This window comes from Lampetra fluviatilis, chromosome 4, assembly GCF_964198595.1.
Source record: "Lampetra fluviatilis chromosome 4, kcLamFluv1.1, whole genome shotgun sequence".
Lineage (NCBI taxonomy): Eukaryota > Metazoa > Chordata > Hyperoartia > Petromyzontiformes > Petromyzontidae > Lampetra > Lampetra fluviatilis.
Window position 1 is genome coordinate 5,617,296 of NC_136278.1, and position 72,089 is coordinate 5,689,384.

The following is a 72,089-nucleotide window of genomic DNA, read 5'->3' on the forward strand; positions in this document are numbered from 1 at the left end:
AAGTCACTGTGTTCAGAATGCATTGTACTTCCCGATGCACCACTGTTCAAATAATTATTTTTTAAATATATATTTACTTCAACAAATGGAATACAGGCCATGATAACATATATTGAACCTTTTTTTAGCACTTTACGTCACTAACCGTGCTAATTGTAGGTCCGGAAATGACACGTGACTTGCTCCAGGAAATATCAATGGCCACTTTACACAAGATTAACTTCGATTGTGACGTGAAACATCAATTTGCTATTAAAAAATAGTAATTATACATTGTTGTGGAGAATAATAGACATGGGTATGAATAAATAGACCCTCCTCCATCTCTCACTGTGGATCAGGTTTGACTTTGAGGATCTCAAATCAGCAGAAACACGATTGTGCAAAAATTAATGAGTACTCCGTCTCCAAGATGGAATTGATATTCAACACAATAAGCAATTAAATATAAAAACACTCAGACTCGGACAAAACAACTAGAAACATATTGTCTGTTAATGCCCCAAACACCTGGAAATCCATGGCTTCAAAATCGTCCTTGATTTCTCTCACATATAAATCACAGTTGTTGCTAAGCTGTCAATAGTTTATAATAACTTCACTTACAATTGCATTTGACATACATCCTTGTCTGTTTACGTAGTCGTACAATGTTCAGTCTATATCTGTTGATGTGTTTATAATGCAATTGTAGTGTGATCAGTCTTAAAATAACCTGTCTGAGCACACTTACATTACAGGAAATATAATAATAAAATATAATAGTTAGCATTGATTTATGTTCGCGCACTAGTTAGATTTGTTATATAACACGGGTGTTTTGATGATTTTTTTTCTTTGCTTCACTGTACTTTATTTCATTTTATAAATTTTTATTTAATCGTTTTAGCGACCCAGATAACTTTTTCAAATGGCACTGAGTTCTAACCTGGTGAAACAAATGAACTTGTCATTGTGGAGACTCGTGGGTAATGACATTCAATAAATTTCGATTTAAAGCTTTCGTGACTGCAGGGATTCATATTCTTGGTTCTTCTGGTAAAGTCACGTGACTTTACCGAAAGAATATGACATTCAATAAATCTCTACATGTCTGCTCATGAGACCCATAAAGTTGAAACTGGATGAGCAGTGGCCCAGTGGTGTATGAACTGTGTGAATTGGACCTGGTGACCATTCTCAACCACAGCGAACACCAGAGGGCAAGTGCTTGTCTGAATTGGACCGACCTGCACCCACCAGTACAATGTAGCATGGCCCGACGCAGGCTCTGTTGAGCCTTCATCCATTCGTGAACTGAACAATCGCTTTAACTTATTATGATTGTAAACTACAGTTACCCTGTTCTGCGTCTCATTCTCTACACATTTCAAGAACCTAACATACTTAACTCGAATTTGCACGTGTGACAGAACTGTGTCAGATGTGATCATTTCCATGTGTTTTCTTTTTCCCAGTTTTTATTTGCTTGTGACCCAAAAACAGAGTCATTGGCATTCACAATTAGATCGACTGCAAAAGATTGTTGCGAGCTGCAAAGCAGCTGCCCTCTTTCAGCCTGATGGCATGGCAGCTGTCATGGCTCGTGGCTTTTCACAATATTTGCAATCATTATGTTTTCTTCCCAGAGCCTTTTGACAGTATATGTTGATGGCAGTATATATATTCAAGTATTTGGCTGCTTAAAATTTCCACATGTAAGCCACGTCGTTGAGCTATCATTTGCAGCCAGGCCACTTTTGAAAGAGACATATAAAAGTCAGTGGGCCTTACCTGGTCAAAAATAATAATAATAGTTTTAGTTTGATAGAAAAACAATATATTGTAAGGATCATCTAAAATAATGCAATATATATGGACAATTCCTGTTCTATACTTCAACGTACAATTACAGAATGTTGCATTTTGTTGAGAGGGTTGTGGTTCGTAATATAGTTTTTTTGGCTTAGAGTGCGTAAATATAAATGTGTCGTTAAACCCGCCACCACCAGACACAGCCAATTAGTAAGGGTTGTCACGTAAACAGAAAATGCCAATTAGTTACTAGTACAGCACACCAGTGTGTGTTGGAGAGTAAATCCACAACATTTACGATCTGAGTACAAAGTTTCACCAGTAATTACAACTAGCTTCATCAGACGACAGCCATATTTGTGGAGAGATCTTTCTGTTTAGTTCCTTAAATAGAAGAGGGGTAGATGTGAGAATTGTGGTGTATTCTGGACAAAGGTAAATCCACATTTATATCAGTTAAATTATACATTCGTACTGTGCGGGTTTATACATATTCCGCTTTAGAAAATAAATAAATAAATGGTCACAAACATTTATAGATAACACTTTGAATGCACTTGAAATAACTGAGCATTTAATAGTATTATAAATGATGTGGCAAAAAAAGTCTTCCTGACTTTTGACTTCAATCTGCACAACAATGATAAACAAAAGATGTATATGTAAATATGTTATGCTTTCAGAAACAGTGTCAATAATTTAACACGTAGGCTTTCGCGACCAATATTATTCATAATTAACGTTTTTGGGTTTACTGATTGGCCGTGTCGGGTGGTGGAGGGTTACGACACATTTATAAATAACGTGATCTAAACCCAAAAACGTTGATTATGAGTGTGAATAATGTACACTCTGCATTATATACATTATCTACATATGTATCTAGATCTTATCTCCAAAGTATCATTCATCATTCTTCACAATTGTTCACATTATGCTAGATATTGGGCTTGAATTATCTGACCACAAACCCTTATTTTTAATGTGAGTGGAAAGCTCTTCATCCAGATGTCCCAATGACGCATTAGAGTGGGCTGCACAGTTGTGAAGCATTTCCTCCCTGTGTGCCTCTAAATTATTTTACAGATGAATAATAACAGATTGAATATACCCTGGCCCCTTTAATCCTGGACACACTAAATAACACGCTAAAACACAACAATAAAATCTGCCATGAACATCCCAATGTGGTCCATAAAAGAGGTTACACGATCTAACCAAAAAAACCTCTTATGCATGATATTGGTCGCGAAAGCCTACGTGTTAATCTCAATGTGAAAATAAATAAATGCTATCATTACATTTTGAAGCCACTTACAGCCGCTCTGTAGATCAAAAGCATGAATATCGTGTCCCTACAATCCTGTGGCTGCAGGAATAATTATCTCAGCAGGTACAGGACAAAAACCACCGTGACATCTGCTAGCAACATGTCACTGTAGGCTGTTTTCTCACCAAGAGAGCGTGTGGCTACGCAGACCAAAACATCTTTGCATGATCTCTCCTTTTTCTTTCAGCCACCTTATTCTTCCTTCCAGATGGACAAAAGAAAGTGATAGATATTTCAGCAAGATGTGACTTGTCAAGAGCCAGTCGTGTGAAGTGAGTTGGTTGGCTGGGTGAAGAATGGGTGGGATGATTTTTGTTCAGAAAGCAGTTTCCTGCCATGCCATATTATACAAACATTAGTCCACCAAACGATATGCTGCTTATTGTATTATATATATAAAACGTGCTTCGTTTTGCTATATTTTACAGCCCTGTGTCACTCTGCTTGCTGGGTGAAGGCTTTCCCTTGCACTTTCAGTTCTGGAGGTTTGTGTGACCATACTTCAGTACGCTGGCCAGTGTGGGTTGGTTAAGAAGGAGCCAAAGACCAGGTCAGACATTGCTAGCTGTGGTTGTGACATGAACTCAGGTCACTATGTTCATATCACTGTGCATTAACCACTGCGCCAGCACTACTTGTTTTTAGTTTTTTTTTTATTTTGCGATAAAATATGGGAAACTTGAGCAATAAAGTACAGCATATTTGTGTGTACTTTAATAATGAGAATCTGTATTTAGACTAGAGAAATCTGATGATTTCCAGTCGGGGTGGGGTAGCAAGTTATAACAAACAATACAAAAACAAAACGAGTGCAAAATTTAAAAAAAGAGGTAAGCAAGTGACTAAATATAAAGGAATAATAAATTAATTATAGAAGTCCGATTTTTTATAAACTAAATGCAAGCTTGGGAAAAGCAACAAAAACAACAATAATATTATCATCATCCATTGCCTCTCCACTGCTGCATGAAGACTTTCGCGATTCCTCGCGGTCCTGCTATGCCACAAATCCATCTTACTTCTGGATATGAACATATCTCATCGGTCCATCTCCATGGTGGTGAACCCCTCTCAGGCACTTTCTGTTCTTTCCTTTGGCTACCATACCATTACCAATCTCGTGCATTGGCCATCATTCCTTCTGGCAAAGTGTCCTGTCGAAGGCACTTAGTTTTGAACAGACAATTTGACATCTCTGATTTATGTTTGTTCCCGGATCCATGTGTTCTGCTTTCTCTCTCAGTGTAATTCCAAGCATGCGACCCACCATGCTTCTCTGCACACTTCTCAGCTTTTGTTCCATTTTTTTGTCAGTGTCCATGTTTTACTCACCATGTCACCGTCACCCTTGCCAGTTCCATAATAGAACTCCCTCTCAAAGACACTACCAGCTAAGCCGCGTAGAACATAGAAATAAAGAGGTGGATGGGTGGCTGAGAGGTCAGAGATGCTGACCTGGCACCGCTGAGGTCCTGGCTTCAAATCCAGGCATCTGCTTTGCAATTAAACCGCGTTCTCAACTGTATTGCGTTGATGGTCTCTGCTAAGTAACCAACGACTGCACCCCCCCCCCCACCTCCCCATCACGTTAAATTTGGTTCCGCGCTTACTTTGGCTCAATTCTAGCACTGAGAATTAAAATATTAGTTTGACTTGTAATGACACTTTTTTGCTGATTGGCCATATCGGGTGGTGGAGGGTTACGACACATTTATAAATAACGCGATCTAACCCAAAAACGTTTATTATGAATAATATTGGTCGCGAAAGCCTACGTGTTAAACAAACGTATTATTCACACATATGTAGTGACGTAAATGGAGTCACTATGGCGTTTAGCACCAGTTACTGTCACAAGAGTGGAACTGTGCGTCTTTAGCCTCTCTCTGGCACCGGAGTTGGTATGCCATGGAAGCGGGCCCTAGGGGGCATGGTTCTGGCGACGGTCAGAGGGAGTGCAAGTGAGGACGTGACAGTCTGGGTGAACCCGAGAGGGCATGTGACCGGGATAGGGTAGCGAGCAGAGGTCGCAAACGAGTTTTGATTCCTTACCCGTACCCGGCCGCACCAGGGTCGCAAACGGGTACCCGTACCCGTACCCGGCCGGGTACGGGTAGCCGGGTATCGGGTAGGGTATGGGTATCGGGTACCCGATTGCGACCTCTGGGATGAAGCCATGTTGCAGGCGCCGGTGGTTTGATTCTAGGAACTTGAATTGTGAGAAGAGACAAGACGTTGGGAAATGAGTGACAAACGGTTACTCACCAGTGACTCACGGCCTACCCGTACCCGTACCCGGCCGCACCAGGGTCGCAAACGGGTACCCGTACCCATACCTGGCCGGGTACGGGTAGCCGGGTAATGGGTAGGGTATGGGTATCGGGTACCCGATTGCGACCTCTGGTAGCGAGGGGGCCCAAAGGGAGGCTTGAGGGACACGTGATGTTCAGTCGAGAACCTTCTGGTGAGATCCACAAGGGGGCGTGGCCGAAGGCGGAGCGAGGCCACGCTCGGGAGCATAAAAGGGAAGTCCCGAGGGCACTCACGGTGTCTTCTGGAATCAACCCGCCGTGCTACGCCTCCTCGATCTTCGGTCTTCGCTCGGTTATGTAGTTACCCCGTTGGCGTCTAGTTAACTTGTGTACGTTTATGTAGTAGGCCTGTTGGGGCCGTGCAATAAACGTGTTTCCTCCAAGTTCAAGTGTGTGCCTCCGTGAAGTACACTACACATACACACATAGAATGCTCATATGCTGCATATGCTATAGAGCTTACCAAGACACGTGACACATCATTGGAACCTCATTTGCCTGTAAAAACATGATAATTGGTTATTTACCCTTCTATCTGGCAACAAAACTGACACCTTTTTTTACAAGGAGTCATGTTTACATAGACCACAATACCTGCAGTCATAATGCAAACAAAAAACATAACTCTGATAATGTGCACTGTCCTTGAAGTTGATTGGTCCACACCCGAGACAGCTTTCCCTAGAGCCTAGTCTCACATGGGTTGGACCAGATGAGGGTAAGCTGTCTCGGGTGTGGACCAATCAACTTCAAGGACTATGCACATTATCAAAGTTATGTTTTTTGTTTGCATTATGACTGCAGGTATTGTGGGCTATGTAAACATGACTCCTTGTAAAAAAAGGTGTCAGTTTTGTTGCCAGATAGAAGGGTAAAAAACCAATTATCACACGTGACACATGTTCACAAAACTGTTTTTATAACACAAATGTTGGTGTGCTGCCAGAGGTCGGAGATTAGGACGAATAATAATTTTCAGTTAAATGTGCATATCTGTGACGCGTATTTCTGCAAAGCAAGCTCAACGTTAATTTACATGCAAGATTAATGTCACGAACCAAAAATAATCGTACAAACTCTTGACCAATTGCAAAGTAATGAATGCTAGGGGGACGTAAGCACAGATCGTGCAATAAATTGAAGTTGAAGCAAAGCTGTAATAGTCTGTAAACTAGCCAGTCAATGAGACACAACAAATAATCCTGAATATGTATACACACAGAGATGAGGTATCATAAAAACATTTCTCCCCTTGCATATATAAGTGTCTGCTAATTCAAACATGGTTTTTTTTGTTTTCACACAACCGTCATGGCGTCGTTTAGCAAGTAATATTTGGCACGTAACTTTTGGCACGCATGCATCAGCCTTGCTCATCACTGTGTACACCATTAGCAAACAGACATATACATATGCAAACAGACGTACCACTGGGATGGCTGTGCGTAACACCCCCATTAACTAGACCCAGTAGTGGTTGTGCTTATGATAGGATCTGCTCATAGAGTCGTGACTTATTTTCGCCATCGTAAGAAACAGAGTTGATCTTTTCGATGAGCATCAACGTATGGGCACGGTAAACCCAGCGGTGGCAATGCGACCCGAATGAGGCAATAGGTTACATTAACACAGGTCAAAGGTGGCAAGGAGAGCCCCATGACTCGATCTCACTGGGGACCCAAACAATCCTCAGATCTCTCTTATCCATGCTTTGACACGTGGTTCACGAATATCATCATGAACAGCAAAAAAAAAACTTGACAGTGCACAGTCATGGAGAGATGTATGCTTGGAATTCAATAGGGAGACAGAAAGATGGACACATGCATCGGAGAACACAAGCAGGTCAATGGCATCATTTCAATGGTTAAGAGAAGTAACTGGGCTTGGGCAGGATACATTGCCAGACGGGATGATGGCAGATGGTCAAGAATAATGATCGTGTGGCAGCCAAATAACGGAGGACATCTGAGAGGGTGATCGTCGAGGAGATGGAGCAGCTTGTGTGCAGTTGAGAGATTGATTGTTACATTGCAGGATTGCAAGAGATGGCAGCGACTTTGGGAGGCTTTCATCCAGCAGTGGACGGAATATGGTTGATGATGATTATGATGATTATGGATAGAAGGGTCATGCCCCATTCACTCTGGAGTTTATACCAACATTTTACCAATACAGAGTGAAGAATTAGAAAGTATGTATGTACTCATTGAAATAGTCCTAAGCATTACAGGAAGATTATAATATGTTATTTTAAATTGTGCATATTGTGAGGGCAAGTGCATGGCAATGCCTTTCATCTTTTGAATACAATGTATTTTTCTGGGGCGTTAAGCACATTTTACAAAATGAAAATTTCTGGCTCATATTATAGCCTAGAAAATGATTTGTCGTAAGATGTGTATGTGTCTCTGTAGAGCATGCTACACAATGTAAATTACAATAATGATTTTGCTGTAATGGCCAGCAATGCCCTGCATCTGTCATAAACCATTTTTGTTAAAGTATTAAGTGGTATTTTTGTCATTTTAATGCAACCATTGTAATGTGTCTTTAATATACAGCTATCTGTTAAGACATGTCAAGTGCAATATTACTGCTTAATATTCCCGGAGCATAGTGAGCAATAATAATTTAATAAAATGGAAAATATTGCAGGAGACAAGGGAAATCTCCTAACAGCTGTACTCTGGCGTTATAAGCAAAGGATTGTATACGCTTCATATGAAATGCAAGAGAATGCAAGTTATACAAAGAGAAGAGATGTGTTGTTGACTCCGTATAGGATTCATTTGATTTTAGTAATGGTCTGTGCACAATGGAGTTTGCGCATACACGGTTTATGTTAGTGTTATGGGAAATGTCGTGAAATCCTTTCTTCATTACATTCTGTGATAGTTCAATTCATGAGTGTGCCAAATTGTTAATAATTTTTAGGTGCCTTTTTTGGAAGAGTAAAACATACAAAAGGGTTGTCTCTTATTGAGCTGAAGAAACGTCATAAATTAACAAAATAAATGTAATTATATTTTTGACAACTTTATGAATCTTGATTTGAAGCTATCGTGACTGCAGGAATTCACGCTCTTTGGTTCTTTCGGTAAAGTCACGTAGGTAGAAAATAAAAATAAAATAAAAAAAATCACGGCGTTTCGATCGCAACACAAGCGGTCGTCCTCAGGCGGAAATAATAATCCAGCAGTGGAACTGCTGAACCAGGAAGAACACAGCGAGAGAGCTGTTACAACAAGAGGCGGGGTCTGAGTGAAGCTGACGTGCTTGCGTGCGGAGATGGAATTCCTTTCCAGCTCAGACCCCGCCTGCTTGCCCTTCGCCAACATATATAACGTCTTGTTGTAACAGCTCTCTTGCTGTGTTCTTCCTGGTTTAGCAGTTCCACTGTTGGATTATTTTTTTCCCGCCTGAGGACGACCGCTTGTGTTGCGATCGAAACGTCGTGAAATATTATTTTTACTTAATTTTTCAACCCACGTGACTTTACCGAAATAACTTCATGAATGTTTATTTTATGCATAGTGATTAGAACAAATATTATTAGCTGGATTATTTTTCATACCATAAAATAATGTTCCCGTATTCTAGTCAAGCCTTCGTGTTAACAATATTTATTTTAATTGTAGTGTTTTGCTTGACTTAAAAATTTGTCTGGAATCTTCCAAGCATTTTTAGAAAATTGGTATAAAATTGATATGTTTTTGCTCAATACATTTTGTATCGCTTTTTTGTTGCTTATGTGCTCTTTAGGTCTTCTTTGTGCAATAAATATTTATTTTCAATAATGGATGTTCATTCGATTAAATAGGGTTCACCATGTGTTCCTTTCAGTTCTTGCAGGGGTGGAAGGGTGACAGATTGGGTTACCACGCTGCATTCATGAATTTTGTGACCTGAGTTCAATTCATGGCGGCGGATGACACCAGCAGCAAATGACATCTGAACCAGTCCTGGACCCCCTCTTCACCAACCTACACGAACAAGCTTGGTGAAGTATGTCAAGCAACCCCCCCCCCACCCACAGGATGTCAGGAGAATTAGGGTTATAAAATATTAATGACAATTACTAACTACAGCAGTGTTTTTTCATCAATTGCCTTCTGATAATTACAAATAGAATAAATGCATGCGTAAAATAAATTATGCCGTTTAATATATTCTGGAATATATATTTTCATAGGTAACTGAATTGAATGGTTTTGCATTTACTTCTAAGTGGAAAATATTAATAATTATTAAATAAATATATTCAAATCAATTTACACCCTCTTGTGACTGATTGATGGAAGCTTCGTGATGCCATGTCTAGATTGTTTGACCATACTTCACCACACTGGTCTGAGTGATTTGGTGAAGGTGAGGTGGTGGGGTTCGGAGGGTGGGGGACATTTGTGCTGTGGTGACAAACGTCTGGTTTGAATGATTGAGCTGCGGCACTGGACCTAGGCATGTGGCTTGTGTTTCACTACAATTTACACAAAAGGTCAGGTGAGAGGTGAGGGCCATGGCTTGCAAGTAATGTTGGAGGCCAACTCACGTTGAAAGGAACTTGATCATGGTTAAAGGAAACAGTGTTTGTGGTTTGCACGATATTGCATATTGGATACACATGTTTTGTATTGTTATGGCTAATCATTATTAGCACGCAGAAATTCCAGGGGTTGCCAGTTTGATATTCTAGTGCGGCAGTTGCCACAATTATTCCATCTTGATTTGAAGCTTTCGTGACTGTAGGAATCAATACTCTTCGGTTCTTTCGGTAAAGTCACGTAGGTAGAAATAAATTACTTCAGTTTCTTAAATCCTCCCACCTCTGTCCAGCCAGCAGTGTAAATGTAATAGCTAGGCAGGCTAAAGCACATACATGATAACAATATATGAGACTGTGCATTCCAAAGAGCTGTTACCTGATTACATTCATTCAGCTCCACATCACTTCCGATTGGCTATGGAGCCATTATATATTTTTTTCATTTTCCTGCACAGTCCTTTCATAGAGGCCGCTGGGTCCGTAAACATCTGACGAGAAGCAGCAGTCCTCTGCTGTTGGCGATCATCATTGCAACTCGTCTGTTGCTGATGTTTCCCTGTCATCCTCCTCTGTTGGGAGTGCTCTCTCGTCTGCTCCATCAGCCCGACTTTTTCCTAGTCGTCCTCTACCTCTGTTTCCTTCCACGAGCATTGCCATTGCTTTTCCCTGGATTCCTGTTTTGGTACTGTTCTTCTGACATGACCACACCATAGCAATCTGCATTTCTCAATTCTGTATTATTGGGTATTTTTCCCCACAGCCAATATGGACAATACATATTATCTGAGATACAAATAAACTGTTATGGTTGAATGAAATATATGCGTGCATCCAATATGATTTACATCACAGAACAGGAAACCAGCATTTTGTGTCAGTAATGCCTTTGTAAAACCATTATACTTATTCTCATAGCCGCATTTTAAAACACCTACAGAAGGATTTCCGAATCTTTATTTTCCAGACACTAGTGGTGGCCACAAGGCTGTGGGAAGCGGGCCAAGGAACTGTTGCAGGATATGATATTTAAAAAATATATTTTTAGTGGTTGACATTGGCCAACTTCCAGCTCTGTTTTATATGTTTTAAGTCTAACATATTTAACTTTGAAAATAAGACCCTTTAATACATTAGTGTGATTCTTTTTGAAAAACTTCCAATATATTGTTTGCAAAAAAGTTTATATTCCCATCTGCCTCTGTGAATAAACAGTCCCTAGCTGAGGGCATGTCAAAACCATTTGGCAGCAAACAGTGGCTTGAATATTCGGCCGTGATTTTAATTACTTACATTTAAAAATGCAATACATTGTATAATGAATTGTCCTTAAAGAGTCATTTCATATTTGTTATATAAGCATATTCACTGCTTTACAATTAGCCAACTGAACCCATGCAGTAATGGGGCTTTTGGCTTAGAATAAATTAACCCGTAAAAACAAAGTTTTTCACTATAAATCCTTTATATGCGTGGCGACTAGAGTCCTCTCGTCCTCTGGCTTGAGATTGCTGCCACCTATGGGTCAGATGATTGCCTGCCACCATTAAGCAATTGGTAATTAAATATAATTATTTTTTTCCTAAAAAGTGTAAAGTTACGGAAGAAAATGTCACGAAAATAAATTGTCACGCACAACGAGTCTGTGTGCAAAATGTCAGCTCGATTGGATCACGGGAAATGGGTTAAAAAACGACCAAAATATTTGCACGGTCGTAAGCGCGCAAGCAAGCAAGTGAACTTAATATAAAGGATTTAAAAAGAAGAAGACAGTGAGCCACATTGGAAACTCAATATAGACTCGTGCTGCATATAGTTTGTAGTATAGCACTCTGTCCGAAAGACTATGACTTTCTGGCACACACAAACCGATAATGCCATGTACTTTTGTGAAAACTGAAGAGAATGGCAGTTGTGTGAAAGAAAGAACAGCACATGCATGCCGAAAGACTTTTGTTGGCTATTTTTCCTCATGTTTTAGTCCTGCAATTGTCTATTTATTCTGATTTGAGCCATTTTGTACCCGTCGCTGCACTAGCAAGTCACTGGACGTTCCTTTGTCTATCACACTATTTTTAAACATTGCGGATTCTACTATAGCCATAAATAAGAATGTTTTTGAACATCTCACTACAAATCACGATTTTTTTTGGCCCTTTTTATGTTGAGTTATGTATAGATTTACACAATTTTATTCATTCATACATAGATAGATAGAAGTTGATGAAGCTTTACCATACAGATAATGTGCTGTTTAAAAAAGTAACACATTTAAGTATACGCATGCAGTGGATGCAGATGGTGGCATAGTGGTTGGCATCATGAACCTGGTTTTCTGGGTCCGATTCTTGGCCATGGATAACATCGGTGATGTAAGGCATTTGTGCTGGGTTCCCATTAGGTCAACAGCCTCAACAACTTTCTGATGCAGGGTGCTACTATCATCACTGAGGAGAGAAGGGTAGATGGATGTGGTCAGACCACACCACCCAATCGTGTGCTATGCCGGCCTTCATAGCTAATCGCTAACAGCACTTGCCCGAGTAGTCTGTATGCCTATATCGGGAATATAGGGAAAAAGATGATCTGATATAGGCATATGAATATCCGAACTGGTCCTTGATCTCCTCAAAGGTCAACTCAGCCTTAAACGAGTACCTGGTAGGATGTGTTAACAAACAGCCCACGGGACACAAGGTGGCCGAGCAGAGAACATGCCAGACCGCCCCTCTGCGCGCCGTACCAGCGTTAATAGCTGGTGCCCGCTTACAGCACTTTCCTCAACATGCTTTGTAGGCTACACAGGAGGCCTTTGTCTTTGCATGTATATTAAAACAATGCTGCACGTTGGGTGCATGCATTTGTCTGCACTGCTCCTAAACTCCCTCCCTTGGCGACACACACACACAAAAACCTCCCATTGTGCATGCGGTGAAAAGATTATTGGGGTAGTGAGAACATCGTGTGGGAACGCGGTCACTTCAAAACGTTCTCAACAGAGGACACAGCTCGTTGGAGAAATTGCTGTGGCCATTCTTGCCCACGTGGTAACAAAATGTAAAGGTGTCACGCTGCCATGATATACTGGTTGACCGTGTGACTCTAATCATCTTACATTTCAAGCGCCGCATGCACCACAATAATTTTACTCACGAATAAGCACAGCGGATTATTACATCGCGGAAACACGAGAGGTGGCCGGAGGATTTTGGAGGCCTTCATCCGGCAGTAGGATTGACCACGGTTGACGAAAGCGATGATGGATAGACGTGGAGCTGCTTGTATGACACAGAAGGTTATTCGCACATTTCCCGAACATACCATCCACGTGTGCAAAGTTCGAGCAGTACCTTACTCATTACGTGGGTATGTGGCTATAGGAACAGACTGACCTGATTGTTTATGCATTTGCTCTTTAAAATTGATGGAATTATTGCGAGGAGTAAATCAGTCGGCTGCTCTCAGTTTGCTAGGTGAGAACTCATTGTTTAACTGAATCACTTTATAAAGGTAGACCATGTAGAAATGTAAGGATAAATCAGTTGTATATTACATGCAACATTTCTATTGTGATCGTAACTAGCCGTGCCTCAAACAATGCTAGCATTGGCATCAAACAAGCAACGGCTTTTAAACATGCGTGTTTTAGATGATACTGTATGTGTAAATGAGAAAACATAATGCCGTTTCACCGGTAATTACCAGCGAAACGTTGTGCTCGAGTTGTAAATGTTGTGTGTTTACTCTCCAACACACAGGTGTGCTGAACTAGTCACTAATTATCATGTTTTGTTTACGTGACAAACCTTACTAATTGGCTGTGTCGGGTGGTGGTGGGTTTAACGACACATTTATATTTACGCGATCTAACCCAAAAACCTCTTATGGGTAATTCAGTTTGTTCAAAGATATTGACATTAACACGCGTGGAGAAACACTGTACCTGCTGTCATTTATTTACAGTTACTTAAACACCAATTAATACGATCACTGGCCACGTGGTTCAGAGGTTAGAGCTAGCAGCAGCGGTGGGATTGTGGCTTTGAATCCACGTCAAGCGCAGCGATTTGATGGCCTCAGCCTGGTCCACAAATGGTTTTGCGCGAAATATTTGCTCAATGCAAGCTATCATAATTAAAAGTATTGACAATGATGTTATGCAATTACAATTTCTCTCTTGTCTCAAGTTTATTTCCTTGATCCAGGTGAGTCTCATTTGCCAGTCACCTAGGGTATTAGTCTTCCAGTAGGGGGCTATGATTGCTATATTTAATCCAAATAAGGAGAATTGCGGGTAATGTTCGAAGTTGTCAAATTTGTATCCTTATTCCGGCACACAATGGCCTACTCTTGCAGATTACATCTTAGTGATTGTTAACGTCGACTATGAAGCTAATCGGCGTGTGTTGTTTACGGTTATTACTCCTGCAGTAATGATCCAAGATGGCCACCAGTCACAGGACCGGTGGGGAAATGATTCCCTCTCGTCTGACATATCAGTAATAGAAGTGTTCTCAGAAGCTGTCCTCCTTCTATGGACCGCTCACAAACACGGGTTAATGCGCTGCTCTGTGTGAATTACCGAATGGATTCCTCATGCCACGACATGATGCCCGCTAGCACGATCGGGATACATTTGATATAGTATGTCAGAACACTTTTATTATGGTAATGTGAGGGAAGTAATGTGGCCTTAATTGTGATAACAATAATAAAATATCTTGACTATCTACTTTGTACATCATCAGCCACGGTCAATCCACAACTGGATCAAGGCATCCCCAAGTCGTTGCTCTAACGATCCTGCAACGTACACTGCGTTTACTGTAGGTGTGCAAAATCAAATCTAATTATTTTTTTTAAACCACATAACACAATTTGTACGTAAACCGATACGTATATATTCTTAGGTTTTTTCTGTAAAGTCACGTAGGTAAAAAATTAAAATTAAAATCAATAAAAGTAAAATAAAAATCACGACGTTTCGGAGGCAACACAAGCTTCCGTCTTCAGGTGGAACCGTCACAGCACGACTGCTGTATCAAGTGGGAGAAATTCCAAGAAAACAGTCCTTGTATATATACTGGTTGAGGGTGGGAGGAGCCAAGGTAGGCCTTGAATATAATTTTTGTGAGGTTCGGTGCGGCTGAAGCGATGCATACATACTGGTATAAGAACACAACCATGCGTCAGCAAAATGACATGTCTTCATTTTGAGCATTTAAATGTCATGTTGCTGTAAACTGAGCAATTTTAGTGAAGGGGCTCGCAATTTACATCTGTTGTTATAAATTATTGCCTTATGCAAGTCATATTTAATATAATCTCAGAGAGAAACAAAAAGTATTTCTGTAAAATAAATGAATGTTCTTGACAGCACACGATGCAGCCCGCAATGTGCAATTAATAAGTTAAAGGCACTTCTGGGAAATGGCTGCGATGATGAGGTGTTTTTCTAGATGTGTGATTGTAAAGGCTTTGACTAATGTACGTCGTGCGCTAATATATTGCAGGTAAGCACTCATGTTACGAGCGCATTTATCAGTGGAATTGTTTTTGCAATAAGATGTGTAAATAAGGAAACGAAAACACACTTCCTTTATACAAAGCTAAATATGAATACCATTTAGTGGATAATCGCAATGAAAAATAAACTCCAACTGACTGCCGAGAAAACAGACAGGACAAAACCTCACGATTTACCCTAACTGAAAACTTCCAGACTTCCAAAACTTGCTCTTTAAGCCATCGGGCAGAGCCGCAGACCAAACAATTAAACACGAGCCTCCTTTGCCAATGGGCAGAATCACCTTTGAACCAAAACTAAAAGCAAAAGAAAAAGAAACGGGTCAACAAAGCAAAGCCGGGGTAATAGTGTGAAGAAAGGAGACTGCAAGGTGGCAGGCGCTTATTGTCATGGCACAAAACGTATCATCGCACGGCCATACGGTTGAATTCCTCCAATGCAGTAATGCTCTACATGCACCATTCAAACACTACATAGCTCCAACTGATATGCACACCCCATGACTGTTCATCCAAACAATACTTTTTTCTGATGTGGTACATAAAAAGCAATATAACATAGCATATTACACTTCCGTGGTGTGATGGCAAGCTTGCAAACCAGAGAACGCTGATTCAATTCTATCTTCTGCTGTGGTCGTTGAAACAATGGTGCGAGTTTATGAAATCCCTCGCCTCTTGTCTACCCAGCAATATAAATGGGCACACCGCAGTTAGTCCATCAGCCGGTTCGCATGTGGTGAGGTCAAAATGTGGGTATGCCCACTTCTCTCAAAACGTCCGGTCATTGTGGAAGAGCTGATCGATTAGCCTCTAGCGTTCGCTCTCATGGAGGTCCTTCCACCAGCAGTTGCGTGAGCGAGAGATTGCGGGGCTGCTTGATTGCACTGCTTTACGTTGTGATCTGAAAACACGTCATATATGCAGACGCTTTTAATATGCGGTCTGAACATTCTCTGAATTTGGTATAATTGATGCTGCGAAAGGTTATATAAAAAAAATTCATCTTACATGAATTTATATCTATTCCTGGTCTTTCATTTAATATACTTTAATTACCGCGTATGGTGATTTTTTTTAAATTCATGCGACATTGAAGTTTATAAAATGTCATATTAAAAGGACATGTTAATTTTTAAATTTACTGTAATTTGTTGGAAGTGTATAATTTTAAAGCATGACATATAACCTCTGAAGGTGTGCAGTGCACAGGATGTAAAAAAATGTGTGTCACTGGGTTTAGTTTGTTATCAAGGTGTTTTTTTTTAGTCCAATGGCTTTATGTCATTGAACGAAATTTTAAGCTCGCAAAGTAAGATTATTGCTCTCTGTAGGGCTTTACAGAAAATCCTTGCATATTTGTTCCATTGCAGCTGCCTATTTTTTGTTACATGGCAAAGGCCAACACCTTTTGGAGCAATATTCAATGTTTTATTCTATTCTAATTCAATGATACCTACTATATATAAAACAACGATTCTTCACTCACTCACACACACACGCTCTTGATTTGATGGCCTCAATTTCCATCAACATTGCAGCCGAGACCAATTTGTGATCTGGCACACGGTAAATCACGCAGCCACAAATCCGTGACCAGCACCTGGGTTATTTGGGCTGCGCCGACCCTGCATATCACCCCTTTAGTGCTGTTTTGCAGGCCATGGAGCACGGCTGGCAGCTCCTTCTCAGAGGTATCACCACGTCTGGCCAAGGGCGCGCGAGGCAAGCGTGGCCGAAAGCTAAATGTCAGGCCGGCATAATGAGCAGGAAATTAATATTTATAAGGCTCAGTGCAACCTGGGTTTGAGCACCGCACCTCTTCCTCCCACCATCTTTATGAACCTTGGGTCTGACCCATGAGGGTGTTATGGAATAAAAAAACATGACAGGATGTCTGTGTGTGTGCGTTTTAAAAATAGTGAAATGCTAATTTGTCTTGTTTTTTTCATTGTCTAAATATACGTGTGGCATCTGATGTTGGTGTACAGAATGTGTTTCTAATTTGGGTAAAAAAATCATATTTTGTTACTGTAAATTCAAGTATACACATTTTACTTAGCTATAACCGAAAAAGGGAAGCGCTGTTTTGTTTCTATTTTTCAAAATTACATTTCAGTGACTTCTCGATAACATTCATAGTACATCTCGTATAAGTTATACCATTTAGCCTGGTTGTAATTATATCATAAATAAGTAAACAGATAAGTAAATAAATCTAATGCCCACAATAGGATATGCCTTTGACAACCCAACATTACTTCACTCAGATTTATAGCTGTCCCAGTGATCCCCAGTGGAATAAAACAGCTCAGTGAATTATTTTTCCCAAGGGCCATTTAAAATTACAGTCCGTGCTGGCAGGGGCATACAATAAGCCATAAGAAAGTCTGGCTCCCAATTGACACTACTTATGTCAGATAAGGTTAAAACATCCCCTTTATTGGCTCTGTTTTATGATGTACTGTACGCACCTTTGTCAGATTATTTTAAAACACTAATTTATTTTATTTCTAATTTCACGTGTGGTGTTGCTGTGCCTTGGAATGCACGGACGTTTCTTTTGAGCCCATTTTCAAGTCAACTCACTCATCCCGATAGCAAGGAATTTCAGCATCAGAGAAACATTCCCTTGGGACTAGTGGGAAATGACCTTCACTTGGCCTACATCATTATGCAAACAGAACCTCCACTAACATGCATCGAGGCTCTGGGTGAAGTGATCAGTAAATGGGATGGTTTCATAATGCGCACGAATTGTGGGGCCACCCAACATGACCAGAGGAATAATAGTTGACTCGATGAACAGGTGTGTTACTCTTATCGTGGCGTTATTCTACCCAGACACTTCCCATAAAATTGTTTGAGCAGTGCCAACAACGCCTTGCGTTGGCATGGTTCTGTGATTCTGCGTTCACAATCCTAACACCTGGAGCGATGGAGTAAAGAACTCCACCTCCAGAATAAAAAAAGGGCTCATGCTAATCTGTATGAGCTCCGTCAAGGACCATTTTTTTTCTTCGTCCCAATGTTACGTGGAGAAGGGTTTCAATATATTTGACACTGTGGACTCTAACGTATTCTCAAAACTCTTTTATGTGTATTGTATTTTCACACCAACGTAACAATTTAATGTGTACAGTTCTCAATTTGGGTGGGTGTATAATATACCAACAACATTTTTTTGGCAGTTATAATGCGTAAAAAAAAAGAAATCTAAACAAAATATTGCATTGTATGTTCGACTTGTGTGTATCCGAATAAAATTGTCAATTTTATCACGTTACGTTATAAGAGTAAAAACATGCACACGTTATAAGACTTCATCATTAAATACATCCAAGTGTCAGGATGTGACACTGTTTCAGGCCTTTATATACGATCCTCCATTTTTAAACATTTTCCACTCCCCGCTGTTTAACATGTGCTCGCCATACTGACTTTAATTAAAGCCCACTCGTGTACACCCTGTGGTTGCTATTTAATAGCCGTGGTTTAATGGTAGACTGATCAAGATAATTAGATCCCTGGTGTGCAGATTAAGGCAAAATAAGGGAATTCCAGCATGAACACTGATGTGTGGAATGTTTCATTTATGTTTTATTTTTTTTTCAGAAGATTCGTCGTGTATCTTACGCAGCCCTAGGGAAAATGGGTATGAACAATGTTTCCAAAAATTCTAATTCATGCTGCTTAGTATGCCAAAATATTACTTTGCACATTCATATTTGGTATTGGTATTTCTGCAAGTTTTACATTGTTTATTTATTTTTACAGCCTTAAGCCAGTAAGAGTTATGTGTTCTGGAGCCATATGCCCTTGGAGATTCCTGTAACACCTTTTTCATGTTTGTGATTACTTGTGCCTCATTTTCCTGGATTTTTTTTCTAACCAATTTTAATATGTATGTGCATACGAATGTATTAATGCTGTATATATGTACACAAATAACATCGCCGCCGCTGCCAAATAAATAATTCCTTGTCAGAACTGCCCATTCTCTCTGTTTACGCCCCAGCTATTCCATTGCTTTATGCACAACATGCATCAGTTTGAGAGGTGAATGCTGCAGACGAATGATGGAATTAATGCCCCTTCCCTATTTTTCTTATTATTTCTCACGTAAGTTTATCTGCTTCCCCGTGCTACATTGCAATGTGTCATCAGTCATGCACACAACATTCCCCACTTCTATTATAGCTACATGACAGCCACGTGCCATCAAGGATAAAAGGTTTCAACAATGTAAAAAAGAAAGGTAATATGTAAATAAATAAATAATGCTCTTTCAAACTTTTATGTTGTATATACACAGCAATGTTACCGTGTGCATTGAGTGCTTTAAACATAGACATTTACAAACACATGCTTGCCATCTGAAGCTATAGCTTAAGCAATTACCACGCATGCATGAGCCTTGCGCTGGGTTGCACACCGCGTTTGCCAAAGCCACTGACCACAACCACTATTTAAAATAAACACGAAAATATTGGCCCTCTTGACATGTGGGAAATGTCATCAAAGTCAGCGCATGCATCATCCTTATAACTGCTTGCTTCAAAGGGAAAAAAGTGACTTTGCCAACAACCTTCAGATTCAGCCAAGATATAGAGCTCATCTGATATGCATACCAAATTAGCAGAAAGCCAAGGATGCATTATTGACTAATTGTGTCTACAACCAGACAAGATAATGGCAAGAATTGACATCGGTGATAATCCCTATCGTGCCTGTCCTTAAACGAACATGAAATATCGACCCTTAAATAATACATTCCAAATTACATTGACAACGAAATGTGTGTGTTTTACCAGGTACAGGCGCTAACACTTGCACAGCCATACAAAGCTTGCACTGGCCTTATGACAGATATCATCTTACAGCTTACGGTATTGTTCAAAGGATATAGTCACACAAGACAGAATTAATAAAGAACTACAGAGTAATAGGATTTGGAATTCTGCATGGCTTTTACAAAAAGAATGATAATGCATTGGGCCCCTGGCAAGCAAGCGTTTTAAGATGATCGACCATTTAGCGACGCCAATCAATTTTATGGTAAAGAACCTTGAATAAAAGACAATTTTAATACAGGTGTGAGCTCCAGCAAAAGCCGTTAACCTTATAAAATGTCAGGCCTTATAATAAATAAATATAAATTGCTGCTATGTCATGCTGTATGACCCAATAAATCAGTGCTCAAAACATCCAGGCATTAGAATTCCTCGCACAAAAGCTGAAATGACTCCCAACACCACAGGCTGTTGTCATCGAAAGGAGTGGTTCGTTCTGCCTTTTTCTCTATTCGCAGACATTACAACAGTGAAATAAAAGCACGTGAAATTAACTTTATAGACAATTGTGCACTTAGATGAATTATGCAGACACCCTAATACAAAGTACACATTCATATTTCATATTATGCTTTTTAATGCTTTAACTGTGTCTTTTCCACTATTATCTTGATTGCACTACGGGTGTCATATCATTATGGGAACAACCCATTCACAATTATCGCAGAGCGGTGCATCACTCTATATTAGAGAACGGTCCGTGGAAGGAGATATCACAAAACTGCTTCAGAAATTTCATGTTCAAGTGACCTGTTAACCAAACTAGTGAAAAGCAGTTTCCATCTGCCCTTCTACAGCCAGACATTTTTTCTCTATTTTCCAGAGTGTGAAAATACAGTAAGTGAAACCTCAAATTGAACGTCAGAGGTTTTTTTTGGTGCGTGAAGTCATTGGTGACTGGACCGAGACAATACATTTAAGAACCCTGCTTTGATTATGGATGGCTCCCCAGATTCGTACCCAGGATCTTAGCGGTGTCAGCTCAAGTGCTTCTCACTCCTTGGCCACCTGTCCACTTCCACGTAGGTATTGAATCGTTTTTTTGTTCATACATTGTGCAAAAATATAAAATCTGCAAAATATAAAACACATGTTGTCTGTTGATTAAGGAAAAAACTGTACTTGCGCATCGGATCACTCCGTACCACATTTTGTAAGTATCAGACATGATTATTGATGTACGTGCTATTTGTACATCTGGGAGTAAGTGCTATTTGTCCATTACTCAAGTGCTGCTATTGCAGCAATATTGCACCACTTGAGTAATTTACACCGTACACAGTCCAATAAGGGCTCATTGTGACCATTGGCAATGTTCATCGAAAGGCATGCGGATATTTTACATTCTGAGAGGTGTTATTTAGGCAAATTAAGTGCAAATCCAAATATAATTGGATGTGTTTTTGTGCATTCATTGGTGACCATGCTGAGACCATCACCTCACAAGGATTGATAAGCTATGGGGTTTTTTTTTCGCAGGCAGCTGCTCTCAGAATCAAACTCAATAGCTAAGCAGTGCCAGCGCCACAATGTGACCTTTATGCCATCCAGCTCTCTCGTGATTATTGTTATTATACTTTTTAATGCCATGTGCAACATAAGCCTGACAAATTATGAGCTGCATTTTTTTAAGCATCATGCATTTTATACTTTCGTTTGCATGATAACCATTTCATTGTTTTTCTCATTCAGCACTATAATTGATTAAGTGTTTTGACGCTCGTTTAGTTTCATTAACCTTTTAATGTCCAAATGTAAATAATACTAAGAGCAAAATTAATGATAATTGCTGTCCTATATTAACGATCAGAAATGAAATAATAAGCACATTACAATGCTATGAGCTAAAGGCTATCTTATTTATGTTTTAAGTGTTTTCTTTTTTAGTGCATTTCTGAATCGATGTGTACACACAAAGATAAACAGTGAACACTGAAAATCTTCTTTGGTGTGTGTATGTGTGTCATCTTAAAGGGAATGTATCTTTCTCAGCGATAACCTTGCAGGCCAATCTCTGGTCAATTTGCATTCAATCACGAATCACCTCAGAGCAGATTCACAACGGAATGCATTGATTTAAACCACGCATAAGAAATAGCGAAGGGATGTTTGCACTCGTAAAGGTCAGTTTTTGAAGGAGCACGTCAACGTGTGTGGGATGCGTTGGTGAGGTCAAGGGAGGTGTCCAGTGGTGCGGAGAGGGTCAATGCTTAAAAAGAGACATTATAAGAAGGGAATAATGAGATGAATTGGCGATACAGGATAAGAATAGGGTATCGTGAAGTGGGTGTGTGGGCGGATACGTACAAGAGTGGTTGTGCTATCGGGGTGTTCGATATTATTAGAAAATACAGTGTTGTTATTATAATTATGAGCAGCTGTAGCAGATGAATTATGGGCCATTGCTCTCACTGCCACGAATCCACCCACTCACCTTCCTCGAGATGTGTACGCCTCCCAGCAAAACAGCGGTCCAATTTTAGTGTGAAATCAACGGTGTGTGTTTGTATCTCCGCGTTAGAGTGGGATGACCAATCACCAGGAAGTGGAATCTGAAAAGTATGGGACTCATCTTCTTGGTTATTTCGGTAAAGTCACGTAGAAGGGAAATAATAAAATAATAAAAATAAAACATAATAAAATTCTCACGACGTTTCGGCCACAACACAAGCAGCCGTCCTCAGGTGAAGAAACAGAGCTGTCGGAAAGACAGCGCTCCAATGACAGCTCTGTTTCTTCACCTGAGGACGGCTGCTTGTGTTGTGGCTGAAACGTCGTGAGAATTTTATTATGTTTTATTTTAATTATTTTATTATTTCCCTTCTACGTGACTTTACCAAAAGAACCAAGAAGATGAATCCCTGCAGTCACGAAAGCTTTAAATCGAAAAGTAGGGGACTGTTGTTACTGCTGCTGGAATTCCATAGGCACTGAATGCAGCTGCGTCTCATACTTTTCTGCAGGATTCAACAAGAAATATATTTGAAAGGCGAAAAGTAATTGTGCGTTTCATGATTATTCACAAGGATCCGTGTAAATATTGCACAAATATGTGTAGTCCTCTTCCAAATGTCTGGAAGAGTAGGCCACATACCCTCACGGGGGGCTCTATCAAGCTCTCGTCGAGGCCCTTCCACCAGCAGAGGCTTGCGCAAGAAACTGCAGGGCTGCACCGTTACGTTTTTTTTCTTCCACCGTCTAAATGTGAATTAACATTTTGAAAAAGAGGATATAAAAAATATACACTATGATACAATTTCGACTCATATAGCGTCTAAATGCTGCTGCAACTCGAGATGTTCCGAAACTTTTCTTAAAGCTACAACAAAAGTATGCGCAGATTATAAGTTAGTTGTTAAACTTCGAAATAACCTTGAGACGTAATTGTTCACCTTTTGCTGTCTCTCTGTCAAAACATTTTTTGACTGACCCTCATACGAATATATACAAACTCTGTACTGTATATGTATCTCAAGGGGAAGGCCAATATATAATATTACACATTCTGATATGCTAATCTTATTGAAAGTTTTGTACAAGTGTTATTGGAAGGCTTTATGCATCTGTAATAATTCTCCGGAGACGGATTCGGAATCGGTCTTCTTTATTTCACTTCACGGTACACTTGTTCCCACACGCTCCGTTGCTGGCAGACAACGGAGAGCGGCAGACTCCCACAACTCCCACCGCGCACGTGGCACCCGGAGCCCCGTTCGCGCGTGGCTCTCACCCCGTTCAGTTCCCCGTCTCCTCTCGATCATCCCTCTCTCCTCCCTCTTAATCCCTTCGTCACGTGGTCCCCCCAGCCAATCCTCCATGGGCAATCTCGACCGTTCTCGATGGTTCCCTGTCACTCCCGGGACCACGCCTCTTATCCGGATCCCCATTAGCTGGGGCCCCAATGGCTGGGCCAATCACCCCTGATGACATGCCGTGATCACGCCGGCCCCACGCTCCCTATCTCGACCCTTATTGGCTACAAGCAGGACCGGCAAGCCAATCCCCCACGTGAACCCACTATAGCTGTTATTACATCACCCCCCCCCCCCCGGTGAAAAAAAGTAGCCGTCTCGGCTGGGAAAGGGTGATAAACCAATTCCGAACATATTATTAGGGCACCAAGGTGCATTTAACGATACGAGGGTGAACCGGCGTCCCTGCGCCCAACAACATTTAAAAAAGTCACCCATACAACAAGAATCACCACATACATTAGGGCGCCCCTGCAGCGCAGTAACAACAGGGAAATAAACGAACGATCAAACGTTAACGAAACGGAAGAGATTTCGACCGCGTACGCGACGCGGGACCCCCTCCGCTTCCAGCGCATGATCCCCTTGCTTCCGGATGGACAGGAGGTGGTAGGCTCGAAGAAGAAGTAGGTTGTTGATGCTCGGTCACGTCCAGGGCAGGTCTCATTGGAGGGGGGGGCGGCTGGGGCCGCCTCAGCCCTCAGAACCTGTTCATCTGTAGGAGGCACAACACAGTCCCCCTTGGGATCAATGGATGTGACAATCGGCGTGGTCGGCTCGACGGAACCCGGCAGGTCAACTAGTGGGGATGAAGGGCCGACACGCGCGTCAACATAGGGTTTAAGCCGTGAGGAGTGGACATACCACCGCCGATTTTTGTACTGAACACGGATACTCTGCAAGTTCCGAACATCCACTAGTGTCACAGGCCCTCGCCACGGTACCTGGGGGCAGTGGAGCCACGCCCGGTCCCCCACTGACCAAAACATGTGAGTATGCGATTGACGCGCATAACGTTCGTTCCTTGCCTGAGCACGGGCCGTTGCACACCGGGCAGCCTCTCGCGCCTCCGTCACTCGTTCAAGTGAGTCACGCACGTGGTCAGGCAAGGAACGGGACGGTCGCTTACTCGGCTCACCCAATTGCACATCGATGGGTGGAACATTTTCACGGCCATACATCAAAAAGAATGGTGAGTATCCCGTGGACGTGTGTGGAACCATGCGGTAAGCCGCTAAGACGCCTGGTATGTGCAGGTCCCAATCGGTTTGCTTTTCACTGACCGTGTGACAAAGCATAGCCGAGAGGGTGGGGTTGAATCGTTCCACCATACCATCTGTTTGTGGGTGGTAAGGAGAAGTGCGAATTTTCTTCGTACCCAACGCGTCACAAACTTCGTTAAGCAATTTGGAAGAGAAATTCCGCCCTTGATCTGTGAGCAGCCTCTCAGGTGCCCCCTTGTCCATGACATACCCGTTCAAGAAAGCGTCGGTAATGGATGCTGCCGTCTGGTCGGGCAGAGGCCAGGCCATCGGCCATCGAGAAAAATATTCCACCCTGACGAGAAGGTATTTATTGCCCCTCGCCGACGGGGGAAACGGGCCCAGAATATCGAGAGCAACCAATTCGTTAATGCGGGACACCTCAATGGAACGTAACGGTGGTACATAGGGGTTCCGAGGCGACTTCCTCTTTGCACAGTCCTGGCATGAGCAAATAAAGTCCTTGACGTCTGCCGTCATACCAGCCCAAAAGAAATCCTTCTGCAGCGCGGCCAAAGTCTTTTGGACACCGAGGTGCATCAACTTATCAGCGTGCAGAGCACGAAGCAGGTCGTAGCGAAGCGAAGTAGGCACCACCAAGCGTGGTCGGTCAGACAACCCGTCAGTACACATTAACAATCCCGACTTGCCTCGGAACATCTGCCATTTCCAACCCGCCAATTGAGATTTTTGTTTCCCTATCAATTTCCGTAGCGGAGACAGCGAGGCATCAGCCTCCTGCTCACGTAGCCAGACCGCGTGTGGTAGCCGTAAGATATCATCCGTGTCCACCGACCCTTGCTGGTCGTCCTCCTTCGCTTTCGCCCCTGCATCCTCATCCGCTATCGCCCCCATAACCGGACAAGGCGAGGTGGCTGGTGCCGCACAGCGGTGCGTGCCCGTCAGGCAAGTGCACTGAGGAAGGGGCGGCAGCCGTGAAAGCGCGTCAGCGTTCGTGTGACGGGTCCCCTTCCTGTATGTAATATCAAGGGAAAATTCCTGTAGCGATTCCAACCACCTAGCCAATTGGCCTGACGGTTGATCTAATTTCAAGGAGTATTGTAAAGCCGCATGATCTGAGCAAACTAGGAATTTCCGTCCATACAGGTACGGCCGGTACAATCGGACAAAGTGAACAATTGCCAAAAGTTCCCGTCTTGTCACACAATAGCGTGTTTCCGCAGGGGACAAAACCCGGCTACCGTACGCCACTACTCGCTCTACCCCGTCCTTACGTTGCGACAAAACGGCCTCAATGCCGATATCACTAGCATCCGTATCGAGGATGAACGGCTGTGAGAAATCTGGGTAATCCAGCGTTGGCGCCGTGGCGAGGTGGTCCCGAAGTGCCATAAAAGATTTTTCCTCTTCCACTCCCCATTTAAACCTTTGATTTTTGCCAGTCAGAACGTGTAATGGCTTTGCCAACGTCGCAAAATTTTTAACGAAGCGGCGATAATAGGAAGCGAACCCAATAAACCGCCGAACATCTCCCACCGAAGTGGGTGTGGGCCACTCTCGTGCACATTTCGTTTTCAGAGGGTCAGTGGATACGCCGTCCGAACTGACAATATGACCCAAGTAACGGACAGAGTGTTGCAGAAGGTGGCATTTTTTAGGTTTAAATTTAAGGTCAGCCGTACGCATTCTTTGAAAAACCGCCTCTAGACGTTGGAGGTGTTCTTCGAACGTGCGGCTGAAAACAATTATATCGTCAAGATATATGAGGCACGTTTCCCACTGCAGTCCCGTCAACACCAATTCCATGAGCCGCTGAAACGTCGCCGGTGCCGCATTCAAGCCCATAGGCAACCGATTAAATTCAAAGAGACCTTGCGGCATGCGGAACGCCGTTTTCGCCTTCGACTCATCGTCGAGGGGAAGCTGCCAGAACCCCGAGGACAGGTCAAGGGTGGAAAAAAACTTAGCACCCGATAAAGCGTCCAACGAATCATCCATCCTCGGTAAGGGGTATGCATCTGCCCCCGAAACTTTGTTTAACCGGCGGAAATCAACACAAAATCTTGTACCACCATCTTTCTTCTTTACCAGAACGACGGGCGCGGCCCAAGGGCTGTTGGACGGCGAAATGATGTCCGCCGCCAACAATTCATTTACCGCTCCGCGCACGTGATCCCTTTCCGCCGGGCTCATGCGATGAGGATGCATACAGATGGGAGGCGTCGCACCGGTGTCAATATGGTGCGACAAAAGCGACGTGCGGCCGAGGTCCAAATCATTTTTACTGAAAACATCAGTGTACTGTATCAATAATGAACGCAGGGCGTTCCTTTGTTCGTTCGACAAGGAAGAATTTTCTCCGCACAAATCAGCGATCCAACGTTCTTGAGAGCGATCGTGTGGGGGCCTACCAGCGGGCATTCGTGCGCGCGGCGCTGCGTTGCAAGAGGCGAAGTCGGTAGTGGCGTGAGCCAACACCGACCCCTCCGGAACAATAACGCGGTCAGGTCCCCCATTTAACACCTGTATAAAAGGTGCTTGACCCGGTCGCACGATCGTTTGTGCCGCCGCTAAAGAAAAGGATTTAGATGCCGAATTCGATGGGGATAGCAGCACGCCTTCTGCACCCTTCCCCATTCGAAGGGGTTTACGATAACGCAATGGTATTAGCATCTGTGCTCCCGGTGGTACTTCTACCGTAGCAGCAACAACGGCAGTAACTGCGTTACTTACAGGCGCGCTGGCCAGCAAGGAAGGCAGGAACGCCATTCGACGACCCCCCGGCATTTCCAAACAGTCCTGGTCGACTCGTATTTTCAGCGGCATCCGACGCAGGAAATCAGTACCGAGTAAGCATGGAACAGCTAGCGAGCGAGAGATCAATACAGGTCCTGCGGCGGTAATATTCCCGATAGTGATGCTCACATCTGCCTGGCCACAGATACCCATGCTTCCCCCATTCGCGGCGACACACGCATCATTAACCTTACGTATCTGCGACGCAGGGATGGACAACAAATGAAAAATAACATCAGAAATGATGGTGGCCGACGCGCCCGTGTCCACCAAGATGCGCACATCAACGCCGTCGATGGTACCGCGTACCGTCGACGAGCCCGAAGCCGCAGCTACAACCCTGCGAGCCAATTTTTTCCACTGCCTAGCAGAGCGCGTAACTGTAGCGGGGGAAGTAAATTTTTCCTGAGGAGTGTGAGAATGAGTGCGAATGGATGGGTGATGTGACAGGACCTGCCGGGTGTCCGATGTGTGCCGACTCGCCCGAGGTTGTTGCGGCTCCGCAGTAGGTGGAGGAGATGGAGGTCCCCTCGTCGGAGGAGGCGACAGTAGAGGTCGACAGCGGCAGTCACGGGCGAAATGGCCCCGTCTGCCGCACTTGAAGCACGCCGCCGACGTCGGCCGGCGGTCGGACGACCCGGCCCTTGCACGCGGACGGCCCATGTAGTTGCCACGCTGGTCGCGCAGCCGCCGTCCCGGAATCCCGTGCGAAACAGCAGCAGCCAGCATGTCGTCGTCGCCCGAGTCGTCGGAGCAGTGGACCACCAGTCGTGGAGAACACCCCAAAGGTGGCCCGTCGATCTCTGGTTTCCCCGTCCACGCCGCCATCTGGTCCCAACGCCTGATATTAAATTTTGCGTCCAGGCAGCGCGCCACCCATCGCGATGTAAGTGGTTCGTGGCCGCAAACTGGCAGCGAAATCTTGAGTTCCTGAGCCAACTCCAGCATACGGGAGAGGATGAGAGGATCCAAATGGTCGGCCGTCGCGTCGGGGTAGGCAGCCATGGCCAGCGCCATCAACGCCCCACGATAGGCCAACGGCGATTCCTCCGATGCTCGGCGACGTAACATAAATTTTCTGGTGGCCGACGTCGGTCGGTCATAGAATTCCGCCATCTCCGCGAACGCGTCCCGCAGTGTCTTCTTCTTGGCCGCCGGGATGGAACGGAAGACCCCCAGAGAAACATCGTCGAGCAGTGTAGGTAGCGCTCCCAGCGCTTCATCCTCCGTCCAATTGACGGATCTAAAAGCCGATTCAAAGCGCCATGTGAAAGCACTCCAATCACCCCCGGCGATGAATTCTTTGATTTGTGGAAGGCGATGCCCGCGGTGGCAAGCGCGCGCCGCGGGCGTCTCCGACTGACGTTCCCGCTCTCCACCCGTATCAGGCAAAATGGCGGCCGGCGGCCGCGTGGCGGTAGGCGCGCCCAAAATGGCGGCCGACAGCTCCGGCGCAGCCGCTCCACCCAGAATGACGGCGTCCTCCCGCGTAGCAGAAGGAATGGCGGACGCAGGTTCTTTCACCGGACTCCTTCCCGCGGCGTCCAGTTGATCGGCAATCTGGCGGCCCGCGGCTGGTGAGGATGCCACCGCGGTCACCAGACTAAGCAGAATGGCGCGTAATGACTCGATCTGCTCCGCCATCAGCCGCCACTCGCCTTTTGTTCCTGCAGCGGTCGCATCTTCCGTCGGTCGACGCTGAGAGACGTCGAGAAGTACATTTTCAGCAGGCGGCATAGGGGCTGTAGCTCCCAACAGCTCATCTTCATCCGTCTCGACCTCCTCCTCCGATAGAGGCACAGGTAGGTTCTTTTTTCTGGGGTGCTTGGACATCTTGACGATCGTCCAAACAGTCGCAGAAGTACTTCTGACACCAATGTAATAATTCTCCGGAGACGGATTCGGAATCGGTCTTCTTTATTTCACTTCACGGTACACTTGTTCCCACACGCTCCGTTGCTGGCAGACAACGGAGAGCGGCAGACTCCCACAACTCCCACCGCGCACGTGGCACCCGGAGCCCGGTTCGTGCGTGGCTCTCACCCCGTTCAGTTCCCCGTCTCCTCTCGATCATCCCTCTCTCCTCCCTCTTAATCCCTTCGTCACGTGGTCCCCCCAGCCAATCCTCCATGGGCAATCTCGACCGTTCTCGATGGTTCCCTGTCACTCCCGGGACCACGCCTCTTATCCGGATCCCCATTAGCTGGGGCCCCAATGGCTGGGCCAATCACCCCTGATGACATGCCGTGATCACGCCGGCCCCACGCTCCCTATCTCGACCCTTATTGGCTACAAGCAGGACCGGCAAGCCAATCCCCCACGTGAACCCACTATAGCTGTTATTACACATCGATAGACCTCGCAAAACAATGTCCACACAATGAAAATACTTCAACTCTGTTGTTTTTTAAATATATGAACAATGACAATCAATAGTGTACAACTTTTGTGATATCAGAAAACGCATGCGCATCCCCCTACGTTACGAAACAAAAAAACCGAATGTTCTACCGGCGGGATTTTCTCTGTAAACGAGACAATAGATTATCCGCCCCTCCTCCCCGATTGTCTGTCCCCCCCGCTCCCGGCCCCCCCCCCCCAATTTCAGGGCGAGTTAGGTACATGGGGCCTTTCGGATATGAGCGTGCGGTCGTTTTTTTCGTCATACAAAGTTCTGCTGCGGGCTTTTGCTCATGTACTACTGGACTACATCTGTGCAAACTACTGGACAACTGTGAAAAGAGCTTCATAGCTCATCGGATTCCTCCAGTATAAATGCATATTCTGATTATTCTGTGTGCAGCAAAAATCTAATAACAAATATAAAAAAAACTTGTGTCCAGACTGCCATCACACCCTCCGTCCAGCAGTGTTCAACCTCCTGCCCCCCACAGTGCTCTCGCCACTTGACAGCACGTCTTCACAGCAGCCACCTCTCCACATGCTCTGAACCCAGTCCTCGATCCTCCTTCCCAGAGTTCTCCCTGTGCTTTTGAGATTGTTTTCTTTTCAAACGGCAGTGGATACCTCTTCCCCCAGTTCACAGTCATGGCATTGTATATCCTCTAAGTGTTGCACTCTCCACACCACACGTGTCTAATTCAACCTGCCCTGGCACCGCATGTCCCTTCCTTTACTCCTTCCACTGCACCTTCTTCACACTGACTCACCATCTCCGTGGATACAATCGCACCCGTCTCTTAAATCACAAACCAACAAACCATTTGAACAACCCGGCTTAAACCATCCACTTCCTCTCCATACACAACGTTCTGCTGTAAATTATTACAAGATACACAAAATAAATAAATATACATTATGCCTCCTCCCCATATTTGTATCCCCACAAAAATGTACGTGTTTTTTTCACATCCCATTATCGGCTACGCAGCCTTCTGGGGGTGGCTTTTTTTTATTCAGCAGCATTGAGATGAACGCGATGAAACGCCGGAGCAGTTTTTGACATTGGGCCTTGTGTACCAATACCGGTGAAATGCCAGATGATAATTAGGCAAGGACCCCCTCTGTCGTACTTAACACACCAAATAATAATTAGTCTTCGTGCGCAGAACATGAGTAACAACATATTATACACGGCACTCTACCGTGCACTGTCTTTATCATTCAACCTTACTGATCATACACACACACCCACGCCACCACGTGTGAATGGCACTTGACTTCACTCCCTCAATAACAGTCATCCCAGACCTACTCGTTTAACATATTGCTGTCTTTTCCATGGACACCCTTTCATCCATTCAGCCTACGCTATAATTCTGGCTGCCACCTCTGAGGCACAAACATCCAGGACACGTCATGGGAATAGGAAGGGAGAACTATACAGGTAATCCTCTACTTACGATGGAGATGCGGTACGACGACCCCATCGTAAGTCAAAAAAATCGTAAGTCGGACCATCGTAACTCGGGGACTATCTGTATGTAACTGACAAAAACGGAAATTTTTGCGTATGTTGCAGGAAGACTTACAGAATTCCCAGGATAGCTATCTCAAAATGAGGACCATGCTTGACAAGTTTTAATGCAAGCTTGGAGCTGAAACCCCCAGTGCAGGCACACAGCGTAGATCTCCTAAGCACCTTGGTGTCTGCACTTCTCTACCACTGCGTCACGATTTTTGCCTGTACCACACATTCCTCACTCTTTGTCCTAACAACGACCTTCATTGTATGCCTTTATTCTTTTCAGCTGCATAATCCAGCTCCTTCCCTTCCCTATGTTTTGCACACCAACCCCATGTCTCATTTCGATTAGTCCCACCAGTGGTTTGTGAAATAAACGTGATTGGCTCTCTCTACCACTGTACAACGCAGCCACACCCGACCTTCCGATTCCGCGATTTCACTCTGGGAGGTCGCACCCTCTCTTATCAATCCCTTTCGTCGCTGCATCTGTGCCACCGCTGATGGATGCATCACCTGCTGCTTTGCCCGTGGGATTTACTTGACGCTGCTGTTCCCACCTCCCTTGCACCAACCCTACTCCCTCTTCATCTGATAATCCGAGGATCGCATTGTGAACATTGTTTTCCAGAGAACTCTACTGAAATGCATGGCCTTTAATGAACCTTTCTGCAATTGCATCTGTCTGCCTTTTGATCAAGAATGTCGCGATGACCTTGGCCAGCTCAATAAATATCCCATACAAACTAAAACATAGAAATTCCCTTTCTTCATTAATAGCATTGCCTCTACTACGACCAACACAAAAATGTCGAAATATCAGCATCTTACAGATTCATTATGACCTGATCTCAATCAGACAAGTATTTGCCTCAATGTATAGCCTCCTGCCACTTATTAAGCAGCCAATACCCACGTGGCACATTAGGAATTGACCACTCTTTTAATTATTTACTCGTGCAGCAATGGAGTAAAGTGGTTTTGTGAAGATCCTTATGTGCTGTGCAGTACACCAATGCACGTGTGTACACCAGCGTGCGATACTGAGTTGGGCCTGTAGGTGGCTGGCAAGGTTATTGAGTAACCTGACCTGTACATCAGTCACGTGGTTAGTGGCGACTCGGTTGAGAATTGCTGTGTGTGACGCACGTGCTGTTGCATTTGACAGATTATCACAATAAATGTGTTTGCCCTCGATTTGGAGCACCTGCCCACATCCTTCAATTCGAGTGTGCAACACCCATACCCGCCATTCACTACTAAGTGATGGTGATGTCACCACAGCACCTGTGCCAGGCCAAGTGCATTTTGAGGCCATGTGAAGTATAGAATGCTCGCTGGCAGGAGGTCACGGGACAGACCCAGGTGCCATGGGTTAACTGACTGAGATAACTGGCAGACGCACCAACTGTACCCCCTACCGTGCCAACTTCCTATATTTTAGCCGCCCAGCGCTTCGCTCGTTGTTATAAGCGTTGCTCCTCTGTCCTCAGTTGTTGTTGGAGGGAGGCTGCCCTCCGTTGTTGTTGGAGGGCGGCTGTCTCCAACTGCCCAGTAGCGTCCTTCACGAGCAGCCTCTCGCCGCCTTTCAGACAGCCCCTTCTCGGTGCTACACAGCGCCCCACGCATGGTTTCTCACAATGCCCTCAAAATACTGCTCCATCCAGAAACGTTCTGTGTAATCTCGGACAATTGACCAATCAACTCTTCTGCAAGACCCAGTGTGGTTCAGATCATCTCCAGCAGGTATCGTGTCAGCATCTCTCCATCAGCGCGTAGCACTGCTCGCTAACATGCTGCGATGAGTGCTGGTCAGTACCCAAGAGTTATTATTTGAGTCCCTTAGCCTTGTGGGCTCATTGTTGCATGACCTATTTTTCTTCTTCGCTGATATCTCCTTAGTGCTCTGTCCACTCCCCCCTGACAGTCGCTGCATCTCTCTCAACTGAGAAAGCTTCCATTCAGCTGACCCCAGTGCCCCAGCAACCAACTCAACATTTCTGAAAGCCTTCAGAACAGCCTCTCGTCCGCAGGCTGCAAAAGCCAGATAGATCGTTGGTAAGAAGTGCCTGTGTATCTCGGCCTAGTAGCACGTCGGGCACTTGCCGTGGCTATATCTGACGGCGACATGAAACAAGTGCAGTCGTCACTTTGATTGCTCTTCACGGCGCAGGGTCTGGTGCAGCTCCTGAGTCGTGCAGGATAACAGACGGGGGGGAGGGGGAGGGGTGCGCGATGTTGAGCCGAATCACTGAGCGTGCCATCTTGCAAGCGGTTCAGGGTGACACGACCCCTTTATCTCATACTCCGCTCTGTACCCGGCTTGTCTTGCCTCACGTGGGATCACCGTCTCGCTGAGCTGCTTGAGTTGTTCTAACCACTGGCCACCCGCATGCAGTGCTGTGATCCTCAACAGAGCCTTGAAAAACGATGTCCACAACAATGGAGAGACTTCAACCGCGCTTCAATGTCAAGAACCGTGTCGGGAAAATGTTTGATTTTTGAATACTATTGCCATGACTCTCATCGCATCCTTCAACAAGCAGCGTCCGACTCCACATCCTCAGCTGTTCTCACGCCACATCATAACACGTCTTCACAACAGCCACCTCTCCACATGCTCTGACCCCAGTTCTCTGTCCTCTGCGGAGCTCCCCAGAGGCTTTCAGATTATTTCTTCCCAACGGGAATGTAATCGGCGTGGAAAGGTGAACAGATCCACCGCAGCTCATCGCCACAACATCACCTGGCCTCTTAGCCCTGCTCTCACTTTTTCTACTCTCCAAAAGACACGATTTTAATTCATGCTGCCATGGTGCTACATACCTACCTCTTGACTGCTCCCGCTTCACATCTTTTCTCATTGACTCACCATCTCCATCTGGATAATAACATCCTGCTTGTAAATGACAAATCAACATATCAACATACTTCATGAATCATACTAATCATACTTTTCACCCATCCTTTTGTTCTCCAGGAACAATGTCCTCCTCCTGTTAATTATTCTCCTGTGCACACGTTTGTCCTCCACACACACAGCTGCATCACCACAACTGAATGCTACGCAACAATACCATTAGAATGCTGTATGAAAATAGTGGGAATAAAAAAAAAGTATAGATACAGTAGGTATGTGTCATCTATAGATGCAGTAAATCACCAGCAGAGCAAAGAATTGATATCTTGATCCTGGACTTGAATAAAGACAGAAAATCGACAACATAGATGACTGGGCGAATGGAGTTCCATACTTTGAGAGCAGAAAATGATGAGTGACCTCCCACTGACCAAAGGCTGACGGCGTGATTCGGCAGAAAGCCTTGGTTGTTAAAACAGAGTGCGTGGAGGGGGGTAGAGTGAGATTAGAGTGGAGAGATAGGCAGAGGTGATTCCATGGAGGATCTTGAAGATGGTGAGTGTGACCTTGAAATTGATCCAAGATTGGATTGGGAGCCAATGGAGGGATCATAATATTGAGGTGATTTCGTCTCATGTACAGGTCTAGCAATGACATTTTGAATCATTGGGCATGTGAAAACTATGGGTTTGGGCAGACCGTAGAGAAGAGAGTTGAACAAATCTAGTCAGGAGCTTTCGGACCTAGAAAAAGGTCTGCCAAGCAAGAAAAATGAGAAGTTGATGAGGTGGTGGTTACTAATTTGTGACAGGCAAAAATGGCGGTGAGGGCGAACCACTTGATGTCGGAGACGACAGAGTGAAGAGTGTGGCCATGGGAGTGAATGAGAGCTTAGTTTGGAGACATCCATGGATTCCAATTAAATTCATCATCAGCATGGATATTTAACTAACCGGTAATACGTATTACTTGTGCATGATGAGCAGATATTAGGAGAGATATAATTTTGAGGTGAGATTATGAACATCGGAAAACAGGTTTTTGTGGATTTGGCAGACAGTAAACGACGCTATTGTGATTGCAAATGAGTGGGAAGTGAAACATGGGTGCTGAAAAGTTGGGAATTCATTGGACGGAATTTAAGGTTCGGTTTCGTGATGAAAGCAATTCCACCAACTCTGCCATTGGCGGCAAGCTGCATGCTCGTAAATGTGGTAGCCAGGGAGGACAGATTCAGGGAAAGGAGCTCAGAGGGCAATTGCCAAATGTCTGTGAGATGGAGGGTGTCAGTGGTGCCCTCCTGCAGGAGATTGTGGAACAAAAGTGATTTGGAATCGGCAAACATTTTATCATGGTAAAATTTACTTGAGGTGACTGGTATATTATGCAGAGAAGGCCTTGTGGTGATGAGGTCGTTGAGGTAGACATAGCTAAAATGACCTTGAGGCTGGTGCGGGCACATTGTATCAAAATAAACAACAGCAGAGAGTGTTTTCCTTAAACCTAACCCTATGTTGTCATTCACACTTAATTTCCTCATTCTCCTGCTGCACCCTTACTCAGCCTTGTTAAATAATAGTTTCAGGGCCTTTTTTTAAATTATAATTTGACTCCTGGCTCTCTGTCAATAACAACCAATATTTCCAAGTAACATGCTTGGGCCGCTCATAATGCATCATGAACCATATTTTTAACACACACACACACATCTGTCATATGTGAAAATGTATCACAGTGATTTAAAATATTGCACGAAAATAGTTATAGTCCTGATGCAATTGACCTAAACTAATTTGGCGATTCCTAAAATGAAAATTTACAAGGAGCCAATTGGCGGCGTAGTGCACTATAAACCCGACGACCTGAATTGTTTTTTCTTTCTCAGCCATGATGACTTCAGGCGATATCTGAACATGTCCAACTTTTTTCCCATCACCAAATCACGCTGGCCAGCGTGGTGAAGTATGGTCAATCAAGCCCTATGAACGGGCACGGTGTGAAGAAGCCTTCATCCCGAAGTTGATTGACAACAATATTTAAATACCACAAAAAATGTATTAAGAAATGCAATAAATATGCATTGTGAAAATCCAGCACTTGGAATAGTTCTTGCAACTCAAGGTCACACTTGAGTAAATTAGTTCTAGTTTTGTTTGATGAAAATGGAACATTTATACTGGGACAAAGTTTACATGTTTATTGTAATTTTTTTAAGTTATCACGTTTTTCTTTGGATTCTACATCGCCTAACACGACTGAGCTTTGTTGAGCCTTGGACACCCTCTTCACCAACATGCACTGACAGGGTGTCGTGAAGTATGGTCAAACATCTGCCATGACCAACATAGTGTGTAGAGGCCTTCATATAGCATTGGATTGGCAGAGGGAGACAATAATTTACAGGCCTTTGTCAATCCAGTGATGCATGAAAACCTGCCCATGCCGTGTCAGTCATGATGGTTATTTGACCATACCTCACCATATTCTTAGGTTTTTTCGGTAAAGTCACATAGGTAAAAAAATTAAATTAATAAAAGTAAAATAAAAATAAAATAAAAATCACGACGTTTCGGAGGCAACACAAGCCTCCGTCTTCAGGTGGAACCGTCACAGCACGATATAAATTTTTATTTTTTACCTACGTGACTTTACCGAAAAAACCTACGAATATGAATCCTTGCAGTCACGAAAGCTTCAAATCTAGAATGCATACCTAACCACTCTGGTTTCAGTTTCAGTTTAATTTATTAGGATTTACCCTGTGAGCCATTCGGCTCCTGATTTGGGTTCAACCGCAACAAACAATAAAATTACAAGATACACTTAAAATTAATTGTACACACATCTGAACATCACACACGTAAACAATAAAATCCTACAGAAAAAGCACAACTCGTCCATGCTGTGTTCAGAAAGTGCAAAAAATTCCACTTCGATGTTTGATCCCAATAACAATCATAATACAATGGGAGCTGGTGAAGGGGAGGGCATAGACTGACTTGAATATCACCTAATTCTAGATTTGAAGCTTTCGTGACTGCAAGGAATCATATTCTTAGGTTTTTTCGGTAAAGTCACGTAGGTAAAAGATCAAAATTAATGAAAATAAAATGAAATAAAAACAAAAATCACGACGTTTCGGAGGCAACACAAGTCTCCGTCATCAGGTGGGACCGTCACAGCCAGATTAGCTGCATCAAGTGAGGCAATGATTCAAGATGTAATCCCCCTCAACTCGCTTTTAAGGGATTACATCTTGAATCATTGCCTCACTTGATGCAGCTAATCTGGCTGTGACGGTCCCACCTGATGACGGAGACTTGTGTTGCCTCCGAAACGTCGTGATTTTTGTTTTTATTTTATTTTCATTAATTTTGAATATCACCACCACTGATATTAGTTTATGGCCAGCGATTGAAGTGGTGTCACGAGGTGTAGAGCGCAGTGTGTGAGCCAATACGCATGAGTTCCACCCGTTTGTTTAACCACAACCGGAAAATGAGCATTAAAATTTCAAATATAATCCAAGTACGAACAGTTAAAAAAGTAAATAGCTTTTTTTCGATTTAAAGCTTTCGTGACTGCAGGGATTCATCTTCTTGGTTATTTCGGTAAAGTCACGTAGAAGGGAAATAATAAAAATAAAACATAAAAAATAATATATAAAAAAAGATATATAATAATATATTATATTATTTTACTATGTTTTATTTTTATTATTTTATTATTTCCCTTCTACGTGACTTTACCGAAAGAACCAAGAAGATGAATGTAAATAGCATGAACGCAACATATATTTTGTTCATAATCTAAACACAGTTAGGTTAGTTTTATATTTTTCCTTACTTAGTTCATGAAAAAAGATCAGACATTTTCGCCGATTTATCACAGACACATTTATTAAGTTTTAAGTAGACTTTTAAAATGTATTATGCAAGATTCATCTTCCTAGTGTTAGAAAGCTGTAACACTAAAAAACATTAATAATGCAATCAAAAATTACATTTTAATTATTAATTTGAAGCAGATTACTTACTATCACTACCACATTCTCCCCGCAGTGTCCATGCAGTTAACTCATTCTTTGTTTGTTTTTTTTTGTCAACGACATTTCAATGCAACCACAATTATTGTAAGAGGTTTTATTTTGCAATGATATTCAAGATGAAGGTGCAACCCAGCATTGTCTTGTTTACAATTACTGCAGGCATAAGGACCAGCAGAGGCCTACTCTTCCATGCTGGGCATGCGTTTTGGAAGATGTGGGAACACCCATCCTTCACCTCATCACACACACAACCTGTGGTTGAATCCATTTATACTGCGGGTGGACAGGAGATGCGGGGGGGGAGGGGTAATGAATAAACTCGCACCATTGTTTCAACTGCACCGCCAGTATGTTGATATACCAGGCAGAAATGCAAAGACAATGGCGCTGCAGTACTGCCCTAATTAAGAAGTCATTAGCAAGCTCACAACGAAACACGTGTATGAGTGCGACCCTGAGATTTTGCAATGGCAGTGACTCTTTTGCACTCAATTAACATCACTCGGAGGTCATGACTTGTCCTGCAGTAAGTTCACAAGGCGAAATTAATTGTTTTCTTGCTGCAATTACCGAGGGCTATATGCAGCGCTAAGTAAGTTAATTAAAACCAAACATGCTTCCAGCTAAAATCTGCAATGATAACCTTAAATGTGTGTGTGTCTGTGCATTTTCGCGTGTGGGGAGTGGTAGTGTAGTGGCTAGCGCGCTGCGCTACGAACTTGGCAACCCGAGTTCGATTCCCGCTCACCACCAACACCAGTGACAATTATCTGAACCGGTCCTAGGCCTCCCCAAGGTCGACTCGGCCTAAAATAAGTACCTGATGCGGTGGAAACATCGCCAACTGGGGAGACAAAGGCGGTCTGGGGTACCGCTGGCCACTCACCCCGTCGTGTGCCGTACCGGCCTTCATAGGTGCTCGCAAACAGCACTTGCCCCAACAGTCTGTCAAGGCCGTACTGGGGGGATCTTTGTCTATTTGTGTGCGGGCACACGTGCGATTTGGATAAAACCGCAGCAGAATGTATCCCTCACTTAAAAGGTTCATTTCAGTGGCAGTGTAGGAACCACACTACAAACGCAACCATGCCTGCCCTGTGTGAACAGATATCACACGTTCGGCAGTGCCTCTGGCTATGAATACAACAGCTGTAATGTTGTGGGCTGTGTACCTCTGCGACTAAAGTAAATTATCAATCAAGCATTGCTCTGATGTCCATTTTTTAGTATTCAAAACTGTAAAAAGCAGTTCACAACAGGTGGTGATTTGCAAAACTCAATAATTCCAAACGCTAAACTTCGCTGGGGGGGGGGAGTGGTGTTTACAGAGACACAAATTCGCATGTGTTTAATGTAATTAAATTTTATCATCCATTAACTGTGCACCATATGATCATATATAGATTTCAAATTTTGTATAGCTTAAAAACCCAGAGGCTCCATACTCACATTTATTGCCGTATGTTTTCATCTATAATATTTACGTTTACTGCCTAACAATGTGAGTCATTTGACATTATTACAAGAGGGTAGCATACCTACATTTTGACAGTTGAAATGTATTTAAGAGTGGGATGGTAACGTTCCTAAAAATGATAGTAGCAATCTAATATTCATGCTAAAGCTGCACGTGAGATATCAGTGACTCATAAACATGAATGCATATGCAAACCGAAACAAGCACACACACGCATAGGGCTGATTAAACTTCACTTGACAGTCTATTGTACTGAAGATTAAAGCATTGACAAGGCATTCTCTCGACTGATTCAGAATTAACTTTGTCAATACAAGTCAAAGGTAATTGAGGATGCGCGTTTAGGGTCAAGTGTGCAATGTGTCTTTCATGCTTGAGATTTAATATGTCCATTGGCCTCAGAGATTGCCAAGGTCTGGAAAGATAAGAAACTTAAATGCTTGTTTCACAATCGTGTATTTAGCAGTCGACTTTCTTTTATTAAAGCGATTTCATGTGCAGCATGGAACAATACAAATCCTGTGAGACCATCACGGCATGAAAATATTACAGCTTGCAAATATAAATGGCAGCAAATAAGGATTGCTGCCATTTATATTTCTGTTGGGAGCTCCTTGTCCTTTCCGAATGGGTTTGATTTGTGTGCGGCTCGGCCCAGTTATTTTGTTCTAGCATCCACCCCTTGCGTGACATCCACGGCGCAATATCGGTGACCTACTTAGTAAGCGTCACTGGGTAGACACGTGATCAAGCAGATTAACAAAATAGGTTTGCCCGTGCAATAGCAAGTCAATGGCAAAACTGCCTTATCCTCTACTATCAATACTGCAAAAAATCCAAGATATAAATACTGGTTTAAATTTTTATTTAAAGCTTTCGTCACTGCTAGGATTCATATTCTTGGTTTTTTCGGTAAAGTCACGTAGAAGGGAAACAATAAAATAATAAAAATATAAAACAATACAATTCTCACGACGTTTCGATTGCAACACAAGCAATCATCATCAGGTGTTGATTTCACAGTGTGACTTTACCGAAAGAACCAATAATATAAATACTGGTTTGTTTAGAAATTATAATAACACTGCCCTCAAATTAATGTAAGATATATTATGCAACAATTTTCGCAAAGTGCCTACTTCAAAGCAGAGAAAGAGAACATTTTTTAACACGTTCCCTGTGATATATTTTCCCAATTGTTTTTCGAGATATATCTTAGAGACACGCCACAGCGATTGGAACAACATCATGAGTTCATGTTTTTTTCTACCTGAAACAAGGCAACATAAATGTTGGCGGGAGAACCTTAAAGTTTACAGTAGCACACAGAGAGTAGGCTCAGAACTAATAAAGTAGTTGTGTATATTTCGTATAATTACAGTGCAGTAAAACCTCCTCTTATCCATGATGAAGTGGGGAGAAAACTTCACTGATTCTATCAATAATCTCACAGGTAGCCATCTGGAATCACCCATTTCAGAATCAGAATATTTATTTATCCTGCAGGAGTCTGAGGAGATATAAACCATTGTTTTTTCACAGATGTCCAGTAGCGATGGGACAGCAAGTTACATAAAAAACCAAAAAATGCAATAAAGGATAACAATAGTAAGATAGAGATAAAAGTTAAGCAAGTCACTCATAAATAAATATGAATAATTTGCTTGTAGGATAACCCCAGCTTCAAAAGTGTGGCTGTGGCCCTGCATATAAATCTGTTCGTTAAAGTGACCTCCTGCACTCTCGTAGAGATCTGTAATGTAACCAACAATGACTCAGAAGCATCTGCGAGGAGGTCACCCTCAACTTCCAAAGTGTGGCTAGCCTCTGGCCCATCGCAACTCTTTACATTGACAATTTTACACATGTCATCAAACGGCCTCTCACCTGGGTCCCTCTCCTTGGTTTAAATAGATCGCTGTATTGATTATTTTGATTTCATGGAAGGAGTCAATAAAAGCAACATCCTTCATTGAGAAGCAAGTACATGCCTGTGGAAATACACTTACAAATATCGGTTGTGTTTTTAATGATAAAATAATACTTTTGGTAAGCAGATCTAAATAGTCATCAATCTTGACTTGAAGCTTTCGTGACTGCAGGAATCCATACTCTTTGATTATTTCGGTAAAGTCACGTAGGTAGAAAAATAAAATCGAAATAAAAATAATATATCACGACGTTTCGATCGCAACACAAGCGGTCGTCCTCAGGCGGAAACAAATATCCAGCAGTGGAACTGCTGAACCAGGAAGAAGACAGCGAGAGAGCTGTTACAACAAGAGGTTATAGATGTGGCGAAGGGCAAGCAGGCGGGGTCTGAGCTGGAAAGGAATTCCATCCTTTCCAGCTCAGACGCAAGCACGTCAGTTATTTTTCGATTTAAAGCTTTCGTGACTGCAGGGATTCATCTTCTTCGTTCTTTCGGTAAAGTCACGTAGAATGGAAATAATAAAATAATAAAAATTAAACATAATAAAACATAATAAAATAATTCTCACGACGTTTCGGCCACAACGCAAGCAGCCGTCCTCAGGTGGAGAGCAGGTCTGTCGAGTAGACAGAGTATACATCGTGAGAATTATTTTATTATGTTTTATTTTTATTATTTTATTATTTCCATTCTACGTGACTTTACCGAAATAACCAAGAAGACACGTCAGTTATGTTAATGGGGAAGATTATGGAGAGATTAGGGAGAAAGATTAGCATGAAATGAGCTTCCATCGCCGTATAAGAGTATCGTCCCCGCATATGCGCACAACAGCAGTGTTTTTTTCCACCAAGGGACGACCGCTTGTGTTGCGATCGAAACGTCGTGATATATTATTTTTATTTTCATTTTTTTACCGACGTGACTTTACCGAAATAACCAAAGAGTAATAGCCATCAATAATGCACGCTGCAATAATAACAAAAAAGTCGATATTTCCATGATAACATTTTGACCTTGTAACACCCGGAATATGTCAAATGTCCAAAATGTATGCTTCAGTTATTTTCCTCATATCTATGTTTATTTATTCTGCTATGTTTTTATTGTTGTTGTAATCCCTTCAATGCATTTTGATGTGACCCCATGACCCCAGCTGGCACGATGGATGAATGTGTGCATATCAGGAGCATTCCCTGGCTATCGTTTGCTTCAGACCCATGTGGCTGGCAAAATAAAGGAATTAATATTTAAATGCACTAATGGCTAAGAAAATAGGAAAAGCAATGAAGCCATTAGAGTTGATTATGTTGAAATTGTAAAATACTGTCATGTCCCAATATGCAAATCGTTAGATATACGATTGTTTAGAGATTAATAAATGTTGATAAACAAGAACCTAACTTCAACTTTTAATTACAAATAGTGATATGATTTTTTTTCACATGACACGAATAGAGTATGAACACTTCCCCAGTTTGATTTCTTGCACATTTGTTTACATTTATACACTGCATTGGTGTTGTGTCACTATTGTACATTTGTACCATAATTCACGTGAGACATGAATGCACTGGTTTTCAGTAAATCTCAGTCTTTGTATAATTTGTTATCGCTTGCTCGCTGCATTGTATACGGCGGCGTTTTGAATTTGCGAAGAGATTCAAGTTTACCTTAGGGATATGTTGACCCCCAAGACAACCTTCAAATAGTGTTGAGACAATTCGAGTCATGCCTCAATGTACGAATATTATAAATGGATTCCTACCAATGCAACCCTTAAGCTTTAGTGGCATATCGTTCATAATCCTCATATTTGTGTGTGCAAGGGGGCTCCAAAGCCTTCAAAACAGACAGCATATTCTTCTGGTGAACAATGCATTATAAAAACATATTTGGGGTATGCGAAAGCACCATAGATTTAGAGAGGTTATTAAAATGTTTTGCTAAAACAAGTCGCAGCTACGTTTAATTAGCACACTGCATGTGTACCGGCTGACAGCAGATTTATATTTACTAAATTATATTTTACTTGACACACACCGAGGCTGAGATCAACAGAGATGAACTTGAGAGGAACAACAAATCTAGATGTGCATTCTGCATAGGAGACTTGCATACAAAATGTATGAAGGTTCAGCCCCACTATGGCTTGCTCACGCCACTGCTATGAGAAGGGCATCTACTATAGGGAGCTCTGCCGAGTGCCTCTAGAGAGTAGTTTAGGCCTTACTCTTCCACGTTGTTCAGATATATTGGAGAGGTCATATTACCCACACTTTACCCCATCACACGCTACCTGCAGATTAACTGACGTTCACCCATTTATACCACTGGGTGAAAAAACATGGGGAATTTATTAACAATCTTGTCTATTATTTCAATCTGTCACCTTCCGGGAGACAGAACTGGCGACCTCCGGATTGGATTGCAAATCCAAGTGTGCTAACCATTACACCGTGGCAGCATCGTGATGTGTTAAGATATATGATACAAACACAATGCCGAACACACACACTCGAAACACTAATGTCGCAAAATATCCTTGTGTCATCATCAAAATTGAAGGATGCGAGATAGGACTTCCCAAAATAAACTATAATGATGCAGCCCACACATGTCAAGGCTGTACTGTGGGATGGAGGGCAGGGACATTAAGGGAAAAATGAAGGCTAATCAAGATAAATTTGGGTTTAATAAACGTCTTTTGTATGAAGCTGCTTACCATTTATCCGAACAGGACATAAGTAATTTTTTGTGCAGATCAAGTATGAAATGAGAGATAACGGTAGCGCGTCATGTGGTTTGTACACGTGTAATAAAGCACTTCGACGACGATCTGTAGTTCGTTCGTGTCTTCTTTATTATTTATTTCTCGTCGGCTGGACAGCTACGCGTTCTCTTCACACCGCCACCGCTCCCCTCCCGCACGCCGCTGGCAGACTGGCGCGCAAGGAGACAGCCTCCGACCCGTCACGTGGCTGCTGGCGTGCCGGAGGCGCGAGACGTGATCTCGCCTCGAGCCTCCACACACTGACCCCGAGCTTGCTTCCTGCTTCCCCTTATAACCCTTCACCCACGTCACCAAGCCCCGCCTATACTCTTTGGTTCTTTCGGTAAAGTCACGTTTAAAAATAAAATAATAAATTAAATACTAGCATACGACGTTTCGATTGCAACACAAGCAATCGTGATCAGGTATAAATTAAATAGAAACACAAATCTAGTATACTTAGAAATGTAATGTAATACAACAGAGAGTCGGATAACATAAGTCAACACCCTACCTGGTTGATTACGTTCTTCCTGAGAATGCTAAATTTGAGAGATAAAACACAGAACCAGAGACATATAGACAGACATATAAGCAGACAGATATCACAGAGATACATAGAGAGAGAGACAAAACATAGGCACACAAAGAAACCACGTCCCCTCACGAACCTTCTGGATGGTTACCCACAAGAAATCTTGAGCTCCGCCCTTGAACTTGGCGCATCCATCTGATTGGCTGATGGCTGAACCGGCGGAGCCTATCCCATCGATCGGCGACCGCCGGTGAACTCTCGTACTTCACACGTGTAGAGGAGTAGAGGAGAGTAGTGGCGTCGTGTGCGCTGTCCAGTGCAATGACGTCACGGGACGTGGGGCCACGTGCGCTGGACAGTGCACATGATGTCACGTCTCCTAGGGTACTTATGGGATACCCCGTGATGTAAGCGGGGTCACTGTGGGAACGGGTAAAGTAAGCAGGGTGAAGAGGGAACCAGGGGTAGAGAGAGGGATCGAATAGGGAGTCTGGGGAGAAGCCGGTGGTAGCCGTAGAGGTGCTTCTCTCTCCGGTCGGTGGAGTCGGCAGAGTCCACGATCCGACACGAGAGAGAGAGACCGGAGCTAGCCGGCAGGGACCCGGACTCAGAGTAGGACCCCTAGCCCCTGGGAGTTGTGTACCCTGCTGTGTAATATTGTAACAGCATTAATAAACCCTGGCGAAAGCCCTTAACTTACCTCCGTCTACGAGTACGTCCGTCGGAACCACTCAACACATGTGTAGTGACGCACTCAGAGACACTAGGAGTAGGAGGCAATCTTTACCTCCGATAATCACCCAGGAAAGTCTGTCCTTAATGCTCGTGACATCACTCCACATCGACCAGCCCCCCTCATTAATATTCATGGGCAGGTGACGTCCTCCAAATGGACCTCCCCCCCCCCCATTAATAATAATTAGCGGCTGACGTCACTCCACATGGGGGGCCGAGACGCCCCCTCCTCCCTCCTCGGCGTCAACTTACAACCCTCACTACAAAGGCAGAACCCTCACGTCACGCGATCTTTGTATCGCTGTTGACACATCAAAGTAAAAAGGACGTCATGATGAACAAGGGATTATAACCTTAAAATGAAATAAGTCTGTGTCACCGCGCCCTTACAAATTGCACACGAATTGATGCAATGAATATCACGTCGCGGTCTGCTTTTCGCTTGCAAGTTTCAGATTTACTGCAATATACCAGTCCTTGGATGGGCAAAATGCTAGCTCATTAACAGCCTTCACAGGTTACAAGGGATAACTACACTCTCAGCCAGGACAGCTAACAGACTGCCTGACTGACGACGCCGAGAAGGTAAAGACGGTGACGAAGACTCCAGCAGCCCGACGGGATTCCACTCCAAGCAACAGCCCCGAGCCTTTGCTCGGGGTCCCCTTTTATCCTCCTAGCGTGGCCTCGCTCCACCCTGGCCACGCCCCCCTTCTAGAATCTACTCACAGGTTCCTGGGCTTACCTCACGTGCCCCCTATTTCACCTTTGCCCTACATCCCTCTCCCTGGCTTAACACGTGACCTGCTGACAGACAGGGCTGCCACAACTGCAGATCCCCTTCTCTGCCAGCAACCCAGCGCTATGCTACGTAGCGACCCATTCCATGTCACTACACATGTAACAATCATTATCATGTATACTTTGGGACAAAGATAGATGGCTGAAAATGCAATGTTGTTTGAGGTCTGATAACTCTTAAGCCTTTGGTATTGAAGCATAGTCGTGCCTCTGCCGTCTGTTTAGATAACTACCACAAACTCAGTAAACAATAATTAATTGTATTTACTAATTGGCTGATAATATTATAATATGTAGAGAACCGCAGCACTTGGGGAGAGTGGGGGGGGGTAATTTGGCACCCGCTTACCACGTGGTTGCCTTTCACGCTGTGGTTCCTCACGCCTCTGACTCTCTTTCTCACTTCCAGAGTCGGCACATCCTCTGTTGCCAGTTTAAATTCTTATTAAATAATTAATTGGAGTTCACTTAGTCCATTAATTAGTAAAGAATGTAAAAAAATTACAAGCAGCCATCATGATTTGACAGAATATGGATTCAGTACGATAGATGTTGAGTATACAGTACCGTGATGAACAAACATATAACTTTTACCAGTGAAAAATGCTTGTAGATGCAAGAACGATGCAGGGACTCCTCTACTTACGACCGAATTATATTCCAAAGGTCTGTTCGTAAGTCGATTTGTTTGTAAGTTGATGAGTCCCTTATATTCTTAGTATTAGGTAATTGCTTCATACAATGTTGCAGACGTTAAATCTAAAGGGATAAAATCTTGTTGAATTGGAGACCTCATTGAATAGATAAAATACGACATAGCTGGTATCAGTGAGGTGTAGTGGAAAGGAGAAAACCACGTACTTCTGAAGAGCGGCAACTTTTTTCTATTGTAGCCATGGAGGGAAAGTTGGTCGTAGTCATCGAGCAAAGATATTCTGAATCTCAGAAATATCATTGGGAGCAGAATAACATAACGGTGAAGAAGTTAGGGAAATTATATCTACCATTGGCCACATACATAATATGAATAAGATTATGGAAAAGATCAATGGATTTCAATTACCATTTAGCCAGGCCTGTGTGCACCTCTGTTAGAGGCACACAGCTGGAAAACACAGCACGTTGCACACAACGAGGGCAAGTGGTCAGAAATTATAACAACTTGGTGTTAATATACGCAAAGGAGATTCTTCCTTCCGTTGACATTATGGCCGCTGTATGATGATGAGTCGTGCTTTATTCCCTGTGAGGTGAGCTCACCTGGTGCATTAGTGACTCATCGGGTGGGCGAGGAGTGGGCGTCTCTGCTAATGCGGCTGCAACGCATCCCTCCCGCTGTAAATCTTTACACAGTGAGGATGAGAAAGTCGCGGACCACCCTGTCCTGGCCGGCTTGCCTGGCTCTCCCCCGTCGCCACCACCACCTACCTCCAGCCACCTCCAGCCACGTCTTCTGATAATGAAAATATGAAATCCCCCCCGGAAGGTTCAGTGGTCTGTGACGTAATCGCGATGAAATGCAAGCAATGTCGGCCCTAATTGAGTGCCACCACACTCACTTTGGGCAGACAGAGCACTAATTGGTTTATTTGCTGAGATCTATAGGTCTCGGCAGTATTAATTACAGTTTTTTTTGCTGACCTGTTATTTAATACTCACGGGAAACTCATTGAGATTCAACAGAAATCAAATCTAGCGTTTTCAAAGAAAGTCAATTTCTCACCGAAATATATAGTCTTGTAAATGTTTCTTGTAACCAGCAACGGTGCAGCATCATCAGCTGGAACACATCAAGCTCAGGGAGTATCTTGTCACAACCCACCCCCCACCATCACCCCCCACCACCATCCCCGCCTCCCCCCACCACCACCATCCCCCCCACCCCCACCATCACCTCCCCCCCCACCATCCCCCCCCCACCATCCCCCCACCACCATCACCCCTCCCACCATCATCACCCCCCACCACCATCCCCCCCACCATCCCCCCCACCACCACCATCCCCCCCACCCCCACCATCACCTCCCCCCCCACCATCCCCCCCCACCATCCCCCACCACCATCACCCCCCCCACCATCATCCTCCCCACCACTATCCCCCCCACCCCACCACCAACCCTCCACCACTATCCCCCCCACCACCATGCCCCCCACCACCACCCCCACCACCACCACCCCCGCCACCACCACCCCCCCCCCCCCTCTCCTCCCGCTGCCTGCGAGCTTCTCTGCACCCCCCAAACTCCCCCTTCACATTGGTGCATACCTATCCATTGTAGGATTTCATACAGCACTTGCAATATGTGATGAACTAGTGTAAATAGTAGGGTGGATAAGCAGCGTCATGGCAGCGAAGCTGAATTATCCAAATTGTAGGTTCAAAGGTCAAATGGTTTTATTCGTTTTCACCTCTTTCACGTAACTTCCATAACAGAAGCTTTCAAACGACAATTCTTTTCTTGCAATTGATGGAAGAGTCTCATGAGTTTTCCAGACAAACACACATACAGACAAAAATGATGACGTAAATCGCTTGTTTAAAAATATAAAAAATGCACGCTTGTGTTGCGATCGAAACGTCGTAGTTTTTTGTAATTTTTTGCTATTTTCTTTGAACCTATCTACGTGACTTTACCGAAAGACCCAGAGAATACGTGGAGCGATGTTAATAATTCCGCGTAAGACAAGCAACTTGCAAGTTCAGAATGCGATATGGCAAGAGAGTGTTTTGGACGTATTCAGGGGAAATCAGAGTGAAGAGGTGAGACAGTGTGCAGGATGAAGGAGGACAGGTTACCAAGACGCGTTACCAAGACATACATTGGGATTGACACCGAGAGGTCAGTGACCAAGGGAAAGACCTTGATGAAATTGTAAAAGCGGACGAGGAGGTCAGGTGTTGACTTTACAACAACTCTGGGATCTCGCAGAAGAAAGCGATGCGGTGAGGTGAGGTGTGGTGACATCAACAGCATTTTCTGGCATGACCTTTTTTGACCTTGATTTTTCAAAGACACGTATGAAACTGTGAATTTTTATTTGGTTTGCTTGTATTCATTTAAAAAAATACATTTTGTATTTGAACTGATATCTGAAAGCAGGTGTGCGAATCCCACTCAAATTAATCTTGGCCACACACGTACACACAACACGCACACTTTGCCAAGAAGCAATTATAATTAATTAAAATTGTAAAAGTACAGGATCTGCCGTTGAAGCCTTCATAGAGAATGTGTATGTGTGTGTCTGCGTGTGTGCATGCATGAATATGAAGAGCGGTAGGGCAGTGGTTAGCATGCTGCGCTACGAACTTGGCGACCCGAGTTCAATTCCCGCTCACGTCCAACACCAAAGTCGAATATTTATACTGGTCCTGGGCCTCCTTTAGGTCGACTCAGCCTCAAATGAGTACCTGATGTGTGTAAACATCGCCACTCGGGAGACGGTCGGGCATGGTGCTGGCCACCCAAGCCCTCATGTGCTGTGCTGGCCTTCATAAGTTCTCGCTAACAGCACTTGTCCCAAGAGTCCGTTAATGTTATAAGGGAGGATATTTGTGTTTGTATGCAAGAATATACGCTCCAAGTGTGGTGGTGTTTCATTCAGACGCTGTCTCCCCGACAGACCCGGTCTTCACCTGAGGACGGCTGCTTGCGTTGTGGCCGAAACGTCGTGAGAATTATTTTATTATGTTTTATTTTTATTGTTTTATTACTTCCCTTCTACGTGACTTTACCGTAAGAACCAAGAAGAATATATCAGTTTGACTTCAGGATGCTGCCTTTGTTATGAGGATGTTTTTTTGTCATTCAACGACTTAGCTTATGTAATTGTAGACCAAAACACTCTAATCCTACACTAGGCAGGAGCAATAGTCTGATGCTAAGTACCTCAAATAATATATATATTGTCGAGTAAAACATTTTGACTAGTGTCTCAGCGGTAGAGCGAGTGGCTCTCAACCAGAATGTGTGAGTTCAAATCCTGGTGGAGGGTTTACTTAGCCCATCATCCCCCTAGAGTCAATAAAGTGAGTACTGTACCGCTTTGTGGCAATTTCAAAAGTTGTCGCCCTATCGAGAGACTCACCACCACCATAGGAATGTGGAATTTCCTTCACTGGTTCAGGGCGGCTGTAAACGGGAGATGGGGAGTGCTTCCGTTTTTTTCAACACTTGCAATCATTTGTTGGAGGTTTCTCGTCCGTGTCAGTTCGTGTATATGTGTGTTTAGTTACTTTTCTAAAAATGGCCATTCTAAGCATGCCCACAGCTCGACTTGACTGGTGTAAATGCTCCATGACAAATTGTCGGACACATGCGGCTTAGCATTACCTGCTGAGCTTTATTTATTAACCTCACCAAACCTCACTCTACAGATCCCTGGGCTGAGGATTAACTGCCAGGCTGAAATAAAATGAGAGGCTGTTTCCAAGGAGAAAAGTTTCGTTTGTCATTCAGAAGGCTGTTGGTCTATGGCTCGCACTTAGTACTCTTTAGCAGTAAAGGACAAAGAAATGAATCCCTAGTTAAACGTGAAATGCAGACCCGGCGATACCTTTTGCAGAGGTAATTAATGTGCGTGGGCGCTATTCAGTATCACACACAGCCTTATCCAAAATGTCCATTTAGCGATATACATCTCGCTTGACTTCACAGGAATTTAAAGTTGCATGTGACTGATTGACTTAATCAGCCACCACACTGTAATATTGGCTCGAGACAGAGCTATTATAGCAATTCACTGATGTGGTAATAATATTGGTGGCAATCGTTTCAGCACTATTTGAATTACAATTTACAGCTAACATGTACAACTATAGTGACAACAAACTACTACAACAATAAATATTCAAAATAAAAAAAATCTAACAGTAATGTAGAAACGGGAGAGGATGTCCATGGAGGATATTGAGCCATTACATAGTTTTGTGTGCAGTTGATGGGTTGACTCTTTGCATCGCGAGATGTTTCATCAGCTGCTGCTGATGAAACATCTATTTACAAAAAAAATAAAAAGCCACGTTGAGATCACATGAGGAAAGTAAGAAAATACGCATCAGTAGAGGTGTCATGCAAGCATAATTACCCTCAGAGTGGCATGAGATTTTCAGAAATTGCATTGTGGAAATAAAGGAAAAGTATTAAAGCACTTAACCAAGAAATCTGCAAGTTTGAAGTTTAGATAAATGTGCAAAATAAAAGTTGAGTTGGCAGAGGATGGGTTAGATCAGGTGGCCTGGGCAGGAACACATAGGGCCCACCTCCAAAGAGCCTTCTTTGCACACATTCCATGGCCATGCAGAATTTAGCTAAATGTGTATAATAAGACGACCTGTGGACGGAGGCATTGAATGGGGAAAAACAAGCTTTACCAAGATACAAAACCCAATTTTACTTACCAAAATCAAATATAATTTGCAGGGACCTATACCTGGTGCAATTATTGAAGGAAGATTGGGATTAAAATGAAGAAATTAAGAGGCAAGCGAGAGCAAGTTGGAGTGCTTTTAAAAAATGTTTTAATTTTATCTTAAAAATCGATATTCCAATATTGATTTGAGAGGAAAGTATTATATTAGTGCATGTCCTTCTTCAAGGACGTGGATCAGAAAGATAGTCACTAGCAGAGGAAATGTAACATGCAGATTATGAAGCACGCTATTGATATTACACTCAGAGGTAGAAAGAGGAACACGGATAAAAGAACACATTTAAATTAAACATGTTGACTGTTAAAAAAAGTGAGTTGACTTTAGCAGGATACATTGCTATAAGGGATGATAGTTGGGGCTGGTGACGGGATAGCAAACGAAGTAGGGAATATGCCCAAGAGGAAGACCACTGAGGAGGTGGAGTGATGAGAGATCAGCTGAGAAAAAGTATCCATTTGGATCCCTTGGAGGGCAGACCATTCAATTTGTGTTCAAGAATTGACCACAGAGGCAGATATCACAAAACAGCGTCTGCGATCCCTTCAAGTCAAATTTTTCTCTACATACTTTCCCACATGCTCTGTTCGTCGGGGTTTTTTTTTACAGCTGAAATATAAAAGAAAAATATGAGTGACAAAACGAATTTAATGTGATTGTTTTTTTTTTGTGTGTGCAGTGATTGGTAACCAGCCCTGAGACAATCATGCCACTACACTTGAGAACGCGATTTAATCACAGGAGGATGCACAGATTTGAACGCAGAGTCTCCGCGAAGCCAGCTCAGTGCTCTGAGCCATAAGCCACCTGGCTCCCTCCACAAATAGTAATTTCATTGTTTTTCTAATTAAAAAGTTCATACAAAGTAAAAAATAATAGACCACAAAACATCACATACGCCTAATTTATGTAAATAAAAACTGTATTTTATCACGAGGATGTATCGATAACACAAATTTGAAGCATCAGACATTCTTATTAATGTAAGTGCTATGTGTCCATCTGTGGTTCCATTACGGAACTTGAACAATCGTCATCATATAGAGTCCAGTGAGTGCTCATTCTGACTGGAAGAAACCAGGCTCTTATTCTTTCGATGTGGAACAATATACAACATATGACCATTGACCTAGGTCACAAAAATGCCCATAAATTTTTTCACCTTTGCTATTATTTGGTTGTGAAACATTATTCTTGCTCTTCCCAGTCTTATGATTTTGTTTTAGTTGACATTGGGGGGCAATTTTGTAAAATGAACAAAAAGCCAGGTAACATTCTTTCCTACTTTTCTCTCTCTCAATATTAACGTGTCTACATCGATCACTTAAAACGTTCAAGTGACGTTCTTAAGGATTGTTAATTCATTCATTCGTCATCATGGGACCTCCTTTACCAGTACCAAAATATACTAATAGGGTTTTTCCCCTTTTTTCTGGCAACAAAACTGACACCTTTTGCAAGGAATCATGTCTACATTAACCGCAATACTTGCAGTCGAACACCATATGAGACGAGGCTCCAAAGAAAGCTGTCTCTGGTATAGACCAATCAGTTTCAAAGACAATGCATACATTACCAGAGTATTGTTTTTTGTTTGCATTTGACTACAAATATTGCGGTTAATGTAGACATGATTCCTTGCAAAAGGTGTCAGTTTTGTTGCCAGAAAAAAGGGGAAAACCCCTATTAGTGTCATTCATTCGTGTTTTCAATCCGCTTGTCATGGTGAGGGTCGCGGCAGCAGCGTGTTGAGGAGGGTGGTCCAGACCTTCCTTTCCCTGGCAAAGGCCTCTAGCTCTTCCTGAAGAATTCCCAGGCATTCCCAGGCCAGCCGAGCGACATAGTCCCGCCAGGATGTGCTGGGCCGGCCCCGGGGTCTTCACCCAGTGGGACGTGCCCGGTAGAGTTCCAGTCCAACACCGACAGTAAACGACTTTGATTTCATACCAAGAATACGGACACAGCTCTCACTCCGGGAATAGAGGGACCGGATAGTACACAAAAGCGGCACCAGTACATCATACTCACGCAGCACCTCCCACAAGGCACCGCGTGGAACACAGTCACATGCCTTCTTAAAGTCGACAAAACAGAGGCAGACTGGAGAAGCTTACTGCCATGACCCCTCAAATTTCTGTGAGAGGAAAAAGTGCTGGTCCATTGTTCCACGACCATCACAGAATGCGCATTGTTCCTCCTGCATCTGAGACTTGACCACCGGGAAGAGCCACCTCTCCATCACTCTGGCATCAGCTTTACCTGGGACGTTGACGAGTGTGATTCCTATGTAGTTGGAGTACACCCTCTTGGTCCCCTTTCTTACTGTGCTGTACCTGCCTTCCATGCAACATTGAAGAGGCGTATTAACCACGATACTCCTACGCTGTCCAGTGCTTTCAACAACTCTGGGCGAATCTCGCCCACCATCGAAGCTTTGCCACTACGAAAGCCCTCGACCCCCGCAGCGGCTTCAGCAACCGTGATGGACCCCCCCCCCCCCAGCCATTTCCAGGGTTGCCTCCTGAGACGAGGGCATGTCCACCGGATTGAGGGGCTCCTCAAAGTGTTACTCCCACCTCTCGACTATCTCCTTAGTTCAGTTCAATGTTACACCACCACCCTGACTGAGAACTGCCTGGGCCACGTCGCATCGACCACTCCGGATGGTTTGCTAGAACATATTTTAGGCTATATTCTTTGGGGTCTTTCGGTAAAGCCACGTAGATAGAAAAAAGAATCAAAATAATAACAATATCACGACGTTTCGATCGCAACACAGGCGAGGCTGCTCAGTAGTACCTCTCCATGACCTCTCCAAACTCTTCCCAAGCCCCAGGGATTTTCGCTGCCGCCCTCTTGGCAAGCCGGTACCTCTCATTCGAGTCGGGAGACTTTTTCTCGAGTCAAGATGAAGAAGGAGGTTATGGGTTGAAGTTTAGAGGAAAAATATTCATCCCATGGATAGGAAGGTCTTGTTTGGGGAAGGCTTATTTTCTGCTTTTGTGCAAATGTATATGTGGTGAAGAAATAAACTGGAAGGAGTATTGTGATTCAATGCATTGCAAATAAAGGGGGGAGGGGGGGAATGTGGGTGTCTTGACATTGGCTATTTCTTAAAGTGGACATTATAAAAGCACGAAATGGAATAGTGGGTTCATTCTATAAACATTCTATGCTGACCCAGGAGGTTTTCTCTATATATATAAATATAATGTTGCTCCTCTGCAATATAGTATTACCAGTGAACTGGAAAATACAGGATGCAGAAGGAAACATTTGTTACTATATTTAAATTGGTGATATAAATAGCGTCATGAATATACTGAATATTATCACAAAATAGAACACTTAAAATATGAAAAACAATCGTGTAATGTTATTGTTTTATTTCTGCTTCTCTGTTTGACAGCAAGTACTAAATATTATATTTGTATAATCACTGAACTGCAAACAAACATTCAAAACGTATTTACATATCAAGCAAACACCCACACACATTGGAAAATGTACAACTTGAACGGTATTTCATGCTTAAAAAATATGTATTAACATATTGCCAGGTTTCAGTTATTTTTATGCTGTATTCCCTAAAGCACAACAATCAAATCCAACAATACGCAAGCTAACATGTGAGCTGTGCTGCTATTGTGGATAAATCATATATTGTGCGTGAACAATATGCACAACGTAAACAGTTGTTTGAGAGCTTACGCCCCCAATATTGTGCTCTGTGACAATGTTCATAAATGAGTCGTGTGGTAAATTATAATGTACCATGCTGTCAGCAAGTGTTGCCATCACAGCTGGTTATAGTGCGTCTTGTTTCATACTCATGCTGCAAGCCTCCACAATTCTCATAACCTTATCCTTGCCATATTTTGCAAAACGTCACGTTTAAAAAAAATCCAATTTCCAAGGAAAACGTATCACCCCTCACGCTTTGAATTACCCTAAAAAGTGACTTCTGAAAAAAACGAACACTCAAACCCCAGTCACTTGTGACACTGGGACGCTAGGCAACTGATTACCTGTTCAATTGCTTTATTGAGTACAGAGATACTGTTGACGTTCTATGAATGCAGGATTGTGGGGCAAATTAGAACTCAGAATCTGTATTTATGTGTCTGAAATAAATGTGTTTCAATTTAGATGTACACTTATGGATGTATTAATGAGAGAAAAACAACCTGTTCAAATTATATTTGTCGTGAAACTACAAGTACAAATAAACCATTGTCATAGCATATTGCATGTTCTACAACAAGCAGTATTTTCTGAACAAATAATATGAAATATATCACCTCAACTGTCATATGCCCCCACACACAAAACACAGAAGTACAACAAATATTTGTCCATTCGTATTTGCGGCATCTTTATAGATTTGAAAAACTATAAACAAACAAACTTTCAAAAACAAAGTTGAGTCAACATTGGGTCCTTCGGGAACAACAATCTGACTATAATGTCCTCAGTAACAGAAATGTAGCCTGCACATTGGATTCCTCGTCCGTTTTAGACCCGGAAGTTGAGATAAGTTAGTAATAGTGCGCATATATATTAAAAGGCTTTGACACAAGCACCTGATATTGGCCGTAAAAGAGTTGAAGGATTTGCTGCAAAGGACAGGTGGCACAGAGTCAATCTTCCTTTGGTGTTGTGGTGAGACTGGATTGATGGCAGTTTGGAGACTGGGTAAAAGATTCATGGACCGCAGCCTAAACATTCATTACCACTGACAAGCTGCATCCATTCCCCCCCCCCACTCCTGCTCTACATCAAGGCTGGACTCCGGAATCAGAGATAAGTAATTTATGGCATAATTCATAAAAATGTTGTGCGCATAAATTTGTTTTACTTGATTTACAGAAGTGAGAATAATAATGCTTTTAAACCCGAACACCGAAATAACAACCCAAACAACAAACCTCCCGTCTTGGTGCATGCATGTCATTTTCTGTAGAGTCTTATTTGTGATATCATGTTTCTTGATGTTCTTTCTCGAGAAATTCTGAAATATTTCCTCCTCACTCACTTGCATTCAATAACGACGCTGCATAGTCTCCGAGTAACATTCGCACAGGTTCCGACTCAGTTTCGTCTTACGCAAAGCGTTTGTTTGAATGTCAATGTCAGATTATGAAACAGAATATTTAACGCGTGCATCATCGTCATCACCATGAGCCATTCTTGAAAGAATGCTGCATGAAGGCCACACCCATACTGTGGCCATCCCTTACAGTCACGTGATGCTCATGAACTTATCTCACAGCTTCTATATTAATGGTACTTGCCCGTTTTGGGATTATACATAGCAATCATCACCCCATACTGACAGGCTGATTCCCCAGGGCCACTCTTGCAAAAAAGACTATTGTGGAATCTTCAATTATCATCTGCTTCAACAAAATAAACTCAAACTCCTCGGACGTATTCCTCCTTTGGCTGCCAATCCATCGCCAGCCTCATCTATCGGCCATCATCCTTTCTGTGATGTCTCCTGACCAGGCCAGCTTGGATGTCTCAAGACAAGCGGACATCTCTGATTTGCTATTGTTCCCTGATCCGCGTATTCCTTTAAATGTTTCTCAGTGCTAAAGGAAATCACATACATCATCTTAACACATGTGGGGTGGAGTGGTGCACAGTGGCGGTGATTTTCTAAATACCTCGCCTGGTGTACAGGAGGTCGTGGGTTTGACTCCGACCCTGACGCCTGTATATTTGAAGTGTCCATGTTTCTCTCCCAGTGGTCATGTAAATTTTTCTTCGGGTCCTCTGGTTTTTCCCTCCACATTTAGAATCAACGTGAGTTTAGAGTATTTGGCTGCTACACATTTCTACATGATAAGCCACTTCACTGGGCTATAATTTTTGATAGCCAGGTCGCTAACTGAAAAATAGGTATATAGCTCAGTGGGCCTTACTTGGTAAAATAAAACAAAAAAATGTTTTGTTTATAGTTAAGTTTAAATGTGGCGGCCTGGGTTCGATTCTGAGTCATAACTAACACAAGAGGGAGTGATTCATGAACGAGTTCTGGGTGCCCTCCTTCATCATCCCGCACTAACCAGCATGGCGAAATGTGATCAAACAACATCCATAACCACCATGGCATGGGAAGACCATTTACCAGTAGAATGATAAAGCGTTGTATACATCCACAATGGAGGTTTTTGGGGGGTTAGGTCACGTAAATTTTAATTTGTTGTTAAACCCGCCACCACCCGACATATCCAATTTGTAAGGTCTGTCATGTATCTTCTTGGTTCTTTCGGTAAAGTGACGTAGAAGGGAAGTAATAAAATAATAAAAATTAAACATAATAAAATTATTCTCACGACGTTTCGGCCACAACGCAAGCAGCCGTCCTCGGGTGAAACAGACAGACTCTGTCGCCTCGACGGACCTGGTTTTCACCTGAGGACGGCTGCTTGCGTTGTGGCCGAAACGTCGTGAGAATAATTTTATTATGTTTAATTTTTATTATTTCATTACTTCCCTTCTACGTGACTTTACCGAAAGAACCAAGAAGATGAATCCCTGCAGTCACGAAAGCTTTAAATCAAAAGTCTGTCATGTAAACAAAATATGCCCATTAGTTATGGTTATTAATTCAGCATGCAACATTTACAATTGTACTCGAATTCTAAATGTTGTGGGTTTACTCTCCAACACACCGGTGTGCTGAACTAGTAAGCACTTGTAACTAATTGGCATGTTTTGTTAACGTGACCTTACTAATCTGCTTACTAATTGGCTGTGTTGGGTGGTGGGGGCATTAACGACACATTTATATTTATGCCATCTAACTTAAACAAACCTCTTATGGATAATATTCGTAGTGAAAGCCTACGTGTTAAACCAGTTATATACATATGTACGTATACGTTTAACTATTACAAATGGCTTGTTTCCTTGAGGTCTTCATTGTTTACATTTGTTACTATATTGCATTAACCGTTTCCAGTTGTTGAGCCATATGGTAATTATATGTTGACACACTGATCAAGTAGACCACAGTCGATGTGGTTATCTCTTAGAAACGCAAAAAGTGATCGTGATATGCTATCTCTATCATGCTCTGCTTAAAATCAAAGTCACCGCCCAGACAACAATAGGCGGTGAAGAAAATGGTACAGCGACACACTGTTAAATTTAATATTATAAAAAAAAATACTGCGTTTCGTTTCATCGTCATCATCAGCCAAATTCCATCCACTGCTGTTTAAAGTCCTCCCAAGGCCGCCACCTCTCACAATCCTGCCATGTACTCGTCCACGTGACACCTCCGGCACATGGACTGGGTGGGTCGTCGTCCGTTCTTATTCTTGAGCATCGTTCATCAACCCTTCCAAAACTTGCAATTGCCAAGAAGATATGCCAGTTGTTATAGCAGCGTAGAACACGCGATCTATTGCACGTACGGTGAGCACAAATTATTATGTGCAGTTCTGGATTTTCATACGCACAAATAAAACTTTGGAGAGACAAAAAACACAATTGTATGTTTATAGTCATGACAGTTACAAATATCCGACTATAAGAGCCTTTTATGTTTCGTTCCTGCAGAGCAGCTGCTCTGAACAGCAGTTCCTTTACGGATTGAGTCCTCATTTCGCTGCCTCAGTTAGAGCAATCTGTTCCTCTCTCTGCTCATCTGTCATACCGGGTCTCTGCCTCTCGCCTAATTGCACTCTGCCATCCAGAGGAAAAGGCTCCTCAGCCCTGACTCACTATTACCCCTTGTCCCTTTGTTTTTTTACTGTCTGTTCAAATTTGTGTCGACCGTACGTGATGCTGGAGGGGAATTCAATGAAAAAATAAATTCCACAACACATTTAGCGAACTGACAGTCGCAATATGAATGGTGTATTGTGTTTAGCCCATGGATTTTTGAAAGGTATTTCCAGTTACATTTTGTTCTCGCTTGTGTGGACCTTTGACAAAAAATGGGAAATAAAATGTCAATGGTTCCCCAAAGGCTTGTTTTTTTTTTGGTGGGGAGAAAGTTGTTCCCACTTTGGATGTGGGAGGTTATGTTCATGCAATAAGCACTTCAAGCTGTCTACAAAAGGTTCCGGACATGCGTTCGCAGCAGAGATTGGACACAAAATGCATTGATTGAAGGAATTGTCCAGGGTGTCGCGATGGCACGGGAGTACTGTGCTTGCATGTGGCCTCTGCGTCGCCTTCTGGATGCTGCTTCAGGTTATGAACTTAAGACAAAAAATCCGGCAGGAAATTGGATTGAGATGTTCCGTAGTGAATGAACTTGGTGAGATAATGCACTCCGTGTCTCAATCAAGGATAAGAGTATATTGGCGTACTTGTTTGTCTTTCATCGTCACACCCACGGGTGCAGCTTCATTCGCACCTTCGGTGTTTTGCCTGACCCAAGTTTGAAAGTTTCAATGGAAATTAAATGAGTGTTATTTGGCAGGAAAGTGTAGTTGCAAGTAAGGTGAAACATAAGGAGACCACTTTAACCACTTTTCCTTTACCGTTCCACTCTGATGAAATCCGCAGGCTATTCATGAAACGCTGAATCACCTACTTTATATATGTGTGGTTTAGACAGACATGGGAAGGAGGCATTTTTTCAGCTTATTTATTTTGTAACCTATATTCTCCACAATTATGCTAATGACATATTATTACGTGTTACGTATTATATAGTTTTGCATCGAACTAGATCCATATCTAACAAAGAGGGAGGATCCTTACCTGTAAATATCTGGAAATTTACTAGTATTGATTTACGTGAGCTTAATTCTGCTGATGAGACAATTAATTTCAAAACCAGTCCAGAATTTCCTTAAATTCAACCAAAGCTGCTGAAAATGTATATAGTTTTGTAATTTTACGTGGAGCACAAAGATATGGGAAGGTGTACTGTCTGCTAATTTGTTTTATTATTTATATTCCCACAAATACATTAATGATTATTATTATTTTTCTAGTAAAATGTATGAATTCTATCCGTTTGACGTTAATGATTTTTTTCATAATATTGAATGTTTCAATATGTTCAAGTCACAATCAGTTTATTGCGATCATATCGATAGCTAGCTAGTCACTATGTGATATATTTAACAACAAAGGTGTGCATTGTGTGTACAAGAGCTCTCAGCTATATCCAGACCACCAGCTCAAAAGAACTGAAGGTGTTGCCATCTTATCATTTTTAGACCAACAACATGTGGCCAACCCAACAGACAGCATTGAAAGAAAGACACAACCGTAGACCAGTTTTGTTCTCATTAGTACTCATCAGTACAATACAGTCGTCAATGTCTGATCCTTGCCATATGCCTCTGGAAGCCCACACTGCTTTAAAATTGCTAACATTTTCCCCGTGGCGTTCAGTTGGGGGCAAATGGTGTTTTTAATAGCCTGGTTGGGCACTGTCCTGGATAATTTGAGGGTCATAGATTAGATTTGTTTATGTTGTTTTAATTATTCCTTTTAATAGTGTATAAGTTGTCAGTTTCTTAATTTTGATTCTTAAATATGGAATAGTTGGTTTTAATGTTAGTTGAGTAACACTTAGTCTGTGCTCTCCAGTTACCTGGGTGAAAAGTGGGCTAAGTTAGTCCCAATCCTGGCCAGTTGCCTCAAAAAGAAATACTAGATGGAGAGATCTGGCAATTACACTTTGGGTAGTAATTAGCGTTCCTAAAGGCAACACGAATTGGTTGGACACATTTTGTCAACTTTTTTATATTTGTGGTCTAAATGACGAAATGGCTACACATTCAGTTATTTTGAGCTGGTGGTCGGATGTTAAATTTATTTGTATTATGGCCTGCACCAATTTTTTTTCTGTTTTGATAGGCGTTCTCATCATTTGCAGATTTGAATGGTTGCTCTTGCGACGGACACTCGAGAATGCAGTAGAAAAGTAACACAGGCAGGCAAGTGAGCAACCAGGGACAAAGGAAAGCCGGGCCACTTTGTTGGAACGATCCCGCTATTACTGCACAGACAGCACCTTCGAGTTTAATTATAGTTGGACACCTCTGGTGTTTTTTGCAGTATAATACGTTAAACATACACTCGCTTTGGAGTTTCTTTTTATGCACATTTACAAAATATGCCTAACTGTCGTAGATGTACAGCTGTTTTTGGATTTGTTTTACTCCTATGTTTTTTTCTTCTGTAACCAGGTTTCTATGATGTAACCAGCATCCCATCGAAAACATGAGCCTTTATTGCCCAATGAGTTAATCTGCGCCAAAATAAAACCTAGCCCATACCTGGATCTGATATATATATGCATATATAAAAATATGGGCATTTCAAAAGTGTACCGAATATGGTTGACATCATAATTGAAACCTGGCGATAACCTGACTATACAGGTCAGCCACTGATCCAACATCAGTGGTTGCACTATCTGCGAAACCAATATCCGTGACCTTCAGGTGAACTGTATATGTCTCCTCGGTGTAGATTGTAAAATGTCCCGCTAAAATTGCTGTCGACATGACCTTGCCAAGCCCATATTTGAGAACGACAATGCCTTGCTGCTGCCGCTCCACCATCCTGGCATTGCAGCTGTGAAATGGATAGAGCGGAGCTCTATGTATGGGGACACCTTGGATATTCTGGTTAAATGCATTGTTGTCTGCAAAGAATAAAGCAATTTTTTTTATTATTGTACTTTTCCCTTTTACGTGCAGTCCGCTAGTCATGTAGGCACCCAATCAATATCTTCAACGTATTGTTTGCCTTCGTGTATGTATGTTGACACTTCCTTTGCACCGTACGTAGCCAACCGTGCTAATAGGTGCTGCGGAAGGACAACAAACTAAAGACAAAAATCAGTTCTCCACAAATGAGTTTTCAATCTATATTTAAAAGTGCATAGCTCCCAGTGGCTCCCTAATATCGAAAGGGAGAGCGTTCCAGACCGCCGCAGAAGCGCAAAATCACATCACCTTGATAAATGTAACCTTCAATATCAACAAGTTGCGATCATAATTATGAACATACCTAAGTTAACAATTATGTTTTGTCTCCCCAGCTTGTATTGAAAAAAAAAATCCCACTGAAGCTATTAGGCCTTGAACGATTTGCTTCCCTTATGATTTATAAAGTGTCACCATTCTGAGTGGCAATACATTTCAAGAATCGATCTTTTTTTTGGTTACATTGCGGTAAATGTAACGGCCACTGGTGGCAATGAAGGTCAGCGTGAAACAGTGACAATAGAAAGTGAAAATCACTCACTCATACTTGCACCCAGAATTGGACGTGAACGAAAGAACCAATTGCAATTGACAAAGCGATTCACCGTTAAATGTGTAAAGATTGTAATGCACATCTTTTACGCAAAACAATTGCTGCACCAGTTGAATGACTGCTGGTAAGACGATGAACATAATGCGCCGTTTGCTGTGATGCACACTGGCAATTTTTTGGGAAGCTGGTATTTGTCATGTCACATGCATGGTGATTGCATGGGAATTGGCTTGGCATTTGTGCTGACTTGTGGGTCTGGCTTTGGCTGCTATTGCTGTGCAGTTGAGACCTATTTTGTTGTAGGGCCTTTTTGCTAAAATTGAACTCATTTAACAGGGCAGGACACCGATTTTCCAGTCTTCACTGTGGGTCCCATTACCACTACTCAAGTTCATGGCACAGTTCCTGGTGTTGTTGCCAAGTGAACAATGTTAAATTGTCGATAATGATCGATGTTCGACGCTGAGTATTGTCTCGGGCGTGGCCTTACCATTGGTTACTCTAGGAAATAATATTCTACTGCATCATTCAGAAGCTCGACACTTGCATATCTATAAATGTAGTCCCATTTTCACTATCTTTCCCAGTCTAAATACATCACACGGATTGCAATAATCAGAAGTGTTTTTAACATGTTTTTTTTTTCACGGAGTTCAAGAAGGTGATCATAATAATCAATCATGATCCCATCGACTGTTGGATGAAGGTTTCTCCAGACAATCACCATCTCTCATGATCCTACAATTTGACAAAGTAGCAATTCATCTGTCACCAACACAAGAGCTGACTTCATCGCTCCTTCTCTGTGTTGCGGTCGTATTCTCAGGCACGTTCTCGCCTTTGGCTGCCACTCTGGCATGAGTCTTGACCACCAGCCGTCATCCCTTCTTGCGAGAGGTTCTACCAAAGCCTAACATTGTTTAACATTCAATTTGGTGCCTCTAACTTGTGTATCTTCCCTAATTCATGGGTTCCTCTGTATATCTATAAACATAATCTGAAGCACACATCTCCCCATGCTTATTTGCAGCACACTTATCTGCATCATTATTCACACTGGAAGTTAATTGTTACAAATGCCCGTCGTTATAGAGAACTAGCATATTTGCCCGTCCTAGGACGGAAGCTGTAATTTTTACGAAAAAATTGAGCAGAGTATAATTGTATCTTGTGTAAATTTAATGGCAGTGAATCTTGCACAATTGTATGTCATCAAACACTTCCCTGCAAGTTCACTGTAGCACTGTATTAATGGCAGTGATTTTTGCACAAAACTACATCATAAAACACCTCACTTCATGTCACTGTAAAACTGTATATAACCGACCTTCAATTTGTTCAAATCCACTGCTCTGATACTTTATTCTCTTCTGCTTTCGGTCGCTGTGTTTGAAATTAATTGTAAATCGATACAACATCTGCAAAATCACCAAGAAATGTCTCCATAAAGAAGGGTCAATTTGCGCCTAAACAAATTCAATTACTTTATGTGCAATGCTCTAAGACTTACTCATGGTGTGCTGTAGATCGCCGGAGTAGCAAACAATTTTAATGGGAGGCAATGGTGGCAAAATAGCAGATAAATGTTTATTTTTGCATAATTTGCCAAGCGTAAAGTTGATCTTGCGTTAGTTTGACGTGGCGAAGAAATAAATGAAGGCAGAAAATGCAGTGGGATGTGGCGTGGAATTAATTGTCTGGTTAGCTCGAGATAAAGAAGTGCACAATGGACGTTTAAAAAATGGCATTTGTGCCCTAAACACATTTTTATTTCCGCTCCACGTTCCTCCTTGCAAAGTAACGACAGTCGTTAACGATTATAAATTAAACTTGATTTGAAGCTTTCGTGACTGCAGGAATCCATACTCTTTGGTTCTTTCAGTAAAGTCACGTAGGTAGAAAAATAATAGATCACGACGTTTCGATCGCAACACAAGCGACCGTCTTCAGGTGGAACAGATACAGCAGGAGAACTGCTGACATAGGAGGATTAGAAATTAGCTGAATGTAACGGCGGGGAATATTGGAAAAAAAAATGTCGTAAAACACCGTACTGCATGCAACTGTAGCACTACTCTTAGGTTTTTTCGGTAAAGTCACGTAGGTAAAAAATAAATAATAAGAAGAAATAATAAAAATAATAGAAATAATAGAAATAAAATAAATATTTTTTCTATTATTTTTATTATTATTTACCTACGTGACTTTACTGAAAAAACCTAAGAGTATGAATTCTTGCAGTCACGAAAGCTTCAAATCTAGAACTGTAGCACTGTATTAATGTGAGTTAATGTAGCACAAAAGGAAGCCATAAAACACCTCGCAGCGTCAGACTGCAGCACTGCAGTGATGGCAGTGATTGTTGCACGCAACAATGTGATGAAACAGTTGACTCAATGCCACTGCATTCAACGGACACTCAAATTACTTTAGGTGCAGTGCTCTGAGACGTAGTCGTGTTTCGCTTTAGCTCGCCGGAGTTGCAAACAATTGTAATTGGAGTCAATGGCCGCAAAGCAGCTGAAAAATGTTGATTTGAGCATAGATTTTTATTTCGGCAAAAATTTGGGAAGCGTCAAGTTGACCTCCCTCTTGTTAGACGTGGCGAAGTGGGAAATGAAGGCAGGAAATGCAGTGCGATGTGACGTTGCATTAATGTTATGGTTAACTCTCTATAAAGATCGGTGAATTGGCGTTACAAAAGCAGCGTTAGTCGCTCCAACTTCCTGAGCGTTAGTAATGAAATGCAGCGACACGTCAATATTTATGAAGGAAAGGGCCACACGTGGAGTGACGTGACGCGTTACATAAGGTGCCGCGTAGATTACTTTATAATACTCTTCGGTTCTTTCGGTAAAGTCACGTAGGTAGAAAAATTAAATTAAATAAAAAATAATAAATCACGACGTTTCGATCGCAACACAAGCGGTCGTCCTCAGGCGGAAAAAACACATTCCTGCGGAGGGAGCTGGTAGGAACGTTGGGCTGCTCGGTCAATGGCCAGGGTCAACGGCGGCGTGGTGTATTCCGCAAATATGCCCGACTGTGAGGGCGGGCACAAGCCGGCGTGAGTCGGTTAAACGTTGAGTTTTATAAGGGCACCACGGGGTGACCAGCCCCTCCCCACCCGGCCCCACCCCTCCCACCCCCCACCCAGCCCCACCCTCCCCACCCAGCCCCTCCCCACCCAGCCCCTCTGCACCCAGCCCCACCCCTCCCACCCCCCACCCAGCCCCTCCCCTCCCCACCCTCCCCACCCTCCCCACCCAGCCCCTCCCCTCCCCACTCAGCCCCTCCCTCCACACCCAGCCCCTCCCTGCACGACGGACACAATAATCCGATGTGGGCTGGTGTAACCAGGAGGTTCCTACCATTAAAATAATCCAGCAGTAGTACTGCTGAACCAGCGAGAGAGCTGCTGTTGTTCTTCTCGCTGGTTCAGCAGTTCCACTGCTGGATTATTATTATTTTCCGCCTGAGGACGGCCGCTTGTGTTGCGATCGAAACGTCGTGATTTATTATTTTTTATTAAATTTTTCTACCTACGTGACTTTACCGAAATAACCAAAGAGCATGGATTCCTGCAGTGACGAAAGCTTCAAATCAAGATTACTTCATAATAGTGGCAAAGTGCAAGCAATTGTGCCTGAACAAATTAAAATTTCCGTTCCACCTTTCTGCTTGTGGAGAGACGTCATCCATTAACGATTATTAATGACGCGGGGGGGGGGGAGACCCAATATGGAGTGACGTCAGCCGTTCATGATTATTAATGAGGAGGGGTGGGGGGGGGTCCATTTTCAGGACGGAACCTGCTAATTAATATTAATGAGGGGGGCTGGTCGACGTGCAGTGACGTCACGAACGTTAAGGACATTCCTTGGTGATTTTAGTAGGTATGCAACCTTTCTTAAGGATGTTTGGTGCAATTCCGTTTTATCACTTAGGAGATGTGTTATCTCTTTCTTTGATGAAATAGTCCTGTTTTAAAATTCCAAGTTCCCTCATAAAAATAAACTGTAGCTCTCATCCAAACCGTGATTCCACTGAATCAGTCGATAACTGTTTGAGAAATGGACAAAAACATTATTATATATTGCTTACTTTGAGACAAATTGAAATGCTATATTAATGGGAATGGAATTTAAATCAATGGTGAATTAAAACATAATTGTTTAAAAATGACACGAAAATAGATGCATGTCATTTAAATTGTATCAATTTTATGTACTTCAATTAATATTGATTTGATTGTTTGCATCATTGTTGCTGTCTAAATCACATGTACAATTGTCTTTAGCAAACTAGCATCAGAGTTGGTGGAATTCATTGCAAGGCTAGTTGGAGGAAACCTCTGCTCAGCAAGTTACTCACTGCTGGTGCCAAACTTCATTCAAGGGGCTTTGTAATCCAATAATGAAATCATGCAGTGATGTATAGCAAACTATTAGAGGTGCCCACCTATGTTAACATTCACTATCTTGACAATAACTACTTTAGTCTGTTTTAAATTCTGTGGGTGGTGATTCAGCGCCAGTGTGACAAATACGACAGAGAATGTCCATGGAATAGAAGAACTTGGCTAATATTGTTTACTTTTTGTTAGTCCCTTATGCCTGGAACCCTGCTTAATTCGTATTTATTTGTAGTTAAGATTCATAGTAAATTCTGAATAAAATGTATTACACTGTGTACGGTTTTTTTTGTGGTCATGCCGTATTGCCGTCCGATGGGCTTCAGGGTTGTACTGCGTGCCGTTCGGCGTGATGTCCGACGTTTAACTCCACGTAGCTTCTCCAGGAACATGGAACGAAACTTCAGACATCATGCTGAACAACATGCAGGACAACCCCGAAAACCCACTGGAGAGATTAATATACTCCAGTTATTTTAAAATGTAGATTGCATTACCGTACAGTGTAAATTAATATTGGGAAGTGAAAATAGACCAATTTTTTTTCATTGTGTCATTTCCAGGACAATCTTTACAGATGGGGAAATTGATGAAATTATATCGCAACAAAAAAATGTGCACAGCTGCTATCGGGAAAAAATTGTCCAATCACGCTCAACTTACTGCCCTCCTGCTGTAAACATGGGATGCATGACAAATGGAAACTCATTGGAATACTGCAACGGTTTGAAAAATGTCGCCTTTAAACTTTGCCAAACAGGAATCAGCATGCCCGCTGACATCACCCTCCATCACTTTTTTTCTTCAAATTATTTGTCCAAGCCAGCTCACGTTTTGTTACAAATGCGAAACAAAAACCCGTTCGACTGGCGGCAGCCAAATTATGACCGCACTCTATATTTAGACTTCACGGTGGCTGTAGCCGAGCGAGATGGTATATATCAGCAGAAGTTAGGTAAGCCGCTGTCTAAATACCGGCATACACTTGTTTTTACGCCGATGGAGAACAGAGTTTTTCTGGGGATTTTCAATGTGGCTGGCCGCTCGCCAACAGGGAAAGTGAATGCTCTTGAGGCTCACAGCTTGGGAATCGATGAGCATTTAGCGGAGCCAGAGTGCTCATGACCCAAGAGCTGACCTCTGCACAAATCACGTGACATCCTTGTTTATTTTTTTTCAATGCTCAAGATAACATTTATTTTTTTTAAATTGCCAATTCACATACAGAACAGACGCATATGCTTTTGCTAAAATAATAATGGAGTGGAGGCTAAGGAATGAAACGCCCCCGAGAAAATAGCCGCCGGGGAGATGGAGCGTGTGCAGTTGCTGGGTGATTTGTCGCATCGCATGATTGCGAGGGGTGGTGGTTGCTTAGGAAGGCCTTCAGCCAGCAGTGGATTAACCACGGCTGATGACGACTACAATTAAAAAGGCGTTGACAAAATTGACCAATAAGATACATTTGGAAATGCAATTGTCAACATAATATATTAAATCGTCAACATTCGCAATAACTCTACAGTGCATAATATCCAAGTGACTTTATGCCTCTCAAGCCATTCATGGATATGCCACTAAGGGCTTAATACTGATGTATGTGGCAACATATGTTCATATTTCTAAGTCACTGTGAGTTACAAATGAAGAAATCACTCAGGTGAATGTTGTTGCCCACAGCTGAGAAATTGAAAATGTAGATGACAAAAAGGATTATAAAGAACGTAAGGATTTTTCTTGGTAATATTTGTACACTCCAAGTCAATTTTAAAATGTTTTTTAGCTGTTTGTTTTAACATGATATTTATCAACAAATATGAAACAAAATTAGATTCGATTTAAAAAATTCAAATCTATTCAATGTTCACATGCATAAATGTTGTCATAACTGTACAGAATTAAATAAAATAATTGTAGATTATTCATGTAATGCAAAAGCCATTATTTTAAATCTGGAATGCATTTTAAGATCGAATGCATTTTTATTATTACATAATACAATAGCTCACAGATTTGAAAATAATGAGATATTCTTTCCATTTTTCTTAAGCTTTGTCCTTGTTATATTTCAGAAAATAGCATCCGTTTTAGACTCCAGACAAAGCGTTTTGTCATGTGTTTTATTCTCAACATTTTTTCTGATTTGCATCATTTTTATTGTCACCCGCACCTAGACCTCTGAGCTTATGAATGTTTCTGCTGCCTTCCTTGCCCTAGGTTGGATTTATCGGGCAGGAGAGATTAGCTTCTTTATATCTATTGGTGTGTTACTTATAAATTGAAGTCATATCAGGGGCTTGTCATACCGCATGTCAGAGGGGTCTGTATATTTTGGAATTAACTCATTTCACCAGCGTCAGCAAAGGCATCTTAATGCCAGAGGCCTATGTACAAATGTAGCATTTTTTCTTGAGAAGCAGAATACATCTCTGAATGACATCAAAGTGACACAAATTCACACATTTGCAGGATACTGCAATTTGACCAGAGCCTTGCTGCGAATGCACATTACACGACCAAGCCATTTTGCCCAAAAACATCAGAGACCTCTGGGATGACGAACCAGGCAGCTTGATAGATTTGCAGGTTGAAAAACCGCTCAACCTAACCACTGCATAGAGAGTAAGCCTCTAATTCTATCTATACATGACACATTGGCAACAAGAAACAGTCCAGCATATGACTTACAGCCTATTGTTTATTACTACCTGGCACTTTTATACGTCATTTGCTTTGCACATATAAAAAAAGGTTCCTAGTCTATGAATAAAGAATTACATCAAAAATTTTCCACAACTTATTTTTTAGAGGATAGATTTTTCTCATGTATACATACTCTATGGTCCATATTAGCTATTTATTATAATATAATATTGTCTGCCAAGACAAATTCTGGCCGTGTTCAGTTATGGTGGAAGTGCGTTAATGAGTGAGATGCACATATTGTCTCACATAATTCACGTGAGCAGACCATTGTCATTCAGATGTTTCGATGCATGAAACTTAATTAATAATAGTGAAAATGAACGTTCAATCTTATGTTAATCTACCTGTGGATGAAGGCGTCCCCATGCTAGGCCATGAATGGGGGGTTGTTTTACCATACAGTACATCACCATACTTATCAGTGTGGGTGGGTCAAATCAGCGTTGGTCGATGTTCATGACTTTTTGACATATTACTGACTGCCGATGTTAGCCATGGCCAGGAATTTAACCCAGGTTGACGGGTCGATGGCGCAAGGCACTAACCACTCATGCTACCGGCAAAATTATAGAAGATTAATCATGTTTATTCTCCTGCCTTGCATGCTTGTTGAGATGAAATTGTCCACCGATATGCCTACCACATTGGCACAGAGTGAAAATCGACACGGACAAACGCTCACCATTTTGTTTCATCCAAAGCATTAGTAGTAATAGAGCTGTGGATAAAAATGCAGTTCTAATTAATAATTTTAAAAAAACCTAAGGATTAACCTACATAGAGTGATTCATAAGGTCTAATTCTGCATTGCCAGAAAATGTCAATAACTCCGGGGTTGCTGTAGATAACAGACGTGCAGTGAATGAGAATGGTGGCTGTGCCTCTGTAGGCTCTTGTAAAGCCGCGTTTGAAAACATTCTACACATTTCATGCATTTCAACATTTACCACACTACTTCCAATTTGTATCAGAATCGTGGGTAGAGAACGCCGTGATACAGAATTACTGTGCCTTGCTATTTGTCGAACACTATAGTTCTAACCACGTAAATACTATACTACGTTGATATGCACTG